This window comes from Leptosomus discolor, chromosome 9 (genome assembly GCF_034619465.1).
Source record: "Leptosomus discolor isolate bLepDis1 chromosome 9, bLepDis1.hap2, whole genome shotgun sequence".
Classification (NCBI taxonomy): domain Eukaryota; kingdom Metazoa; phylum Chordata; class Aves; order Leptosomiformes; family Leptosomidae; genus Leptosomus; species Leptosomus discolor.
This window is the reverse complement of record NC_141399.1, coordinates 24,025,816-24,097,904: the sequence shown is the minus strand read 5'-3', so window position 1 is coordinate 24,097,904 and position 72,089 is coordinate 24,025,816. Positions and strand designations below refer to the sequence as shown.

Genomic DNA, 72,089 nt, shown 5'->3' with positions numbered 1-72,089 from the left:
ACTTTTAACTGCTGAGCATCTTCTTGCGTTCGCATGTTACACCTACACCAGCCACTATTTACACTTTTGATAATAAATCAGAATCCTGGATTATAAACATGTTAAGCATGCTTATATTGAACATCCTATATGAATTTAATTGTACCCTTTTGATTGAGTTAATAAAATACAGCATTTTGTGCAACTCCTATGGTGAATGGACTTTGCTTTCTCCAAAATAAGTGAATTTTACATGAACACAGTGGCTACATTATTGCAATAAAGTCAAGCCCATGTTACAAAAATTACAGTGTAAACTAGAGTTAGTGTTAACCAATTATTCTAGTGGTAACTAAAAATTATTCTCGTGATACCTATGACTTTTGTTAAAGAGTTTCGGTACAAGACTTCACTGGTGAGAGAAGGGGGAAATACTTATTTGCAACATTGCTAATGAACATGCAGGAACTCTGTTTACTCTTGAGCTGGTTTCTGAGCATAAGTTTGAATTGCTAGGCTTGAGCAATCTAGACTTTAAGGGGGGGGCTCTACTAGTCTTAACTGCACCTTGGGTTTTGCATAAATCAGCTGGTAAGGTATCAACAGATAAGATTGAAACAGACAAACATGGCAATAAATTTGATTTTAGCAGTACAAAACGCCTTTGAAGCTTTAATATAACTTAATATTTTAATAAGTATAAGGATTGTGCTTGTGAAGGGCTTAAATAATCTGCTAGCCACTCCAACTGTGACACTCCCACTGTACCTGACACACTGGTAAAGCCCCTTTTCGGAGGAATAAATAGAACTTGGGTCCTAGATGACAATGAGTAGCTGGTTTATGTTAAGGTTGGATCAATATGGAAGTTTTAGGTCTGATGTGCCTATTTCTGCCCTTCTGTTACTGTAACATTTTATATTGGCTCTCAGTGCTCCTGGGTTTCTTTTACAATGTATTTCAGAAAACAAGAAGTGGATTAAGCTTTTAATTTCTTAGTCTGTAAAGTTACATACATCTCAACATTATCAGAGCCAGATGGTTTTGTTTTTTTTTTCAAATGTTAAAAACAGGGCCCCTTTTCAGAGTCCTAAGTGTTTCTTAGGCAAAGGTACCTGAATTTTGGGATTAATGTCTCCGTATGCTTTCAGTGTATTGTGATAAGCAGATACTGTGGGGAGCTACTGCAGCACTAGTTCTGCCACATCAAATATAGCCACTCTTGTGTGATACCATAAGTGTCCTTGGTCCTGTCTTCATTGAGGAAGGCAGTACTGCTCAGTTAATTTTTTTTATAATGGTTACTTAGTTATTCCCTTTATCTAAGGATGCTAACCCTTGACCCCCATCTTTCTAGTACTGATTGTGTCTTACCTGTAACTGGTACAGGCATTTATTGCCTTGTAACTGGAAGCAGCTTGATTAAGTCATAAGGCTCAAACCAGAAAGGAATTATTCTGTGGTTGAACAGTCTTGACTCATCAGGTTATTTCTTCCCTTATTTCTTACTTGTGGGCTTCACCTAGTAAATGGTATCTGCTCAGCAAAGCGCAGGATTTGTTTACTTTTTTCCAGGTGTACATTCAGAGAAGGGTCCAAGGATGAGGTGACAACGCAGCAAGAATCCTTCCAATAAAGAAACAGTGGTTAAAGACTGCACAACAAACTGCAGGGAAGTTTGCAGTAAGAGTAGAGACATGTTTGCCACCCATATTGAAGTAGTTGTGTCATGGTGGTCTTGGAAACGTTCCAGTAGAGCTCCAGAAATAAATACAGCTTCAGTGCGGATCCGCATCCTAGGAGAAATATTTCTGTTCTTTGCCCTTCCATGCAGGAAGGTATACTTTGAAAGCTTCCTGGTAGCGTGAAATCTGAGACCTGTTGAGCTTTTTCTGTAAGAGAAAACACTGCAAATAAACATTCTTATGCTTCCGAAGGGAGCTCTGGGCTCCTGTGCCATGTTCACCATACAGGAACTTTATGCATTAACAGTTCTGGTGAGAGCTAGGACTGTGGCAGACAGGAATTGCTGCTGTTATTTGCTATATTTTGTGCAATGCAGAAGATTACAGTGCTCCCAGAGAACAGCCACCACCATGGGTACGTACAGCAGAGTTTTACCTTACCTCAAAACTCTACTGGAGTTTCCCACATTTGTTAGGGGATTTGCATTCTTAACCATTAGTTTTTCTTTGTGCTTCTGTGTTAAGCCTCCTTCCCACCTGTGAGAACAGATGTGAGGAAATTAACCTTTAGCTATCAAATGTATATGGAGAGATGGTAGCAGCATGCACCTAGAATTGTCACATTACATTTAGTTTCCTTGATTGCTAGATCCAATAGTGTGGTCGTTTGAAATGCCATATCATCCATATGCCAAAAAGCTCTTCTTGTTCTCTTATGGTAACCAGCAGGCTGGACTCAGTCATAGGTGCATACAGGTGGTTCATCTTTTAGTTTTTTGGGCTTTACCAAGCAAACTATAAAATACCTGATACATGCAAGGGGAAAGGAAAAAGAAAAAAGAGAGGAAGGAAAGTCAGATACACTGGTCAAATCAGACAAGTTCGGCTGAGTATTGGTGGTTCCAGCTGAGACTCCCAAAAGGCAATTGAGGTCTCTCAATTCTAGAGGCATCAGTGCATGGTGTGGCCTTCAGACCTCTCTAATCTTTAAGGACTCCAGCAGATGAGACAGTTGGGTTTAGTCAAGAAAGCAGGTTTTACATAACAAGCTTAGTTGTATATTTAATGACATAGTTCTGTAAAGGTATGCCGTGACAGGAGCTATTGGAAGCATCGGATATCAATGTATGTTTTGCTGCAACACAAGAAATCAGATTTGTTCTTTTTGCATAGATGGTCATACTGGAATTTGGTTTTTATAGTAGTTTCAGACACTTTAAAACTGCTTCAGTGGGGAGGGCTTATATGCATTGGAAAATAAAGACACTATTCTATTTAAGCTTGTTGTATTAGAGTGATCTTCAAAATAAACCTATTACAAGTCACATAATGCAACTAAGAACTGTATTTTTGGTGACTGAAAAGGTCCTTTCTGAAATAGGAGAATATTTGTGGGAAAAATACTTCTTTTGGTATTAAAACTCTATATAAATGATTTTGAGCTGATTAGTTAAACCCAGCGGAGCATAAAACCAGAGAAGAATCAAATTGTGGAATTGCAAGTCCCACTTCTGTGAGGGAGTTTAATACTCCCTGTGTACGTTACCTTATATATTATACATTATACAAAGGTAATACATTACCTGTGGTGGTATTTGTGATCTCAGTACTCCCAACAACTACCCATAAATTGCTTGGTGAAAGTAGTAAGGAGTAGTAAAATCAGTCCCAGTACCCCAAAATGCTGTCGCATGTGACACCTGATTCACATCTGGAATCTTTAGCATATCGGTGGCTCCTCCTGCAGTAGCTACCTAAAATGAAGAGGAATAAGGAAGAAAGAGGGAGGTTTAGGTTGAAATTCCCAACTCCTACAAAAATAAATTTGTACCAGGTCAAAGAACTAATAGTCATGATTAACATTTTGCCCAATTAAGCCATGACTGATGCTGTTAGGACCTGGTACATAAAACTAACGCATATCTTATGCCGAAACAACCAGAGTCAAAGACTTTCCTCAATACTTTACTAAAAAAGTAACAAGCTGTTTTTAGAGACTGACGTAATACCACCCTAATCGTGTCTTCATCAGCTGGCATTATACTTCCCCAACTGCCTTATAGTACATGCTGTAAAGAAAGAGGTGATGCATAGCAGCAGGGACTAATGGATAGACAGGCAGTACAAAGCAAATTTTCCTCAGTTTTGAACAAATGCAGTGTATTTCCTTTTCTGTTACTGTTTCAAGTTAAATGCAGCTAATGTGGAGAGCACAGGAGAGCTAGCAGTGAACACTACTGCTGCAGTGCAGACGAGCAAACTCGACACATCTGGCTGATCTCTCTCTCTGTTCCAGTGGGGAACAGAACGGTATTTTTACTGTGCCCTGCGTCACACTGTCCACTTCTGTACTTAACTGTACAGCAACACTGGAGATGCTGTTCTGATACACCGATTCAGGTATGGTATTTCTGGTGCTTTAACAGGTGAAAGAAGTAGGTCAAACCCCACCAGAGCAATGGAAAAACACTAAAGGTCAGTAAAACCGTTAGAGCATTAGGCATGAGAGTAACTAATGAATAAATAAATAGTGTGAAATAACTAAAGTATATGAGTGTCTGAAGGATGCAAATGCAGGAAATAGGATTTTTGTTAGGATGCTGTTAAAAAGTTTCAGCTAACTAACTGTCACGTAATTCTGCAATGAAGTGTGTAAAACTCTGTCATGGAGATATTTTAAATGGATGAATTGCCAACAAGCAGCTCTGGAAAGCTGTCCTTTGACAGGAACAGATGTGTTTAAACCCTGTTTCGGCTGAAGTCAATGGAAATCCTTCCCTTAATCTCAGGGCAGGATTTCACTTTGAGCCCAAGTGCATTTTTTACACAAGAGGTTGAAATAAGGTGAACAGCTAACTCATTATTATGTGAATCAACATTATTTGATATGAGATTAATAAGCATTAGTAATTTTTTTTTTTTTTTAAGATATACTCACAGCTAGGAAAGGCTTGTTGTTTACTAAGTGGGTAGCATGAAGGTGGTGGTGTGGAAAATGCAGCAAGCTGTTCTCCAGAGGCACCCCGCCAGGCCTGGATCGCTCTGTGGGCAATTGCTGCTTGCCTGGGCTGTGGGACAGCGACAACTTTCAGAAGCAACATTTCCTTTGAGGAGCTTGACCATGTCTGCTTACCCTAACTAAGAATAGCAAGATGCCAGTTAGTAACTATCTAATACAGAGTTAATTATTACAATATTGTTAATTTATTCATATTGAAGTGAATTAGACCATACAAAATTCTCGAAGATGTTTAAAAAAATAATAATTGTCAGGTATGTGATGAAGTTATTACTCTTAATGAAATACCTGTTTTCTGCTTTGCATTTCAACCCTGGTTGGACCTGTGTCCCTGCTGGATTGCCATGACTCAGTGCACACCGTTGTGTTCCAGAAATTCTGAAACATGGCCAAGGAGTTCCTTCCAAAGATTACCTTGTTAAAGAAAAAATATCCGCTGTATTGCTTGCCCTTCAAATCTCATTCGGTGACCGCAGATTGTTGTATTTCAAGGAGGAGCAACACAGTTTTCCAGTCAACTTCTCTTAAAATGTAGAAACTAAAATTCCTCCCCCACACCATCCCCCTCTACTCCTTTTGCTTTGGTTCTTCAAGCAGTACTGTGGTCTGTGAAATTCAGAGTCCATTCTGATAGCACAGCTGAACACAAAGCTTTCTACCTTCTCTCCTAATTCATGTCACTGTTGACTTACAGACGGATATCCAAGGTATTTTAAGACTGCGTTTATATGCAGCTGTGACAGTAGCCAAATCTAAGCTGCTCTTTAACAGTGTTCATGAATTCCAGGGTGACTTGCGTGAATGCCAGTGTTCAGGAACTAATTTCCAAAAAGAAAAAATCTGAAGTGCGGCTCAGCAAATTTGATACTGAATTCTGTTTCACTCAGTGGATAGCAGCATTTGGTTCCTCACTGTGTAGTCCCTCTCCAATCCAAACAGAGTTTCCTCCATCAAAATCAGCAATAGAAAATAATCAAATGCTGCTTTTAGATCTCTCCTGTGAAAGAGCCTTCAATAGCAGAAGAAAAATGTGAATTATCATACAGACTGCCACATTTCTTTGTTCCTTTCTGTCTTTATTTTGAGACAGATTAAGAAGCAATGAACTATTTGTACATCCTTGATGCACTGGGTTTTTTCTACAGTGTTCTAAATTAGGCCCTGAAAATAGATGGTGAGCAGCCCAAATATCCAGAGATTTCTGTGTAAGAGGCTATTTCATTACATGAAGACATCAGAGAACTGAGTGACAGGTACCTTTACTTGCTTTCATACAACTGTCCCGTGCCACTCGTGTTTCTAGCGGAATTCACTATATCTGAATTGGAAAGACTTTAGCGTGTGAAATACTCTCTGTTGAAAGCTGATGTTCTCAGATCACAATAGTTGTTTCCTAAGTGGAATAGGATTCTGTAAAAAACAAAGTATAGGATATAACTATTGAGGGCACAAGTATTGCAGGGTGGATTTGGGCCTTACATTTCCTTTTTAAGGGAAGACAAAAGTATGTGAACTCATGTATTTTCTCACCTTGTGCTTATTCCAGGCTGTAACTGTGCCATCGGTGGATCCAGTACAAGTAACACACGTTAACTTTCCAGCATCAAACATGTTCATTGTTGGACAGATAAGCCATGACAACTATTTTTTCCTACAATAAAATAAGAGTTAAAAACCAAAACATAAATAGAACTGAAAGGTTTGATTCTCCACAAGCTCTGTTCAACGAAGTGTTTAAAGATGTGGCACTCATTACACCCGGAAAAATACCGTGCCTTTAGACCGCATATTACTAAGTATTATTAAATGACTGCATAGGTGAAAGTTTCCCTCTTAGAGTGTTACGTTATGGATGATTAACAACTGAGATTTTACTGTAGGTTCAAGAAACAGATTTGCAACAACAGGCTGGTGTGCAGATGTGCACCTAAGTATTTTCTCAAATTGGTTCATAATCAGGGAAGATGGGAAAAAGACTTTAAAAATTACGCTGTTTCTTCACCACCACAGATGACATAATGAGATACACTAATGAGGTACGATTTTGTGTCACCATCTTTTATGTAAATTCTTTTTTAGGCTTGGTAATGGAGTGTTATGGTTAGCCACTTCATAAAGAAAAACAGACAGACTGAGCTCTGATTTTACCCTTCTGAGAATAAAATGCACAAATGCAATTTTTTCAGTGGTGATTTGTTGAGTTTCCGTGTCTCTGCTTATGGTCAGCAAAGCTTTTAAAAGAAACCCCAGTACGGATTTGCATCCTAAATTCATGTGACAGCTGCACTCAGATCTTTCAAAGAGTTGTGTCTGCTACCTAACAAAATTAGTAGATATCTTCTTTCAATACACATCTTTGAGATCTTCATCAAAACTCAATTAATTCCAACTAAGCATTTTGCAAACTGTTACCTACCATGAGACAAGTAACCAAACAAAACTATTTTCTCCACTGCCTAAGCCTAAACCACAGTGAATATACCCCTCCAGTTCCCTTCCCTTAGAACTTTGAATTCTTTGCCGCTCACAACATTTGCTGGATCTGTTATTGCTTGGGTAGTTTGTGTGTCTGCCCAGTCACCAGCCCACTATCAGGGACACTGCTTGGGTGTTTTCATTGTACAGCACTAAAAACCCAAGCAAATCTATACAAGCTGTAGGTGTACAATGTGAGTTGTTTCATTTCAGCACTGTACAACTGAAGCAGCCTTACTGGCCCAGGGAACTGCTCTCTGAAGTGTTGCTCCAGAATTCTAATGCCAAAAAAAAAAAAAAGAAGAAAAAAAAGATTTTTGACAATGCTGAAGCCAATTTCATTTAACACCTTTTGCTGTCAAGGAAGCAGTAACAGATTGAATCTCTGTTCTGCCCCTAAAGCCCCAGTTCTTTGAACCATTGGAGTTACACACTCAAAGAAGCTGTAAATGTAAGTGTAGGCTTGTGGCAGAATTTTCAAAACAAATCATTGTGGTCATTGTTTATGTTAACTTTTTCAAGGAAACATGAGAATAAAAATCACTATAATATTCCTTTTTTTTTTTTTTTTTTTTTTAACTGAAAGAGATTGTAACTAAATACCACGCAACAAAGGGCAGTAAGACTACCATCGTGTACAAAATTAATTTGGTATTGAAAACAGTAACATCACCCACGAGGAACCACTTCTGTCCCATAAAGATCCCATAAACTGACTGCTGGTCACTAGGTACAGCATCTCACACAACAGTTCGGGGCTTTTCATACCTCCCATGACTGACTGGCTGGTAGGGGCTGCAGAACAGCTAATCAGACACCCCGAGGAACCTGTTACCAATTTGCTTTGGTTGGTACTTGTGCAGGCTTTCACTTTGCATGTGTGTCAACATTAGAGTGTACTGGTTGTCATTTCTTGATACTGAAAGTTATATACCCGTGTTTGGGTACAGGTATCGTGCTCCACCTGTATGTGAAAGGTTCACAGGGAAAGTATCACACAAAGTATGTGTGAGTATACTGACATGGTGACATTAAAATACACTGCTAATTCACTCTGTGAATTCGGTAAAATTCAGTCCAATTCACCGGAGGAATTTGGCTACAAGAGACGGAACAGGCAGGTGCTGAAGGCAACCACTGCAGGCACAGTTTTGTGCTACCAGAGAAACACAGCAGCAAGCATCCCAGTACCAGGAACTCAATGACTTCGCAGGGGGTCACAGTTCATGAGGAGCTCTCCGGTGTGAGCGAAGGGCCAGCTTAGCTGGCTGGGTCACAAGAGCAGAAGTGGGGGGTTCAGTAAGACCACAGTTCCTCACTGGGTTAGCAAGCACATTGTGGTACTGTGAACCAGCTACAACTAACTTGCACCCCTTGAAAGGGCAGCAGGGCCAGCTGTGGCTGTTGCCACCATCTTACACACTCAGTGTGCAAAGAAATGAAGTTTGATGCTTATGCTTTTTCTCCCTTATTTCCTCTGTCCCTAGAGGGGCTTTACTCAAGACTTTGATTTCCTCCAAAGCACCAAAAGCAAAATCACAGAATCACAGAATGTTAGGGGTTGGAAAGGACCTCGAAAGGTCATCTAGTCCAACCTGCCAGAGCAGGACCACCTAGAGTAGGTCACACAGGAATGTGTCCAGGCAGGTTTTGAATGTCTCCAGAGGAGACTCCACAACCTCTCTGGGCAGCCTGTTCCCATGCTATCTCACCGTCACAGTGAAAAAGTTTTTCCTTATGTTAATGTGCAACCTCCTGTGCTCCAGCGTGCACCCGTTGCCCCTTGTCCTGTCATTGGACATCACTGAGAAGAGCCCAGCTCCATCCTCCTGACACTCACCCTTTATGTATTTATAAACATTAATGAAGTCACCCCTCAGTCCCCTCTTCTCCAAGCTAAAGAGACTCAGCTCCCTCAGCCTTTCATCATAAGGGAGATGTTCCACCCCCTTTAATCATCTTTGTGGCTCTGTACTGGACTCTTTCAAGCAGTTCCCTGTCCTTCTTGAACTGAGGGGCCCTGAACGGGACACTCTGTTCCAGATGCGATCTCACCAGGGCGGAGTAGAGGGGGAGGAGAACCTCTCTTGACCTACTGACCACACCCCTTCTAATACACCCCAGGGCGCCATTTGCCTTCTTGGCCGTGAGGGCACGTTGCTGGCTCATGGTCATCCTGCTGTCCACCAGGACCCCCAGGTCCCTTTCCCCTACGCTACTCTCTGACAGCTCAGTCCCCAACCTAGGCTGGTACATGGGGTTGTTCTTTCCTAGATGCAAGATTCTACACTTGTCCTTGTTGCATTTCATTAAATTTCTCCCTGCCCAGCTCTCCAGCCTGTCCAGGTCTCACTGAATGGCAGCACAGCCTTCTGATGTGTCAGCCACTCCTCCCAGTTTTGTGTCATCAGCAAACTGGCTGACAGTACACTCTATTCCCTCATCCAGGTCATTGGTGAATGTATTGAATAGTCCTGGTCCCAGGACCGACCCCTGAGGGACTCCATTAGATACAGGCCTCCAATTGACTGAACTTGGTGGTAGCAGCTTGCCACCAAACTGCCATCAGGTTCTGCTGGTCTTAGATAAAAGCAGTATTGCATAAAATTTCCCTGCTAATGCACATTTCCCATCCTGCCTGGAAGGACCGGAAGCTGCCTTACCAGCCTCACCAGTTAGGGTGCTATACCTCTGAGATGAGAGACATGGTAGCTGCATTTTACAGTGGTCTTGCAGCCAGCAGTATTGTGGAGCCGTGGGGTGGCTGTTTCAGCATGGCAAGGGGAAGCAGCAAAGCTGGGGGCACCCTGAATTTGGTTCTGCACTGAAGGGGGTCGTGGTGCTTCCCAGCTCAGCAGCAAGGGCAAGCACTGGCTCTGGTGTGCTGGGAAACTGCTGATGTTGGGGGTCTTGCAAAGGGCAACATGGTGGTATGGGTTTTGCTCTCTCCCTTCAATGGTGCTCCCCCGCTTCTGCTGCGGCACACCATCGGGGAGGGTCACCGAGCAAGCTGATGAGCTGTGAGCCTATCTCTCTAGCACAAACACCAAGGTTAAAGGGGAAAAAACCCTCCCAAACAAAACTAAACCAAGCTTCTGCTCTGCCTTTTTGGTGGCATCTGGGTTTCGTCCAGCTTCTGTCCAAGAAGGAACATGAGATTAGAAACTACAAGTGTTGGGTGACATCTGCCTGCTACAAAATGTGATGGTTTGCACCCGAACTGGGAAGCACAGGATGTATGAAGAGACTCTGACAAGCAGGTTGGCAGGAAAAGCAGAGCCCAGGTATCCCGAGTGGTAATCCTGCCTGTTGGGCACATTCCTCCCCCCTCATGTTAAAGCCTGCACAGGTTATATTTTTCACATTCAGTAAAATTCAACTCAATTTGTGCCAAAAACTTTCAGGATTCTCCCTCCTCTGTCCCTCATGAGTTATGTTTCCTTGAAAAACCACAACCCTCTCTTAGGTACCTTAGAAACGCACCATAAGCATTAAGCCAATGCTAGACAATAACAAATGAATAAAATTACATGCCAGGATGTTCTGGTGATAATGTTTTCCACTGTAGACAGAAGCAATGAAATTTTCCAGCATAACAACAGAGGTACTGTTCCCCCCTGCCAGTCACAAAATGCAAGTGAACTCTACCTTACCACACCGCTCCTGTGCAGCCCTGCAAAACTTCACCCATCTGATAACATCCCACAAGTGACAAGAAGCTGCCTGCATAGTGCACCGAGTTTGGCCAGCCTTGCAATGGCTGACCTTTAAATCCATCTTGTCTTGTCTGTGTGCCCAAGAGGAAATCACATGCGTGGCACGAGCCTGACCCAGAAATATTGCAGGGAGTAGGATATTTTGCGCGAATAAGGAAGGGCAGGGTCTGCAAGATGAATCACCAAATCAGTAATTATCCTGAGGAAAAACCTTGGAGGGTGGATTACCCATGATATCTGCCCTTTCAAGGTAACAACAATGCGAGCCGTCAGCTCTTCTCAACTGCAAGGAACAGAAAATGCTTTAGCACAAAGCATAAAAATAAAAATTATGGAAGTTCATAAGAAGAGATTGTCCAAGGAGGCATCCTTCACTTCCCAACTGCTCTGACTTCAGCCTGTAATTGTTATATAATCTGCCATAAGAATTGCTCCAAGAATTATTTTTAGCATACCAGCAGCTTTCAGTGAAAATAAATAAAGGGACAGACAGTTTCTATAAAGGCAGGAAATAAACTTTAGAAACTATTTAACTTTTGGTTAAGCAAGGCAACCAAATTACACAGTTCCTGAGCGTGCATAATAGTTGCAGATAAGATGAACTCCAAATGATAGTTTTCTTTTCTTTCCTCTGATCAGCCCAGTTATAACGTAATGGTCAGTGCTTTGTGATTGCTCCCCCCCTGGAGCAAACACTAAAGCCAGGAATCTCAGGGTGTGGCAGTCTCTGCCTGCATCACCAGTATGCCTTTCCCAGGGCTGTATCATACCATGACTGGGATGTGCAGGCACAGGGTTCCCAGATAGAACTCCCATGAACAGTAGCTGTAGTGCTATGCCTATTCCCTGTCCCTAGAGGCAGTCCCTCCGGGCCACAACATGTCCCCAAAGCATTGTCCCCCTCCTTCCCCAGCTCAGGCCAGCCGGTACACCACCCTGCTGCTTGGCTTTGGCACAGTAGCATTAGTGCCTCCTGAAGAAGTTAAGATAGCTCTGCTTGCGTGGTACTTGAACTGCTCAGAGGAGCTTCAAGCATCCCAAAGACGGGCAGAGCCATGGTGGCAGCGAGGGAGATGGGACATGACCTCTCACAAGAGCTGGGAAGAGATGGCAGCACCTCCAGCCGCTGCAGAGCAACAGTGCAGGGAGCAGGGGCAGGCAGGTATGCCTGCCCAGGCAAAACATTAGTAATAATGATCTGCTGCTAATCAAACATGCACTGCGCTGAAGTGAAGGAGGAAGAAGTAAAGGTCTAATTCTGTCTCTCAACTGAAACAATATTCAAGTTTTTGTTAATGAGCCAACCGTGTGCTCGGCCTTGGCTACCTTAGCTAAATGCTCCTAGCTACCCTGTAGTCAATCTGAGCTGGTCTCTGAAAGGAGGAAATATTTTGCCACCTTTCAGTTTTTCAACCAGTTGTCTCCCTCAAGTCTGCTTTGTATCAGAGCTGCCCCAGCCTTGCCCATGCTTCACCCCCATCCACCTCCTGGGCTGGCGAAAGCGATGACATTACTTCTACTACTACTACTTACCAGGCACAGAGGGCTGATGGGTGTTTCTTGGGGCTAGAGCTGGAGCAAAAACCCCATCTGGGGTCGCTCAAGCTCTGTACTGCTCCTGAACAGAAAAACTGGCTGCGGTGACACCATTTGGGGTAAATAAATCAGAATTTGGAAGATGAAACTGCAGGCAACCATACTCTGCTTCAGAGGCAACGGTTGCTCCATGCAGTGCATGAGGCCTCATCTGCCCGTGCGCATTCCTCATCAGACACAGAAGAGGTTCTACCTTGTGTGCCATCTGCACTTACGAGGAATGTGCTGTCAGACTCACACCCGTGTATGCTGAGGAAAGGATCCTCCTGCTCTTCTCCGAGACCAGCTGAACAACTGCCAGCAGCAAACGCTGAGATAGCCACGGAAAGTGAAACCTCAGCACCGAGGGGCAGAGAAAACCTGGAGAAGGTGTTTCTCAAGCGCTGCTCTTTCACTCAGATATTGAGAACTCAAGCTTACAGTTACCATTTAATTCTTGTGCCTGTTGCAACAGAAAGCTGATTTGTGGAGTAATTTTAATAATAAAATAAATAAAAGTATTTCCCTGTTCCAATGTTATGTGGATGCCTTTCCATCTCACCACTCCTGAATAATGAGAAAGAGTAAATATGGCTGCAATTTACCATTACTAAAACTGCTAACAGTTTTATATATTTCTGCCACCACTCCCTTCTGAACTAGGCAGCCAGCATCCTCTCATTGCCCCCTGCAAGCCTTCCCCGAATGTCTTGGATGTCCGTTGTTTGGAGATGGGTCCATCAGCACTTGAAGGGTGGTCTGGGGGTAAGGTGAGGTCAAATTACTTAAACATCCTACTATTTTATTTGCTTGTTTAGCTGTACATGGAATTCCCTTTTGACCACAGTATCATCCCTCCTCTCTGTTTTGAATTTAAGGTTTAACAAAATGATTTTCATATTTTTATGTCCCCAAAACATAAAACCCCCCACCTTCAGCTTGGACTCAGTCACACCTCGCTCAGTGACAGAACAAGAGTAAAACACGTTATCAGTTTGAACAAATCAGTTTCCTTTACGGTGGAGTTGTTTTCAGTGTGCTGTGATGTGTATTACAAAAGCCAAAGTTATAAATGATCAACTGGAAGCTTGAATTAATTTTTCCTTGTGTCTAAATTAGAAGAGTGAGTAATTGCTGCAGTAATCGCAAGCAGAGCCTGTTTATCAATGTCAGTGAATAACTGGCTATTAAACAATAGTGCACTTTGCCTTTGAAAATTCACAACTCTAACAGGAAGCACACTGCCAGTTTTATATTAGTCTGCTGATTGATGAGAGGAGTGGCAGGATTACAAATACAGTTTGGGGAAAAGCTTTCTGACATGGCTCCCCCAAAAGCATCCCTATGCCTAAAGAGTTATCCTTGCTGCAAGGATAAGCACACAGCAGGCTGAGAATTACAGCATCTGAAGTCATAGGGCCAAAATAGCACAAGCCTAATTCTGTAATCAATCACTTTTGATTGCAGGCAGCCAAACACCGTACCTAGAAACCACAGGCAGTAGCTGCCTCCTGTTTTCCGTTTTTGTACCTGCCACTGGCCATTGCTGGCCTGTCTGCCACTGGCCATTGCTCTGACCTCACCCTTTGTTCATAGCAGCATCTGGCCCTGTTATCTTCCTTATGGCCTCTCATTTTCCATGCCAAGCCTACCCACTTCCCACCATGCTCCTCATCCCTTCCTTTGACAACTCTGGATTGAGTCCCTGTCCTCCTGGCATATCATCCTCTCCACTCAGCTACACTGACCCCTCACCTCCACCTGCTTTTCAGTGCTACCACAGCGTTTCTTTCCCTTTCCAGCTCTTTCTGGGCTCTGCATGCTCACCCCATGACACCCACAGCTCCTCCAGCTCTCAGGACCTCACCTGTGCTCTCCTTCCATTCCAGGCATCTTCCTGTCTCTGAGCTTCCTGGATCAGGAGCAGACATGGTGCAAATGGTTGGGGTTTCCTCCCATTTCTGCTGCTTCCAAGCTCTTTCTCTTGCCCAGCCTCTCCCCGTCCTCCATGCTTGATCCAAAGCTCTTTCTCCTCCTCCCAGATTCCCACATCCACTCTTGGTGGTGTCAGATTCTGACATGACAACCCAACCAGTTTCTTACATTGGCATCTCCTCATCCTTGTACCTTCAATTCATCTGCAGCTCGTTTGACTGTCTCAGTCTGAAATGGTTAATCTAGTATGTTTGTCACCTAGCACTGCTCTTCCTCACCTCTCCACTCTGTAAATTCCCCATCTGGTCACTGCTCATCCAGATAATTCAATCAGTTTTTCTGTCCTCCTCTGTTTGCAGACCACTCTTCCCTGTCCTTTTCTCAATTGAAAAATTGCTCATTTGCTTTCAAGCTTCATTTCAGTCCAGTCTAGACTGCCTTCCCAGAGTCTGGCCTACTGACTTCATTTCACTTTTTTTTTTTTTTTTTTTTTTTTTCCCTGCTGAAGCTATTAATACAGCAGCAAATTCGTCTCTCTACCTCTTCATATTGTCACCTTCCCAACTAAGCAGCTGTAAAATCCAGCTGAATCTGAAGAAGTATATCTGCAGATCTGGCTGATGCAACTTCTCACACCTCAACCAATTTCTTCTCCTGACTCCCCTGTTCTCCCAGGCAATACAAGCTGGCTGGTTTTCCTTGTCTTTGTGGTAGGGCACTGTTCTGTTCTCCCTTCCAACAGCATCTCCAGGCCATCTCAGTTTCTTGTATCCCTTTTAATTCTAATTATCCTTAACTCTCCTCGTTTGATCTTGAATTCTTCAATTTCCCCTTCACTAACAACCTTTAGCATCTCCTTTCTTTAAGTCGTATCAAAAGACCCTTGATTTCCCCTTGTCCTTCCAGATACTGTTCTATCTCATAGCTCATTGCTGTTTATAGTATTCTGTTGTTCCTCCAACAGCTTCAGCCCCCCACATCTTACTGAAACTTCTCTGGTTGAGGTCTCTCATATCTTCTTCTCACCAAGATTTCAGTCAGACACTTCCTCTCTATCTTTCTTCACTTACTTTTAGCACTGTTGACCGCAGTCTTCTTGAGATCTTGTTCTCTGGAGTCAGCATTCCTCATCCTCTGCTTCCTGTCACTCATTCAGCGTGTTTGCTAAGTAGTCTTCTTCACCAGCCTTGAACAGGTCTTGGTCTCTTTTCTCCTACCATCTCATTTCCAGGAGAAAATCACCCACCAAACAAAACAAAAACTCCAAACTCATCTCCTTGCACAAACTCAGTCACTGCCTCTGCAGATACCTCCTGTTTTACTGCTTAGCTCCAGACCTGTCTGTTCTATCCAAATAAAAAGTAAATATTAAACCCAAAAGATCTTCCTGTAAGGTCATCTCTTATTTAGATTTACTTTAAACTCAAGTTCGTCCTGGCTAAAGCAAATACCCTGCCCATGCCTCCATACAACCCCACTTCCCTTTGTTACTGACAGTATGACTATGTGTGTCAGTCACCCCTTAACCTACCATGGCCTCCAGTCTCTCTCCTAATACTCAGTTTATGAATCCCCTTCTTCAAATGAAGTTTAATTTTCTTGAAGTCTTTCTGCATTGGGTTCTAAGAACTGTCAGCCTTTTCCAACGATCTCCTCAGTGGAACTCTCACTGTCTGACATCTGAGTCCTACCTGGACGTACCAAGACTGCCTGCCTTGCTCTTGCTTTACCACAGCCATCCAGCACTCTGCCACAGACTTAGTTTGTCACTGGTGTTGTAACATACACTCCTCCGTTCGCATCCCTCTTCTGACACCTCTTTAGCATCAAGCATAAGTCATTTGGCTTCGCTTTCAAAGCTTTTCATGACATTCTGTTGTTCTACTAATAAGAAGTTGCTCCATGGCTGGTCCACCACAACGGTCTTTACCCCTCACTATTGTATTTACAGGGAAGCACCTGTCTTCTTCCTGGGTGCTGAATTCCCACTTTGAACTCTCTATGAATACTTGCAAAATCACTTCATTCTTCTACAGCCACAGCAGCTGCTCAACATACTGATGAACATGGTTTCCTTTTTACTCTTGTGTCTTACACCCTCATCTTCTACTTACATAATGGTTTTTTGGGGATGGGATCCTTTTGCATTTGTAGATGATAATGCAGAAAGGCAACCTACTGAGTAGATAGGTCTATATCACTATCAGGAAGCCCTGCCCTGCAAAGCACAGCAATCTGTGGAAGATGGAATTATCAGAGTCTTCTCCTACCATATATCCATTACCAAATGTATAAATCCTTCCAGGGATCCTGTCAGCCTGTGCCCTCTGCTCAGTTTGAGTACAATGCTGACACCTTGCAAATGGCCCTTACTCTCTGGTCCACAAGAAAATGATTTCACAAGAGCATGGACTTCTAAGATGTCTAAATGTTTTGTGTGTGCACTTACACACTCCACGGTCCCAGCTCCCAAAGACTTCCCAGGAGTACTCTAGTAAAGGCTGAATTTCTTGGTGTGTTTCAGGCTTTCCCTTCTGCACAGAAAACTCCCCTACTGACAAGAGTGCTCACTTGAGCCAGACCAGTGAGAACATGGCTGGAAAGCCATTTTAACCTGAACCACAAGCTAAAGGTTAAGTCTGGAAGTCCCTCCTAACTCAGAGAGCAGACACCAAACATTTTGCTTATCCTCTGTGACTATATGATAATCTTGGACCAACACAGGAAGCTTATTAGAAAAATCAACAGTTTTGGCAGATGGACACTAGAACAACAATTAAGCTGCTGAGTGTCCTCACCTGGCCATCAGGGAGATGACCCCACATCTAGCTCCAGCCTTGGCAAAACCCGTTGGCGTTGCTACTGCAGCATTAAGAAACTCTCGTTTCCGAACACGGAGTCTGTTCACGTGGCTTAAGCCAGCAAGCTTTGCTGGATTGAATGAGGCCAGAACAACCCACAACCACCAAAACCCTGGCCCAGACCCCCCCAAACAACCCCCAGTCCTTGCAGCCTATGACTGATTTGCCTCCATGTTACATCTTCTCAATTGTACAAAATACATGCTAGAATCCAATAACATTGTCTTCTGCATTGCAAGACTCCCACCAGTTTTACAATTATATGTTTAATACTTTTAATTTATTTACTTCACAATTACTGTTTGGAAACATGTAACTTGAGGGCTGCAGGGCTCACTCTGAAGACATTACCAGGCCTGTGGTAAATAGATGTGCTTTAAGTCTCTGTACAAGCAACCTTTCCAAAAACATCAATTAGCTTAGTCAAGCGTTTTCCACAAACACATCTTTGACAGATCAGTTAATATTGTTTACATAATTTTATACTAAATATTGAACACAAGCCTATTTTGCCTTACATCTTGACATAAACTATGTCTCTGCATAGGTAGATAGGGAAAAGTTCCTGGCTTTGCAAGGAGATAGGAAATTATTGATAAGAACCCTGATATCTGCAATACAATACCCTTTCCTAGGGTTCACAGCATTCCCCCAAATCTCTCCTATTTACAAAGGCTATTTGAACAAACTTGACTGGAAAACAAATTCTGGTTCAGTACTTTTCCTTTTTTTTTTTTTTTTACCTGGAGTGCTATTTTAAGACCAGTTTTATGGTTACAGTTTAGGCAATGGCTAAAACAGAAAGGAAAAAAATTACAATATTTCATAAAGTTTATGCCCCTTGCTCATAACTCTCTCTCACACTGTCGCCTCATGCATTTCTAGTGATGCCTTGACATCAGCCTTGTAAAAGTGCATCTCAAATCTCTGAATAGACGAATAAAATGGGAAGCTTCATTTTGGAAAAAAGACAGGCTTTGAGTTCTATTGTTTTAACTATAGCTATAACTACAGTGATATTAATCTCATCAATAGTAGTAATAGTCTTAAAATGTCTTCTGCTGATTGTCAGATTTGTACATATGTGTTAGTACAAGGTCAAACTTCGTCAGAATAAAAAGTAGACCTGTGTCTTTCTGTGCCTTCCTCCCCATCATTCCACTTTCTCCACCCTTTCTCTCCTTCCTGCCGTGAACAGGAGTTTGCTTCCCCTGATCTCCACATGATTTCCTCATGCTATTTGTTACCCCTCCCCATACACAATTTTGTGACTCCGCCCTGCACACATTCGGGGAACAGACAACACCCTTGTTGTGGCTGCTCTCCACCCAGCCACAGTGCTATCTGCTTTGCACATCGCCATGCTCAGTCAATTTGTCCGACAAAAAGCTTGCCTTACTTGGGCAGTGGCTGGTGTCAAGCACAGCTCTACTTCATCCTTCTCCTCACTTGCTGCCCTGATGCTGTGAGCAACTCTCAATGTTCAGCACGTTTCTGTGGCACATCACTGGTACCCAGCAGGTTTTATCACCAAAAGATACACCAGCAGGACTTCTACATTCAACACCAGCTGGCCACGGCTAGCAAAGATGCGTGTTTCACATCCGGTTTTGGAACCCAGGTCTTTTCCCTCCATGTGTGCTATTGCTACTCCACCTCTCTGTAGGCTTGGGGAGAATCTGATAGCTTTGGAAATACCTTCTTTTAACAGCATCTGTAACTCTCTGGTTCTTATACTGCCTGGAAGACTGTCATATTTGCTGGATCAGATCCACGGTGTTCAAGACCTTTCTTTGGCAACAAATAATCTGCTTTGACACTTCGTCTTTTCACCTCTGTGTCCATTAATAAATGTGTAAAGGAAATGTCACTTTTTTTTTTTTTTAAAAAAAAAAGGCAAAAATAGTATTTGCCCAAGTGCCTGTTGTGACAACTGAGGGTTATTATTTTTTTGCAAATGTGGTGTATTCCCCAGTGTGTTTGTAATGAGTAACTTGTTATGGGGTGGAATCAGAAAAGTCTCCCAAAGAAGCTGTGCAGGGGAAAAAAAAAACCAAAACAAAACCAAACCAAAAACGCCTGCATGATCAGCATCTCTGTGAACAAATAGCTGTGTTTATAGCTGTCAGGGGACAAAAAATAAAAACAGAAAAAAATGAGCCATTGTAGAACTGGAGGTCTCTCTTTGTGATGTGCAGTGGGCACCTGGTGACACTTGCACATGATTTGAGAGAACAGAAGATGCAGACCAGTGGGATTCACATACTTGGCTCAAAATGACTGAGAGGTCTGTTTCTCTGATTCTGCTGCTGATGTTAAGGATTACTGTCTGAGAGAGCAACTCACTTTGTGTATATTAATCCTTAGCTTCTTCTCCAGTGTGTGCAGCAAGGGCAGGGTCTAAACTCCAAGCAGTGGAGATGGTACCCAGGGGAACACAATCTGCAGCCATAGGCAGGGTTAGGCCTGATCCCACTTTGGAATACAGCCCCAACACCAGGCCTGGTGTGAGGATGCACACGCCTACAGAAGCACGAGAAACCTCTCAGAGTGCAGCAACGCGAGTTACCTAGTCCTCAAGATGGCGCAGAAAAGAGATCAAGGCATTTTCAAAACAGCATATGAATGACCTCCAAGTTCTCCTGCCTGTGGTTTTGTAACACTCAATAGGATTGATTATTGTGTCTTCACCTGGGGAGACCTCCTCAATTCTGAGACTCAAACCCTACAGTTTTTGCCTCAGAAACAGGGCTAGGTGGAATTCACCAGTTCAGGTGTAGAGGGGCTTTATCAACCCATTACTTCAGCTTTAATGTAAAGTGTTCCTTCATCTGTACTTAGACTAAAAAGTCTGAGCAAACCCAAACCCAGAAAAACCCTGGACTCACAGACCTTGGTTTCGTGAGCTCCTCAGGCTGTGTCTGGCTCCAAAAGCCAGCAGGCACATTAGAGGCTACAGCAGAGGAATGAGGAATGCCTGCCTAGGTACACAGACACAGCACTGCACCAGATTGACATAAAATAGCCATACCTTCCAAGTCACTAAATAGCCAGTAGACTCCTAAATCATCCAAACAGAACAACTCTTTCCTTACTCTGCATCTCCTATGACTTCTAGTCATCCATCTCTCTCCTCATCTAGCTCCTATAACACTCTTAGCCCATCACTTGCTAACTAGATGAAGCTGCAGGTAATTAGCTCCCAGGTACATGTGCTTGCCTAAACTGCTTCTGTCCTTGGCTTGCATTGACTGCTGAGGCTACCACCTCCCTGACTTGGATGGGCCCCACCCAGAGCACACCTCAGTGGGACCTGGGGACCTAAGCTTCCCTCTGAAAGGGTGCAAACCTCCTCTGGCTTTCTCAGACCCCTGTCCTGAGCTTGCCAGATACCTATTTACATCACCAAGTTGATTGATCACAAAGCGATTGATCACAACAAGGCATGTGTCACGTTTTTTTTTGCCACGAGTGTTCAAAACCAGACAAGACTTACCCTGGAAACCCTCCCTGGTCTGGTGGTGCAGTCAGCCCTGCCAGGCAGGGAAGGCAGCTCTTGTCCTTCCTGAGCTCTGACCTGCTGCAGCTCCTTACGTAATTTACTCCTCGCAGTGAGAAGCTCTGCGGCAGGCTATTTATTGCGCGTTTTCAGTCCCATGAATACATCTGTAAACTGAGAGATTACTGTGGTTGCTGATGATATGCTGTATTGCAGGAGTGGGCCAAGAAGAGCCCAGGAAATTAACTGGCTTTGCAAATGGTAGTTATTTATTTATTGTATTTTTTTTAAACACCCTGTTAGGAGGTAGGAGATTCTTAATACAGGGAGCATTGTTGTATTAACCTCATATTTTTACTACTGAAAGGACTCTCTAATCTGACTTCTACAGGAGATGTTTTGACAACAGAACAGTGCAGCTATGATTAGCCTGACAAAAGGGAGCCAAAGTTGGAGTATTGATGGTATGTGCATCTAGGATCTAGTTACAAAATGGGCTTTTAACTGCATTCCCCCTTGTGAATTCATGTTATCAGAGGCCATCTTGAAAATGAAAAAAGACAAGACAAACAACCTTTCTTTTTAATTTTCTGTTGGTATGTTTCTTGTATTTCTTTATGCTTATGAAAAATGATATATTAATAACCTTGACCAGAACCACACACCAAGCAGACAGGCACCGTGCAGACTTCCTCACTTAGCTCCACTAGCCCATGCCACTGCAGAGACCAGGAGCAGCAGCGAATATATTTAACTAGAGGGAACTATTGGATCCAGTTGCAGTTTTGTGAGGGAGTCCAGAAGGATTGTATTGAGACCAACAGACTTTTCAAGCTTCTTTTTCTGATCTAATTTATTTTGAGAATACATTTTCAGAGCTGATTAGCTAGTGTACTAAATCATTGCACTGCCTGACCCCAAAATGCAACCCTGACAAACAATTAACAATAGAAACACCATTGTGGCAACAAGTGATGGATGGCTCAAGGGTGTAGCTTGGGCCTAGGCTTTGTTCAGAAGCCACTGCTGCTAAAGAAAGAAATGGGTAGTAAAAGGTGAGAGTGAACAGATCATATCTGGAATAAAACTATTCTCTCTGCTTGAGGGTATGTTTCCTCGTAGCAGTGAGCATCTCAGAAGAGACAGGTGAGCCCCATGGCTCAGGGTAGGCTACAAGTCAGAAGCTGCCACCCATCAACCCGCCTTCTGCCACAGCTGGGGATGAAACTGTCTCTCAAGGCTTCTCCTCTTCCACTGTGGGCGAAATATGGTGTCTGCTTGTCTGCTGGCTGGGCGGTGAGGTGGGGTGACTGTTCTCTCCCAGGGTGTACACTCAAGACTTGTATGTAGGACCTGTAGTTTCAGGCCTACAGAGAGCTTCTGCCTTGCTCTGACCTCCCACATTCTTCAGAGCTCCGCCGTGGATGCCTGGCTGGGTATCCTGAGGCGTCTGCCAGCCTGTGCTGAGCAAGAGCTGCATCCTGGTTCAGCCAGGCTGCGTGCTGTCTGCTCAAAAGGCTGCTGACCACACGCCGGGGTGCATTCCCCAGAAGCAGGGTGAGCCTGGCTCTCCCAGCTGCCTTGGACTCCCTCTCCTGTAGAGTCAGGCTGATGCATTTGGAACAGGCCTGCCACTTCCCAGTGACGCAGAGAGCCGCCCTCTGTGGAGTAGCAAAAGCTGCCTTATAAGTTCCTGCAAAGACCTCAGAGTTCTTCTAAGTGAAGAATCCAGACAGCTAGATTTTTTTACCTGCAAACATCTTCTTATGAACCAGAAGCTCTGGGATTTCTTTTTAACCCTTTTAAGAGCATGGTTGCAAGTTCATTTCTATTGTCACAGGCAATTTCTAGATTCCTACTTTTCTGTCATTAATTTCTAATGGTTGTTCCAAGTTTTGTGTTAATTTACCAATTTGCCTATAACTTATTGCTGTAGTCTGTTAAGAGAAATGGAACAATTTATCATAATGCCTCATACTGATTTTATTATGCAGTGATTAGAAAGTAATAAATACATAAAGACACAGTGTAAAAAAGGAAGCTGGATATATATGCACTGTAAAACAGGTGGTAGGTAAAGATTAGTTACCATAGACCACTGGAAAGACCATGTGGTTGGAAGGACCATTTAAGGTCTACAACATTTCAAATGGAGATTAAAAGGTTTGAGAAACTTTGCCAAACGAGACAAACTACCCTTCTGTAATCTGCATAGGAATGTTATTTTATGTATGCTTTACATGCACATGCACACACACTCACATGTAACTAGGTCACAATATTTTAGAAACAGAGAAAGCCATTGATTAGCCCAGTAAATTATTTATCTTCATTTTCGGAGGAAGCTTTGCCATTTTTTGCTTTTACTGAACCTTAAAACAACAATTTGCTCAGCCTTGACCTATCCCATTCCCCTGTGCTGTGTTAAACAGCCGATGTGCTGAGGTTGAATTAGACAAAACATCTCTGGCTTTGGCATCACAAATACAAAAAAACCAAAAATGAAGCCTAAAGAGTTCCTGGACTGTGTTTTATGCCAACTCACCACAGTGGGGAACATGGACTGAAACTGAAGCAAATTTAAAATTACCTCCCAGTCATTTTAGTGTTCAGAGGTTCACTTTAGGAGTACATTTGTTCTTTGGAAAGCAAGTTTAGTTTCAGGATGAGACTCCTGAGACTTTTTGTGCCCGTTTCTGCTCAAGGACTATTGAACCAACATGACCAATTGTACTAAAAACAATAAAAAAGCAACAAACCCCACCTCCACCGTCTGTCCCTAAGTCCTCTTCAGCAACAGCTCTGTTGCTCACCTGCAATATTTTGGTGGTTGTTTGGGATTGCCCTAGCCCTTAGGAGCCCAAGTGGGGGATCAGGTCATCGTTGTTCTAAGCTACACACAGAACCAAAAATGAAAACCTTTTGTCACAAATCCACACAGGCAAAACACATGCTTTGGTGACTGCCTGCAATGACAGGGCATGTTCTGATGCTCAGAAAACTTCTGCTTGATGTGCAAAGAGGATAGTGCACTGAGCACATCCATGTTTCTTTACAGAACTGTTAAAACTTAGGTTATACTACTCATGCAGGACCATCCCACCTCACCTGAACCACTGGCCTGCACACCTCACGAAAGCTGGGTGAGCATCTCTGTATGTGTTTGCTGCAGGAGTGTTGTGTGCAGGGCTATCCTCCAAAATCCCCTGGTTCTTACACGCCGGGTCCCATTGCTTCCCCACACATGTGGCCAGCAGTGGTGCAGGCGCACGGTGCGGCGTGCCTGTCCCAGCACGCTGTCTGTGTCTGGGCTCTCTTTCGACACCAACATGGCACGTTCCTGGCTGATCTAAGGAGATGATCAACATGCATATTGGAATAATGTCTTTCTGCCTATGTCTTAATTGCACTTTCCTTTTCTGGGGAGTTTCCCTCCCACCCGAAGAGGATATGCCTTCAGCCTTGAATTTACTTCGCGTTAGCATGTGCTGCCCTATGTTCACACGCACGGGCTGTGCGCTCTGGGCCGCTGCCTTGTCTCTGGTGTCGGGTTCGCTCCAGGGCCGGGCGCCCGCTCGGTTCCCCTTGCGGCTGCAAAAGCCGTGGGGCAGCTACTCCCACCGGCTCCCGAACGTCCTGCCCGTACCGGGGGCTGCCGGCCCTGCCCGCCCTACCGGCCGCTGCCCGCCCTGCCGGCGCGGTGTTGCACCGCCGCGCCCGCCAGGTGTCGCTCCGAGAACGGGCTGGCGGCCAGGCCTGCCCTGCCCGCGGGCGGGGCCGCCTCCCTCCGCCGACTCCCGGCGATGCCCTTCGGGCCCCGCGCAGGGCCCGGGGCAGGCCGGCCGCTGGCTGCGGCTGCCCGCGGGAAGGACGGCCCGGCCCGCGGCGGGAGGCTGTCGGGCGTAAAGGTGATGCGAAAGCGTCTGCTGCACCAGGGAACACCGAGCGGTGGGGCGGTTCGGGGGAGCGGCGGGGCCGTGCAGGCGCACCGGCGGGGTTGGGCCGCCGCTCCGCTCCTCTCGCTGTCCCGCGAAAGGGGCTTCAAACCGGCTCCCTCGGAGGACTCCTGCGGGCCTTTCACTGTTTTTTTTTGTTTTCAGAAAAATACTACCGGCAGAACAATTCCCGCCCCACACCCCTGTTATCATTTAGGTAACCTCCCTGTTTGAAATACTTTAAGTGGATAATAAAATAATCACCATATCCGTCTAAATTCCCGCAACGAGGAGCCGGGATACTCCTCTCGGCCGAGCCGACCCCGCGGCAGGGAGGCGGCTCTACGGGGCGTCCCGGCAGCCGCAGCCACACCCTTTTCCCCACTGGGCCGGGCCCGCGGCGGCCAGGTCCCCCCGACGCCCGATGTGAGCCCAGCGCCACCGCTTCCAGTGGCGGAGCGTCCCCGTCGTTGTCATTAGAAGGATCTATCAAACAAAATTCAGTGAGGAGGGCACTGTAGGTACACGGGCAGGGCGTTTGCGCAACACGGGGCTACTTCTTTGCCCGCCGGTGGCCAGGGGGTGGCCGCCCCCCCGTACCTGCCGGGACCGCCCGCCCCGCCCTGGTGCGGCAAAAAGCGGCGCTCCCGGGCGCGCCGCCGGGGATGCTGCGGGCTGCCCGAGGCTTACCCAGCCACGCCGGTTCATCTCGGCTCAGAAACCGGGAGGGAGAGTAGCAGCACGTTACACGCGGGGGGGCAGAGCGAGGGGAGGAGCGTCGGGGCCAGGGCAACGGCATAAAACCAGCCCCAGGTGCTCGGCAGCCCAGGCAAACGGGCGGCTATCGCGCAGTTGAAAACTTCAGCCCCCCTCCCCGGTGCCGGCCGACGCGGAGCAGCGCGGGGTGTGGGCCGAGCTCAGGAGCCCCATGCCGCCCGGCGGGCCGGGGCCAGCCCCGGGGGCACCCCCCGGTGACACGCCCCGGAGCCGCTACCGCTTTCCCCCGGGCCGTGCCCGCAGGAGGAGCCGCGCTGTCCGCCCAAGGAGGGTCGCCGTGAGCCTCCTCGCTGGCAGGTGATCCTCCTGCTATTTCTGGTTATCCTTCTTCTCACCTCCCCCCCCTTTCCCCCCCCCCCCCCCCCCCCCCCCCCCGGCTGGACAACTCCCTTCTTTGGAGAACACGCCGAGGTAGCTGAAGAAGAGAGAAAGCGAGGGGAAAAAAAAAAAAAAAAAAAAGAGAGGGAGATAGTTCACACCGAACCTGGGGGGAGCGCCCGGAGCCGCCGGCGCTCAGGAGGATCCCGTGCATCGCCGGTAACAGCGCGCTGCGTGCGACGGGCGCACGGACGCGGGGCAGGGGAGGGAGCGAGCGGGGCGGCCGCAGCGGCAGCCCGGCGGGGCCATGGTGAGCGGCGGCGGGCGGCGCGGGGCGCGGCGGGCGCTGCCCCACTCAGCCGGGCGGCCCTGACCCGCGGTGGCTCCGGCAGAGGCGGCCCCGGGCCGGGAGCGCGGCAGGCGCCGTTTCGCGTGTGGGGCTGAGACACGGCAAGCAAGGAATATGAACAGGAAAACAAGGCGCTGGATCTTCCACATCTTCCTGAGCCTGGGGATTGTGTATATCAAGATTGGGTAAGTAACTTTTTTTGTCTTTCTGTCTGTCTGTCTTTCTGTCTGTCTTTCTGTCTGTCTGTCTTTCTTTTATAACAATTGCGCTCTCTCGCTCTCAGCCCAACCTGCCCAGACCTGTTACTATTTAACTCGGGAAATCTCAAAAAAAAAAAAAAAAAGAAAAGAAAAAGATGATGGTGGTGATCACGATGATTTCTTAAAAGACAGGTAGAGCCCCCCATACCTCTGAGAGACCCTCGGGGCGCAGCCTCCGGCGGGCCGAGCTGGCAGTGTGCAGAGCTGAGAGGGGCCGGGCGGCGGCCCCTGCCGCCGGGGGAGACACCCGGGGACCCCCCGGGGCAGCCGGCCCTTTTCCGCCCCAGCCTGCGGTCCCAGGCGCGGGGTGCCGCTGCCGCTCCCGCCCGGCTCCCGCCGCTACCTGCCGCCGCCGGCAGACCGGGCCGGGCCTCCGCTTCCCCGCACGGAAATCCCTCAGCGGCTGCAGCCGGAGGAGACGCCGCCGCCTGTACCGAGAGGGGACCGGGAAGGGTGGCTGCTTTCCGGCTCCGCAGCATCCCTGGCCCGGTCCGAACCGCCTCGGCGCTGCCCGTCCAGGTGCGCCCGGGGGCGGGGGGGCGAGAGGCGGCGCAGCCCTGGGGGCTCGTTCCCCTTCCCTCCCTCCCTCCCTCTAACTCTTCAACAGGAGAGGGAAAACCCTCCCAGCCTCTTGCCTGTGCGTGGTCTGGGCGCGCAACGCCGCTGCATGAGCTTTAATTTACGAACGAGGAAGTCGGGTCCCGTTTTGGCAGGAGCCCACGTGCTCCTTATCTCTGCTTTGGCTGTGGAGAGAGGGAGGGAGGGAGAGGGAAGCGACAGGGGGAAAAGGCGGGTGTTTTCCAGGGGCACCTGCCAAATCTGGATCCGACAGCGTGTGAAGGCGGCAGGGTGCTGTGTCTGCCTGTGGGACGAGCCTACCCACAGCCACCCCTGATGTTGTATCGTTGCAGGGGTTTTTCCTCTGTGGTGGCCCTGGGAGCCAGCATCATCTGTAACAAGATCCCGGGGCTTGCACCCCGTCAGCGGGCGATCTGCCAGAGCAGGCCTGACGCTATTATTGTCATCGGGGAAGGGTCCCAGATGGGCATCAACGAGTGCCAGTTCCAGTTTCGCAACGGGCGCTGGAACTGCTCTGCCCTGGGAGAGAGGACTGTCTTCGGGAAGGAGCTGAAAGTGGGTATGTTGCCTCTCTGCTCGCTACTGACCGGCTCCCACCCGCATGACACCAAAAGTGGGGATGCAGGGAGCGGCACAGGGTGTGGCTGTTGGCGCTGGGAAGGACCAGCTAGCTCACACGGCTTGTGCCAGCCAGGGCAGGACCCTCACCTTAGGCATGTTCACCTGGACACTGTGGCTGTCGTCACCAACATGAGTGACATCTGCACTTCCTCCTAGCAGAGCACCTGCCCTGACCCTTGCTGCGGTCCAGGAAAGCATTTCTGCATGCGTTAGCTTCCATCGCAGTATGTCAGTGTCTTGCTCTCACAAGCCCTTTCTGAAAGGTTTTCTGTTTGTGTGCACAGGACAGCAGCCTTATTCAGGTACTTGAGGATGCGGAAAAGGTGTTTGTTTCTGGTTGAAGGTAGTGGCCAGAGACCAAATGCTGAGCAGGGTTAGAATTACACTTCTAGGGTGCAGGTGTCTCACCTGACGGTTGTATCTGTTGAAACTCAGTCTCATTATAAGAGATTTCCACTGCGTAAAATAGTTATTCCATAGCAACTATACCTAGTGCCTTCTCTCCCACCAGACAGAATGGGTATGTCTGTTTTGAGATGCCAGGGCATTTGCAAAAGCTGTTCCAATCAATGGGCAGAAGACCCAATTTCCAGTTCAATGTTTTTCGGTTATTGCAACAGTACAAAATATATCCACATTCTTAAATAAAACAGCATTAATAATGACTAACATGAATACCTGAGGAAATAGAGCTGAGGTTAAAACTCTCATACCCCTGTACTGCAAAAACACAGTAGTGGAGCTTACTCAGTGTTTGTTGATCCCACAGCACTCAAAATACAAAGACTGGGGGAAAGTGTTTTCCAAACACAGGTATAGCCATTTTTAGAGCCTTCATTGAAAGCTAATCACTCACAGTACGGCATTCCTCATCCAGAAGCTGCAGTTGGGATCTATGGTTTCCAGCCTTGAGGTCTTTCTGCCTCTTCCCCATCTAAAATGTAGATGCAAAAACTAGAAAACCCATCAAACATGCTTAGCATGATAGAAAACATGGATATTTTGTGAGAACAGAAGTGACTGAGGACAGAAGCTAGAAGAGCCCTGAGCAGTTGTACAGCAGCTGTGCCCTGGCTTCTAGCTTGTTGGGAAATGCACTGGACTGGACTGGCTCCAGACACCATTTAGTCATATACAGACAAATAGCAGGATACGTCCCTAGAACCTCATTCCTTGCATTCTCATGAAACGCAGAGGTACAGCCTTGACACTCTGCTCTGGAACTCCCGAGAACACCTGGCACTAACTGAAGGTATATTTTATCACACGTGTGCATGCCCACAGGTGTATTTTCCAAAAGGTAGCAATATATAAGGAAAGAACAGAAAGAGAACAAGACGACTAAATTTGAAAGCCCTGTGTGAGTTAACGGTCTTTCAACATCTTTGATAATCAAACGGAGTGAGTCAAGTAGGGAATGTAAAAACCACCCTGCATGACATTGTGAAACATCTGAAAATGGACCATTTATTCAGATAAGCTCATTGTTTCTATTCCTTGAGCTGAGCTGTTCCTGTCAGTGATCCATGCAAGTGTTTGCCACTTATGTCAGTGAAGAGTCCATTTGGATGGCTGACAGGTTTGGCCTCATTTAGTCTAAGAGTAACATTTCCTTAAACAGAAAATGTGAGAAGGATTTCTTCTTCTCCAACAAATCATAAAACTGAGGAGTTATTGTGGTCTGTTGTATAAATATGCACTCAATTCCTCCCCCACTCTCAAAATTGAGTTATTTAGCTAGCAGGTTATATTTAGGTCCTTTTAAAGAAAGTCAATATTATAGGAAGTAGACTTTGATCTGTCTTCGAGGTGATAACTCTTAATATGTTCTATCTACCCATTGTGAGGCTAAGATGGATAGGGCAAATTCATCTCTGGTTTCGGAACATAGTCAAGTGTTGAACAGCACCCAAATTATAAAACTCACTTAAAGGCTAACCAAAACCTTCAAATTTAAACAGGTTATACATTTACATTTGAAAATAACCTTTGATAAAAATCACACAGGTTTGAAATCTGCAGCGGTGGATTCTGCTTCCACACAGGACGTGCCTGGTATCTCAAGGATAAGAATACTCAAGCCCTCAAACACCATGAAATTCTATAATGTAACCTCTCCTACTCAGGTTGTCTCCTTGTTCTTCCACTTCTTCCCTATCAGCGTGTGTAGAAACCTAGAATATCTGAGTCAGCTCATCTTTCTACAGCTGTAAGGAAAAAACGTCTGATCCCTACATTTCTCTCTCTTTCCCCAAGATCTCTTTGTTGGGGTGTGCTCGAGGTTACCATTCAGAGATATAAAGACCAATATTTCATGCTGGTTAAAAAGGTTTAAACCTATGTGCCATAAAGCCATTAAGTCAAATTTGCTGCCCACAAATAGGTGGAGATCAGGCCAGTGTGCCTTACCCTGAACAGGAAGGGGAGAGAGCCATGTGACATGACAAACGACATATGCTACAGGATGCACTTTAAGGTTACTGTGCACAAGAACAACCCAGGTTAACATTAGGGCAAAAGTACTGCACTCTTGCAGTTTTTTTAATTATCAGCAACAGCTCTAGATTCTCAGGCCTTTGACAAGGAGTGTTATCACAAAATACTATTCAAACAGCAACTAGTACATTGGTACCTTTGATAGTGTTTGAAGAATGATTATCTTTCTCTGCCGATTGCATCCTTAAAGGTATTACCTAGGAAGTATGTGGTGCACCTTTGTCTTGCCAGTTGCAATAAAGTCAATGGGCCACACATGACCTCATACTGCTTTCGCTATTAGAGGCTCCGCTCTGCCTCTGGAGTGGCACTGATGTACTTGCTCTATGATTAGGATATGACTTCAGAATGACAGAAATGTGGCTTGCCTTGCCACTGCACTGCTGAACGCGTGCATCGAGCAAGGTCTAATATCAATTTGGGAGGATGTGCTTAAGTAACTCTTATGCTAATAGGATTTGCGTGTGTTAGTCCATACAAATAAGTTTCCCTTGGATATCACAGATTCTTGAGAACTATTTCCCAACCCACTATTTTGTTGGCACACAAAGCTAAATCTCTTCAAAACCAGGTTTCATTACTTTTACCCTTACTGGGTAACCTGCTTTATGAACACTATACAAATGTACCCAAATTGTTTAAATTCTCTTCCTGACACTGCAGGGTGATTCAGGAGGCCTAAATTCTCCTTGTGGCCTTGCCATTATGTGGCTGAGCGACCACAACACTCTCCTCTGTGCTTCTCTCTTCCTACTCTTAAAACGGCAACAGGGATACTAGCCTTGGTGAAATAATTTGAAGTCAGAAGGAAAGCATCCAACAAAATTTTCCTGTTCTAATCTGTAGCATATGTGTATCTATATTCTAACAAATTCACATATAATCCATCTTTCAGTGATAATTCAGTTGTAGAGTTATAGTTAGTAACCATTTAAATTCATCCACGCTTCATACAGCGTATTTGTGATCACAGGCTTGACTTTCCAGCTTGTTATAGAATACTTCCAACAAGTGCACAGCATATACTCTCTGTTTCTTGTGTAATTTTATCTAGTTTGTCCTTCAAAATACAGAATCTCCCCTACTGACATACTGTAGGTATCTTATCATGACAGCTGGTGACAACAGTGCCAATAACATGAAGAAAAATAACAGAGTAAAAGCGACATCAGTTCACTCTGGCTGGCAATGTGGTCCAGTTACAAAAGAAAATTATAAAGTTCCAATCAAGATCAACACAAGGATTTTTTTCCTAGACAATTCTGTAGATAACTTATTAATAATGTAAAGTCACAAAGATAATTTTAAAATAACCATGGAGATGATGTAATGCTGCAATTATGGACTCTTTTAAAAACAAATATATTTGTTACAGTGGTCAGCGGCTCTGTTCCCGACAACAGCCACAATCAAAACCAAGGTTTTAAAGCAGGATTGGCCAAAAAACTTCTGCCCACCTCTCTTCAGGTGAAACATGGTTCAAACCTAAACATCTAGGCAATCAGTGATATCTGTGATAGAAACTGAAAATCAGATTTGGACTCTGATGAATCACAGAAAGAGCAAGTGCTATAGCTAAGGCTTTTCATCAGGTCCCTTAGCGTAGGAGCCCATTTTGCAGTGTGCAACCTTGTAAACTAGTACTCAACAGTAACTTTGCTGTTTGTGATAATCATAAGCCAAGGAGTAACTGTCTGCATTAGGATATGCATACATTGCAGAGTGTCCAGAGGACAGCACCGTATTGGCATCACAGGGCAAAAATAAAAGCCTATGTCCTTTTGTCATCACTGAGCAGCACCACCACTATTGGAGACTTCCTGAGTGAAAATGATACAAACTGACTGCATCTCTATAAAGAGACACAGTGAAATGGAAACTTGTTTCAGTGCAGACATATGAAGAGAAAGGCACTACAGTCTTGCAGAAGCTGTCATGGACCCTGCATGGGAGAGGATGGAGGGAATCAGCCGAGGGCTATGAAGACATGTGGTGGGCTCTGAAGAGCATTACAACGAAACTGCTTGCAACCAAGTTTTCATCCTCGTCTTACTCAAATGCATCAATTCTTTGGTTTTTTTTACACTGAAAAATGTTTCGGTACAATCACGTTGATTCCTTCATCCATCTGACGTTACTCATGTGAATAAGGAAAGCTGAACTCAAAACAAGAATCCACATGGACAAACTGGTCTTAAAACTTTGGAGAACAGCAGGCCAACTCAGCACCTACGAACGTTGTGCACGATGCCTACATCCATAAGGGGATCCTTACAGATGTACCCAGCTGTATGCATTAAAACAGGAAAGACTGTCAGCTTTCCTTTATACAGTACACTATTAGCTCCACACTGCCCACTGGACTGAATTTAGTAGGGATTTATTTTCCGTATATTAAAATAAACTTTTCTTCTATGGCTTCAACAACGTAAAGGAAGAGGGGACATTCCCATTCTTGCCTATGGAAACAAATGACAACTATCCTACAAACCAAACTGTTGACTAGTTTGTCCAGTAGCTATCGGGAAATATCTCTTTTGCTAGCACACAAAACAGAAAAAGACCTAGCTCATTCTCCTGTCTGGTCTGGTACAGTTATAACAGAGTAAAATTTCATTTTGTCACAGTGTTAAAGACAAACACTTTTGAAAACATCCCGGTACAGGTGTGCTCAAGAGAGGATTTAATTCTCAATCATTTTCTAGAGCTTTTTTATTTTAATTACTGGTGTAGTCTCTTGCGTCAGGTTTTAAAGGCTGATTCTTTGAATTACAAAATAACAGACCAAGTAAACAACCACTGGCAGTTCATCATGAAAATGCTTGCTGTTTTTATATTGCATGGAAGATTACCTGCACAAGTTGGGGGGGACACCAGATTCTCAGTGCTACTGCACTATTTGATGTGGTTGCTATTTAGAAGAAGGATTGATAAATACTGTTTTCTGAACCAGTGGTGTTATGAAACCCTTGAGATATACAGAAAAGAAATGCTGAAATTAACAGGAGTCTTGCTATCTACTTGAGCAAGGTCAGAATTTACATTTCTGTGCTAAGTTTCCAGCCCTTACAACCAATTTTTAACGTTGGTAACTTGCACAAGAACAGTTATTTGCAGGCAAAATAGAGGCCAGGCTGAAATACGGCCTGAACATCCAAAACCTAGCATGCTGCTTTATGCCAAAAAGTCAATCTTTCTCAGCAGGGACTGTCACAGTAAGATAAAACATTGCCCCAAGGTCACTGCAGTTGGAATTCCCATCAGAAGGTTTTCATACCTACCTTCAAATGTGTCTTGTGAGTACATGTTTCAGAGAAACAAAAAGATTACATTTCATTAGAAAGGTAGAAGAGCTGTCTCCTGTCACAGGGTCAGTACATGGTGTTTTCTAAAGCAAGGCAGTAGTGTGGGGATCAGACCCATCGGAAAAGGGTAAACTGTTGGAACTCCAAACTACTGTCTGTGTTTTTTGTAACGCGCATGCCTTGAGTAAGAAACTTTATAAGCTTAAAGAGAGTATTTTCAAAAATAATCACTGTACCTGGAGTGTTTCCCCTCCAAGACTTTCATGTGTTGATAAAACAAACTTTGGCTTGTGAAAGTGAGCAACGACTAAATCCCCCCCCAAAGTCTCAAATGCCTCTTAGAGCAACTCTACTTATTTATTTATTGGTACTAACCTTTGCAAAGAACGTGGTGCCGATTCATAGGCAACTGTCATTTTCATTTCAAGTCAGGACAGTATTTTAAGGCACCAAAGCCCTCAAAACTTTGAACCATTACAGAAGGGGGAAGAAAAATAGGAGGGGGATACTTCAATAGTTTTTTTAAGCTACCATTTTTATTAATCACAAATGCTAGGTTAAAGAAAGATAAAAGTAAAAAACCTGCAAGCCCATACGTAGTCTACCAAGGAAGGAGGAACCCCCCAAAGTAGGCAGGGGACGAGTTCTGTTCTTCATTTTTCCTAGCGATGAGTTATGACCTCTAGAGAGAGATGTGAAGTAATGCTAGCTGTGGCACATAATTGGCAAGGTACGTTGTATTTTCCATCTTTATATTTTCATAATCATATTTCAGCTCATGTCACTGCAGATAACTCCCTCTCTGACCCTTTGGCTTTAAATAGCAGAAAATACAAGCCGTGTTTTCCAGTGAGATAAATAGAAATTTATCTTTTTTATTTCGCAGCTTAGTTAATTTATGAGGGGAACTGATAGAGCGGGCCAAGCTATTTAGAAACATACTTAGATCCCGAGCGGTACCAAAAAACTGCTGAGGCATACCAACTTCCTGCAAGTAAATCCACCTGGTATCTTGTGGGCTTAGGTCCCATGCAACATCAAGGTATGGTGCTTCTTTTTAAAACTAAGTTCTCATTTCTAATCAGTGTGAATGAAGCTTTTTACAAACTGTTCAAATTTTAAGATTAAACTAAAAAAAAATTAAGTTAGCTAAATGAAAACTGGAATGCAGGCTGGTACCCAGGCTGCTAATACACAGGCAGGCCATTTACTGATCAGCCAAAGCCCAGTCTCACAAACATTTATACACAAACGCAAAGGTATGCATGTGACTGCAGGATTAATGCCTCAAGATATCCACGAGTTGTACATAATTACGCTCAGTGTCAGGAGAATCACGTGTGGTGGTAATATTTATGTTTGCACTTACCTGTGGTAATCTTAGTGCTTCCCTTTATGACGTCTGACACTCTGTGGTGATGGACTGTGCAGAGCTCAGAGACAAAGTTCAAGACATCTTGGGATTGTCATGTGCTACCCAGTAAAGGGTCTAAGACCTCTCCAGTGCTTTGGAGGGCAATTTACATCAATGGAGTGGAGCTACAGAAATATTGGAAGCCACGGATGCCAAGCTATCTGCCTTCAAAGCAAACAGAGCTGCAACACACTGCCTGTTTTATTGAAGTCCAATAAAAATAGAAAGAGCAGGAAGATATTTATGTCCTCTGTGTTCATACAGTTGTTTAGCCTGAGGACAGCCCCAGGTCTGGATGGGGGGAGCAGAGCCAGGCAGACGTCGGTGCCCACTGCCAGGCCAAGTGCTGATGGGTGGCACTGCTGGGGTCAGGAGCAGGGGGTGCCTCCCCCCTCCCCACCAGCCCCAGCACATCTGCACTGAGCTAGAACATTGCTTATGGATATACAGGGTTATACCTGGAAATGCTGCCATGGTTGGAAACCTCTATCATATCACTGGCCTTGTAAACGGCTGCAGCAACCCCTGAAAGGCTGCAGATCCTTTTCTGAAGTTTCTGACACTTGGAGTTGAGCTGTGGCTGTGCTTAGCCTTTGCTTATTTGAGAGAATGAGAAGAACATGTCATTGGGGAGCTGAAAGGATGGCTTACAATTCTTGTACACATATAGCTAGCTCTCCACCATTCTCCACAACTCCTGTAGGTCTCAGGCATTCTTTATTTTGCCAGTTTATTCATCACAAGTGGTTTTATGTGCACCCTTGCAAGTCACTGTCTGGAAAAGCCTACACAAAAACCTCTTAAGTTGACCCAGCATTTAGGATCATGATTTGCACAAATTCTCCCACAAAGATCAACTGATTTATTCATTACATGCATTTTTAAATTAAATATTTACCTTTATTTTCCAAATATTAAAAAAAAATATCACAGGTTTCAGTTTAAGGATGGCTTCAGTGGGACTTTACTGCAAGAGGATTTAATTCCTGGGTCTCCACTCAACACATCTAGCAAATGGGTCGGAAAATTGTTCAAGAGACAGTTTGAGTAGCTCATGCCAATAAGTACATTTTATTTAAACTCTCTCCAAAAGGTCTTTTCTGATCTCACTGCTGAAAACATACCAGTTTACTCTTCCAGCTACTGTCTGATCTTTCTAGCCATCTGCAGAAGGTAATGACTGCAGATGATGGTTTTCTGCACTCTTTCAGTTATACAGAAGAGCAGAACCCTTGATGTTGCCATCAGCCTACTGACTATCTATTTTTGATAGGAAAGAAGTGTTTTGCTTATTCTGGTCATTAGCTAAAGTGAGCTCTGTCTCTCACATGATGTGATGCATGGCTGCCAGTTCTGTTCCTTCCTCACCCTGTATTTCATACCATATCTCCTGCTTTGCTAACTTTCTTTGTCCTCCTGAAGCAGAAGTGCTGTTCCTACCTATGAAGTATTTTGTGATGCTACAGTCACCATCACCTACAGCTTAAACTAAATATTGAGACAGTCTCAGTATTGGGTTGATAATATCAAAGCCTGATGTTTTTCTAACACTAAGATCTATTTTTTACTACCAAATCTGCAGAGGGAAGGTAAGGCACAGGTCTAAGTTGGCTGTCAGATGCACATAAAAAGTGAAGGCTGAAAAGTAAACAAGAAAGAAAATAAAGGAGGATCCAATTATTCTCCCACATTTTGGGCTTCCACAAATCATATCAGATTATTTCCCAAATTGTTCATCTTTGGGAATGCAGAAGTGATGAGGCTGTGCCTTTCAACCCACCCATATTTTGAGACTAGACTGAATGTGGAGCAGTACTTCCCTTGTCAGCCTGCTTTAGAGCATCAGTAGAAGCTCCGAGGAAACAAACTGTTACCTGCAAGGAGCAGCTGTCTGGGTGTGCCTTGTTGCAGCAGTGCTTCCCTCTGGGATCCTCCAGGGATTTCTGCTGAAATCAGAGGTAGAGCAGTAGTAGTGGTTATTTAAAAGTGGCAGGAAAACACGTGTTCTCACGTACCCCATTTGGTTACAGAAACCCTATTACACTGTTTTGGTATCTAAAGCACTGTCACAGAAAAGGCTCAAAACGAACTAAGCCTACCCCTACCCTGTATGCTGACCTTTCTATGCACCAGACAAGGATAACGAAGCTTAAAAAGTGAATCATTTATGGAAAACAGGGATAGTTGATGCAGACATGACAAGCCTATGCCACTTCATCAATACTGCACAAATGCCAAGGTACTTCCTACCTGGATCAATTCCTCCAGACACTTGTTCTGTTTACCTTGTAATCTCTTAACTTTTAGTTTTAAAAAGCTGCTAAACCTTTCCCTCAAACAAGACAAACTTATAAAATAACTTAATTTGTGTAATATATTTTATGATCAAGCTTGACATTGGTTTCTGATTCTGATTGTGCTAGTTTTATACTCTCTGCACTGCACTTCCCTCTAAGAAGCAAAAGAGCTGCTTAGTCTTTACAGCGTTGGTTGTGTCAGATAAAAATGATCTCCCGGGCTTTTTTATTCTAGATCTTGAGAACAACTTGTCCAAGATCAGAAATCATCCAACCAAAGGAAAAACAGAATCAGATGCAAATTTCAACTCAAAATATTTTTCTAATGATTCCCATTTGCTGTTTCATGAAACAGAAATCTGGTGGAAGGCATTGCTCCCCTCTGAGTGGAGAAACTGGGACTTCTTGTTGTACCTTCCCCTGTTTATCAGTGCCTGTTTCATGGCATGGTACTTAAAATAGTGAGGATATTGTTGAGGATAAACTGGAGGAGGAACTAGAAAGGTGCCCTGGCTGGTCCTCGTGGGTTCACTCTGGAGTGGGACCCCACTTCCACCTGCCTTCTCTGGTCTCCGCAGCGGCCGCACAGAGGTTCTGAGAGCACAACTCCAAATACACCTAAAGCCTGGGATTTCTATCCAACATTCACATTTTCATAAAAAGCCACTAGTTCTGGAAAGCCTCATCTGCAAAATCCACGATCATAGCAATTTATTTTATGATTTTTCTTCTTTTAAATAAGGGAAAATAAGAAAACCTTTAAGGACGTCTGATACTTGACTACAAGTTGCTCAATAAACACAGCGCATAGCAGCATTGATGGGAATATCACCTATGCTAATAAAAGGGCACAAAATTGCCTATTAACAGATTCTGCTTATGTCATCTTGTTTTCCATTTTACTTCCTTGCCATAAGGAAGTGAATATTTTTCATTAAAAGAACCATTTATTGACAAGTACAGAAATCTAGATCACATATGTGAAAGGGATGTAGCTGAGAATGAGGTTCTTGTAAGATTTCTTTCCCAAGTGATTATTTTTTCGTGAAATCCAATAAACAGCAGAAATGTGCTTGTTTCATGTATAATAAACTATTGCCAGCAGTTGAGGTCTGCCAGAACTTAACTGGTGGGTATTTGGAGAAGGGAAGCTGATCTTCCCATCTGCCCTCTCCTGATTAAAAGCCTGATTCTGATCCTATTGATGCAAGGGTACATTTTATCATTGGAGAAATAAGAGTAGGGGTAAGCTCTTAGCTTAGGAGACCCAAGAATTTTTAAAGGGCTGTTTGATATACGTGGGCAACCTTGGCAAACCTCCTTATGTTTTGAAGGGGTCCTCTCTCAGCAGAACTGGTTCCAAAAGCCTTGCAGATCCTGCAGGATCCACACATGGGAAATCCACACACGAGAACGCAAGAGAGCTTCAAGAAGATAAATTAAACCATACATATAAAGTGAGAACTCCCCCAGTCAAACAGAAGCCTGTCATTATAACCACATTGCACAAAATAATATTGGATTAACCTCTTCCTCACAGCCCTCTGGTGAGGCTGTTACTTCGCCTTGCTTTTGTCATGGTACCTACAACAGGCCAGGATTTTTTTCTTTCCATCCTGTGAGACATTTTGAAATTAAACGTAAAACTTATTTCATTGATTGTTCACAAATGTCTCTGTTGAAAGCTTTGTGACACCTACAATGTGAAAAAAATATTCCAGTTCAGCTAAATTATTTTCAGAACAAGATGTCTAACAGAAGTTGTTTTCCTGTAAAAATACCTTTTAGTGTAGAATTAAATTGCTAAACAAAATCCTGTTTCCCAGCTGATTTTTTAAAAAGTTGAATGTTACAGCAATTTCACTCCAAATTCCACCTGTTTTTCCTTTTTTTCCCTTTCTTTTTGAGCTAGAGCATTTGCTACCCAACACTTTTGCTGTAAAAAGTTTAGTTTGACTACTTCTGATACCATCTGGAAATATATATATGAAGTTGCCTAAATAATACTTTTTCTCCTACTACCTCATGGAGACCTATCATCTTAGAGACTGAACATCCACAAAAATCAATACTTAGAAGGGTAGAGACCTACTTATGCCTGCAGATTCACAGCACTTCTAATAATAGCCTTCTGATGTTTGCACTGTGGGAACTTGCCTATCTTTTTCTAACTCGTGCCACCATGTTGTATCACATATTTACAGCACTGTTTTAATTTCAGGTAGCAGAGAAGCAGCATTCACATATGCCATCATTGCTGCTGGAGTAGCACATGCAATCACGGCTGCCTGTACACAGGGCAACCTGAGTGACTGTGGTTGTGACAAAGAAAAACAAGGACAGTACCATAAAGAGGAAGGATGGAAATGGGGAGGCTGCTCTGCTGACATCAGATATGGAATAGGATTCGCCAAAGTGTTTGTGGATGCCCGGGAGATTAAGCAAAATGCAAGGACGCTCATGAACCTGCACAACAACGAGGCCGGGCGGAAGGTAAGTACCTCTGCTCTCCCCTAGATGTGGCCGTTTCCGGCCTAGGATTGGAGATGGGGTTGGATCATGAACAGTGCATGCAAATTATAGTGTGCTTTAATGCTAACCTCATTTTACAGTAGAGAAGTAGGCACCTTTGGAAGTTATACAAGCTTGTTGGACCATCTGTCCATCAAATATTTGTCTAAATGTTACTCTTTACAGCTGTAAAAAGCAAAAAGCAAACAAACATTTTATCTGGAAAGTCAAATGATGCTTATGATAAAAATCTTGCCTGCTACTCTGTGGGTGAAAGGGATTCTCATCAGGTTCAGATATGAACTCCTCACTTGTTTGAAAAGGGGTCATTTTCAACCTAACTCTTTAAACCTTGCTCTTTGTGTGAGGACTACCTCTACAAGGAGAAAAATACTTTAGCAAAAAGACCACAGGCTGACTCACTGTTATACCATTATACGGATTTAGTTTATCCTTTTGCACAGCAAGATTCCCACCCCCTCCACGTTCTTTGGGCCCAGGTAGCTGAAAGCAGCTACTGTAGAACCAGCGTTCAGGAAGACAGGAATTCAGCAGCTTCCAAAACACATGTTTCCTGGGGATCCTGGGCACCAAATGCCCCAGGTTTGCTGCCTTTGCCATTGGCTGCACTCAGCAAGTTTTCTGGTCCATGGCAGCCGTTGCAGATGCAGGACCCAATCTGATCTGTGCTCCTCAGATCCTTGCAGGTCAGGCATTCCTCAGCATACCTCAGAGCAGCCTCAGTGGTGGAGGGGCTCTGATGTACACCAGCTAGGAATAGCCAGGGGATGCCTGTGTGCTCCCTGTTCGGCTGTGTGCAGGTACAGTCCAGCGCTGCTTTCCCTACGGGAGTCGCCGTTTTGCTGATCACATCTTACAGAACAAATGTAAATCCTCTTGCTTTCTTAGCTCTCTATTTTATCTTCTCCACTGTTTGCACTCCTGTGTATTAGCACTGACTTTAGCATTATGTTAGTAAGACTTAGAAGCAAATGGGAGAAGGAAGTTAGGAATAGCAGTTGATTTGTGGGTACTATTTTTGTTGTGGTAATTACCTGTAGGCTCTGAGACATCTCCACTTATGCTGGAGCCAAGCAGATTGTATTGAAGAAAAGCAATTTCCACCCCAAACAAAAGCCTAAACCTTCTTTTATTTAATGCTACTGTAATAGTTTTACAGGTGAGATTATGGTTTTCACTCTGTCTGCTGTTCCCAATGCCTGTGTCTGGCTCTTGAGTGCAAACATGGTACTTCAAAACACTAGCAAAATTAACACTGAATTCTGAGAATAACTCAAGGACTAACCATCAATATTTGCTAAACAAATGATCTCGGATCTTTATTACTTGGTTTCTGGTAGCATGAAGGCACATACTGAAAAGCCTGGTAAAACACCAAGGCCCACAGTCTGCTCTGCTGTACAAGCACAAAACCACTGAAATGAAAGATAGCAGAAGAGTTTCACCTTCATGGGAAAGCTGATTCCTTGAAAGGTCTGCTTTTATCTGATAGGTGTTGGGAGTAAAAGATTCACAAGAAATGACACACCAGCCTACAGAGGACTGCAAACATAGATGAAACTGCCTGCTCTCTAGAATTTTTTTTCCAATGCAAAGCTCAAAGATATAGACAAAAAAAAAAGTTGCATTTTTTGTCTCCATTATCACCCAGGTATGGACCTAAGGTAGGGGAGGAACGCTATTGGTCCTGGAGCTGGCCTGTGGGAAGGCAAAGCATTCAGCAGCCTCCCCTTAAGGACATGAGCTCCTTGTGTTTCTCACCTACGTGTGCACAATTTGCTGTCCTAAAAAATTATGCCTGGAAGATTCAGCTCTACGCATTGTTATCTGGGAGAACAGTGGTGCATGATATCTCTGGCTATCTGCCATTTCTCCAGCATTTCTTCCTACATCCCTTACAGAGCAAAATTACTGATCTTTGTTCGAACAAATCTCTGTTTGAAATCTTCAGGGGAAAGAAAGAGTAACGTGACTGAGAAGAGGCATGTTATTCTATCATCCTATAAAGAATGAATAAACAATATTTTTGCTAGAGAGATTCCTTTTAGGCTTCACTCTTATGTGAAAGAGCACCGTATTTAAAGACAATTGGCAAAGGGAGGCCATTATGGGTATTTGGCAAGCTAGGTCTCTCACAACCTAACCCTTTCGTGACAAAGTCTGTCTTGTTTTGAGGTGATATTCTCCCTTCCAGAGCAATACGGATCTTATCAGTCTCCACGCAATCTATTCTTGGTGGCTTTCCTCTGGGCTACAAATTCTTGTCTAGTTTTACTCACCCATGGCTAGGCTTTTGATGATATTTATGCACCTAGGAGACAGACTGGCACCTATTGGGCTTCCAAAAATAAAATAGATGTTCAATTCTAATTGATCTGTGTCTTCACCTGTAGGCACCACTAGACTGTTCCAAAGTCAGTCCTCTCTACTTCTTTGGTCTTGCAATGTGAAACTGCGCTGTGTGCTGTGCCCATTCCCCTGGGTGCTCACGAATGACCTGTGAAAAGGTCCTTCTTTAGGATGACACCAAGTGCAGGTGATGCAGGATGCACTCTAGTAAATCACATATATATTACCAGCTAATTGTCTTCTGAAGAGTCACTGGTAAATTAATCTGTTCCATCTTGGTGAGCAAGAGATGAGAGACTTCACTGTGGTAGGCAGGTCTTCTGGGCTTACCAGGGAAACGGTATAGGTAGGACTGCATGACATAAACCAACTGAGAACCACCAGTAAAAGCCCGACCCAGAATTTTTGCAGATCTCGGTTCAAGATTTTACATCTTCTCATAGCCTTGTTTTACCTAGGCAGATGTCTCTACTTCCTGCAGTGCCAACAACAGTCTCTCTACTGAATACATGACTCTGTCAGAGCAATAGTATGGTTATCTGTCAGCTCTTTCTAGAAGTAAATGAAAATTGACTGTGTCAGACGTGGAGGATTTCAGGGGTCATAGGTGGAGAACATCCATGTTCTTTTTCCTCAACAGCTTTGGTAGTACGATGCTTGACAAATACTCGTGTGCACACCCAGGATGCAGCAAGAAGCACTCCTACCTAAGACAAGCATGTGTGAAACCACTCCATTTCCAGCTGCTCCCACACTGCAAACTAATGCCAGTGATGCCAATGGTACCTGCAGAATGACCACCCATGATGCCTCCGCTTCTGGGGTGGAGCGAGTAATAGTTTTCCTTACTGTTAAAGGACAGGGCTCTAACTCTCTGTTTTTCTGTCTTGGTGATAAACCACCAGGACTCAGGTTTGTAGCACATAGGCACAACTTCAAAGTTCCCAGGCTACTTGGAAGGGAAGGGGCAGAGTTCAAAACAGGGGTCGCATACACCCTACAAAACTGACCCCAAGCAGCCTGAGAAGCCTCACATCATTTGTCAAACCTATTGGAGAGCAGCTATTTCTGACCTCCAGAGACAGAGTTTAGGGTGTCTTTCCTCTTTGAATTAGTATTTCCTGAAATGCTGATTCACTGCAGGAAGAAGCAGGCAGTACAGGGAGAACAGGAGGAGAATTCATAACAGCTGGGTCAGAAAAGAGAGATAAAGCTTGAATTAATTTAAAGGCATAATCCTGATTTGCCCTGAAAACTTCCATGTGAGAGGTTTTAATTGCAAGACTGAATCGTCTGTTAGCAAATTTGTCTTCTCAAGTACAAAGTTAATTAAATTACTATAAGTAACACAATAACGTATGTCTGAGAGCTATTTATGCTCCAGGAAATAAAAATCTTATTCTCCAAGTTATCCTGCTAAAAAATAGCAAAGTAGGTACTGAAAGGTTCTACATGTTTTGGCTGTAAACTGTTTGTTTTGACAGCACGGCAAGGTACATGACCAGATTGCTCTCTTCTCTCTTTGTGACATTGAAATTCCATGAATGGCATCTTGCATCAGCGTTACATCATACTAAGTATAATGCAATATTATGAGTCATTGTTATAAATCATGGGCACAGGCTGCATCAGAAGGCTTTTGCAATTCAAGAGCACATCAAGGTGGATTTTTATTCATCGTTTCTCTTTGGAGACATACCTAGGTGCACTAGCTTTGCAATGTATCTTCATCCAAAAACATTTCAGTTTTATGTTTCAGCTCTAAAGCTCATAGGATAAGTGCAGTACGTGCCTAACAGAGTTGCTGTAAATATCAAGCAAAGCTATGAGAAACCAGAAGGTGTTTCTGAAGTGGATCGTGCAATGATCATAATAGACTGAAGTGTTTAGTATTTTATCCTTTAGGGAAAACTGTAATAATGTTGCAGCAAACCACCAGCATTTGGAAAGCATAGAGTTCAGGAGATCTCCCAAGCTATTCTGTAAAGCCTACACTTAGGACACTCACCCCCTTTACTTGCTAGAATCTCTGACCTCAGAAGGAGATTGCTGCCATATAACTTTACTGAACTTCTTCCAGTTCTTGCATAGTGTGCAATCACCACACCACTGCAAAGACTTTAACTAGCCTCTAGAGGAGACAGCTATTTCTACTTCATTCAAGATACCTTTTACTTTAACTAGCCTATTAGCCTGACTACAAGAAGCAGCACAGAACACAAGCTCTTGCAGACGAATCACTTGAAAGGTTGTAAGCATCTAGCACATTGTTAGAAAAGAGACAAGACTAATAAAACAGGCTGCCAAACAATTTAACATTTATATTTTTTCTGAATATACACATGAAATTCTGGAGCTTTAATAGTTCTGCCTGAACTAAGCCTTAAAGCACGTGAAGACATGGCACTATTCCTGCTTGCACCCATGGCTCAGTTCAGCTGCCTGCAGTAGAGAGGGAGTGCGGCTTGTGGGCTTGCAGCCCCATCTGGGGTGGCCCTGCCCAAGGAAGACCGTAACTTTCTGGGGGACCTCAGCAGTCCAGCAGCTCCTGGTAGGAGCTCGGTTTCCAGAAGACAATCAGGGGTGCATACTGCCTGGCAAGAGCAGTACTAGCAGAGTACAGTCATTTGGCTCCCTTAGTGGAGCCAAAAGATTCCTTCCCACACGTATGTACCATCTGTAATCCGGCCCTAAGCAATCTCTGCACACAGCACAACTGGCTAATAGTAACCAAAACCATGTACTTCTGTATTCAGCTGTCTCTCAGCTCTATCAGAAAGAATGTCTCTAATGGTGCACGCACACCAGAGTAAAGCTCGCCTGTGTCTGGATCTGCTGAAAATTACCATAGACTCCAGAGAGTCTAGGAGACCAGCTTTGAGCCGAACAGAACTGGCTGAGGCTGCCCTGATACTCCTGGCACCAGCAGTCAAGTGGTATTATAGTATCAGCAGCACAGCCACATGTGTCTTGGAGTTCAGAACTTAACAGTGCCCTTGCCATTGCACTTAACGTTTTCCAACATTTTTTCACTTTGTCTTTTGGCATGGGCACAGAAATGTTCCTGCTTTTTCTATTCAGAAGCTTCTAGTTCTTAATGTTAGAGATGCTCCTTAAAGACAAAGCCGATGAATGATTTTCATCTCTACGGGTAGATACTAACTACTTGTGAAACAATCACAGCTGTGGTACATTCCTGATTTAGAGTGGCTTGAAGTTGGAGAGCATTTTTGAGGACCACTTCAAGTTACAAGTTCCTGTGAGGGATCCTGAGGACAGGAGCATACCCAGGACTAGTTGTGATGCCTGCTTGCTCAAGAGCTTGTTGATTTACATCAGGCTCCCCTTACTACTCCCTCACTTGGACATCCATAGTCTAAGGATGTGTTGAGCATGTAAGAGCAACAAGCACAACACTTAGCCCTGTGCTGCTCCTGCAACACATAACTGACTGAGCCCTTTCTGAGTGTTCTTGCCTGGTTGATAAGAGACCAGGAAAAGGCTTCCTATATGTCCATTCCTGTAGGAAGATGGGGAGCTCACTGTTGGCAGGTAGATGCCCCTTGATAGTGGCAGTAGCAATTCTGACAGACTTCAACTGTAGCTGTTTAGAGCCCTGACAGATGAGGTTGGTAGACATGCTAACATGGAGCCTGGCAGTGGAGAATGGGGCAGAGCAGTGCCTCAGCTGTAATGGAGGAGACCATGCCTAAAACACCACGCAAACAATCTTCAGCCAAAGCAACACACAGCACTTCCAGTCAGAAAGCAATAGTAGTCTTAACAAATCAAAAATGCTGTTCCACTGCTAAAATGTCAATGTAACATCTAGAAAACCTGGTGTTAGGTGCACCAAATATGCCTATGTAGAATGTCCTGGTAGCTGGCTTGCTTAATTAAGCTGTACAATATTTTGCCTAGATTAAACCGGGCAGATGGTTCTAGGAGGTTTATACATGTGGCTTGTGCCTCACACTGACCAGAAGGAATATGTAAAAAACGCTTCTGACCGATCGCACTGACGTGGCTGTAGGGTACAGGCAAAGAGAAGGAGTGTCCACCCACAGACCTGGGTCCAGTTACTGAATGTTATCTGAGGTAAACCCAGTCCTGTCCCACCCTACAGTTCCCATGCTTCACAGCCCTCCTGCTCAGAGTACCTCCCTTCTCACCGAGCACTCCAGCCTCAAGGCCTGGCACCACAGACGTAGTTCAATGCAATTAGAAAAGGAGTGTTAGATGCAACAAATTTTTTCCTGGCAGCTTCATCACCACACATTTGCTGGGGGGCAGCAGGATTTCCGGAAAGGCCAAGCACTGAATTTGGAGGAAGTCCAATTCGCTGAATGAAAAAAACCCCACTGAGGTTGGTGGGACCAGGACACAGGACACAGCTGTGTGACTCCAAAAATCCCATCCCTACTGAGTGTTTGCAGCACACAACAAGACTGTGCTGGGCAATTCCATAGGTGTGAAAGAAAATATACAACTCTTACAGTATTTTGTTTGTATTTGAAAGGATCAAAGTTCTATTTTATGACTTTCCTACTTTTGTTAGATAATAGTCTTAAAACAAGTCTAAACTTGACAGGCAAGCTCTGCATCTTCTCAACAGCCCAGTGGAAAGATAAAGGGAACATTAATTTTAGTCTAAATTATGAGAGGGAATTTGACTGCACAATAACTGTAAGAACGAATTTTCATTCCACTTGTCCTCTACTTTCAGCTAATCAGAAAGTGTGATACATGGTCCTACTTGTATTTTGGCTTTCAGCTCCCTCCTATATCTTATGCAGTTGAAAAACTGAACTCCTGATTTATGCTGAAGATTAGGGAATGATAAATGCTATCACTTGCCTGCAGTCACAATTTTAGAGGGTTCTGGCATTATGAGCAAAACATGCATTTCATGTATATGGTTACTAGAGCTGACAATCTGTCATGCTGCTGACAAAGACTGCTGAAACTGAGGGCCAGGGTCTGTTAATAAATAATAAAGATCTCAAATTACAAATTTAATATTGTGCAGCTTTTATAACTGAAATTATCAGATGCTTGCTGTAATGATTAGTTTACTCAGCAAAGCCACTGGCTGGGTCAAACATTTTTGGACATTTTCTAATTTAAGTCGGTCTTTCTCTTTGGATAGTTAGCAACATTTCCCACAGGGCACACACTTGTCATTCAGTACTGGAAGGGAAACATCACCTAGACAAAAATATTTGCTGTATAGATTATTCAGTTCTCCCAGTGTTTTCAGCACCTTTGGACAGGATCATTGGTAGAGTCTTTGATGTCTTTCATGCTGCAGAACAAAAGCCCTCGTTTCTAAACAAACATTACTGATTTGAAACAAATGCAGCCATCACAAAGCATAATCCCTTCGAAGAAAGTATGTGCTATGTTTGGGTATTGTAAAATTTATGCTGATCATGTAATAAAACTTGTACATGTACATGTACAAAGAGAAAAAATAGTGCCTCTTAGCCTTAACTCTGACCTATGAGCATGGCTGTTTTGCCCTGTATTTTTTGTATTAACCTGTGCTTTTTGATGTACTGATAAATTAAATCAGAATCCAAAATTTTTGAGCTTCGTACCTAAATTTAGACCTAAGTTGTTGCAAAATTTTCAGAAATAGCTGACGAGCACAGTTCTGCTTCTCCTGTATTCCCCAGATGACATTTGTCACAATTCAAATTTATGTTTCCACACACTAGACTGATTTCCTTGCATAAAACTAGACACTTCTGTCCCTATATTTTAGCAATTTTAGCAAAACTGAGCAGAAGACAGGTATTGGACAGCTTAGCAGGAAATTAATGGTTAGGCCAGCCTATGCACTGAGAACATTTTAAATACGCAAGCAGGCAGTGTTTATGCTACACATAAAGTTTACACTGAATTATGCTGGACATCTTGCATTGTGCAGTCTCATTCATTATGTCTCTGAAAAGGCATACCCATTCATCATGTAAGTCCAGACTTGTGTGGTTGAATCTCTGCTATCATGCAGTGTCAACTGGGACAGAAACTGGAATCTTCTGCAGTTACAGCCCAGACCTCTGGTCTGAGCTGAAAGTATCTCCAGGAGCAGTTCCAAGAGCCTTGCAATGATGAGTCAGTAACATGAACTCAGTTACCTGGGCTAAGTAGAGACATCTGGAACAATGCATAACAGAGGTTTTGGTAAAGATGAAAGTTAAACCCAGGTTTGGTTCAAATGCTCTATTAGACACTTGATGGCAGAAATCTCCGAAGTCATGAAGCCCTGAACACTCCCCAAAAGCAATAATTGCTAGCATTTGCTGTACGAATGGAACAGACCTTTGCTTTAATGGGAAGAGTTTCCAGGTATTTTGAAGTAAACAATTAAAAAAATCAATTAAATGAAGAACAACCTTTTAGTCCAAGGGCACAAACAGGGCCTGTTTTGGTACTGGAAGAACATAGAATGGATCTATTAAAGGTTAAGGGTTTCAGGTAGTTGTAGGGAGGACGCTTGGCTCTGCGTGCCAAATTAGTGCCAAAAGTCACTAGTATTAATCTGCATTAGAACTGGTTGCTGAAATGACCCTGAGCCTTCTGGTAGTTAAAAGTGAGCTGCACCTAATGGACTACATTTCGTCCTCTGGGACAAACAGAAGGGAACTGTCAGTGTTCACAGACTCTAAATCAGATCTAAGCTAACATCTATTGCTAGTGTTCTAGGAATGGGTTCTCTTGGTAGTGTCAGCTGGTGGCCTGCACTAAGGAAACTAGCCTTGCCTTCAGCATACTAGACGTACTAAACGTAAGACCACACAGAATTATGAGTACAACCATGTATTCTCTTACAGGGCTATTCCCACATGAGATATTAATTGAGTCATAGCATATACTGTTATCTTTGGGTACCTAAATCCTGCAGTCATGAAACAATTAATTATTGAGGTAGCAGAATAGTTAGCATGTAAATAAAGAAGTTCAATAAGGAGTCAAGAATATATGTCCAAAAGGCTTGGATTAAGACCTTGATTAAAAAAGAAAAACTCCAGGAAGTGTGAACAGTGGAGATGCTGTCCTGCAAATGTGTATCTTAGAGGCAATGGCAAACTTTTTGTTTGTGAGTTGCCCAGAATCTAACAACACTAGTGTTCATGTTGCTGCCTAGAGTATTTATAGGATCTATATCCTTCTTGGGGTCTTTCATTTCACAGAAGTTTCTTCAAGATGTCACCTAAAGAGGTGCAGCCGTTACCAATGGGATATGAGAAGACAAGAAGGCAGAAAGGAGACAGACACCAAGTGAGCACTTAGACTTTGTTTTCTCAGGAAATCAACCTGAGAAGTCTACCTGGCTATAGTTGGAGCAAATTTAGGCTAAAAAGTGTAATTCAAAGTCTTAAAATATTTTCCAGAATGTTATAGGTTTAAATAACTATGCTAAAGAATACCTTGGCATTAAGATTTTTTTTGTAATTTTATTTAGCAGAATTATACTTTATATTCAGGTTCCTCTTAAAGAGAGATTAATAAAATTAATATCTGATTAATATATTAAACATGTACTGCAGACATGAATGGTTTCTTTTATTGATGGGTTTGTGTACTGGTGAAACTGGTGCTTAGAAGCTATTGCTACAGGCATCCTATGAACTAATGACCTAGAGCAATTGGCTAACCCTTTGTCAAAAAATGTCAGTCTTGATATTGAGACTCGTTTATACATGGCTTATATGGAGGAGCTATTAATGGTGTTATTGGATGTTGCCACATAACTCATCTATAAGTAGTAAACAGGTAGGTCTATTAACAAAAAGCAACAGCTATGTCTGGTCTGGAGGGTGAGCTGACCAAGGGGAATTACATGCATCAGTATGGTGCTCCTTAAAGATGAATTTCTGTTGATGCAGGATTACTCACCTGTAAGACAAAAGCTTCAACTACTGCTTAAAATACCTGTTCAAATGAAAAAGAGAAAACCTAACAAGCCTGGTAAGCAAGACAGAAAGCCAGAAAGGTTTGCTTAGACTGCACTAGGCATTATGCATAAAATTAGGAAATTCCACTTTCTTCTGTATAGGAGGAAATTTTCATTGACAACAGGCCAGAAGATCCTTGTTAAAATTCTTGGCCTGGATATGGGCATGCTGATCTTGGCAGCTGCTAGGCTACAGAGATAGGCTCTGCTGGTAGGATCTTATCTCTGATAAGTGGAAGCTATTTGAAAACGTGGAAGTGTGGATCTATTGTCCCAACTACAACTCGAGGGGGAAAACTGTTATGTATGAAACTTAATTTAAAAGTCATCTTTGTGGAATAATTAGTCTCACAAGAATATTACAATTAACACCAAAATCATGTTACCTTTTGACAATGTGAATATTTTGAATCGTAAACACAAAGTGTGTGGAAATATATTCACAAAACATAATGTGTTATTGTGATCAAGTTTCTGCCTCATGGTAACTAAAATAATTGCATGCTGATTAGCTGGAGGAATAATGTGAAATTTCTCTTAAAATGACAAGAATAGCTATCACTTTCCTGAGCAGCTGTCACCTGATGTGCCAGCACGATGATTTCCCACCCAGGGTACAACCATGCTTGACAATGGGCTTGAAGCCTCTGCCGCAGTCTAGGTCGTGTTATCTCTGCAAAATAGTGTGACTGAAGCGAATGGAAGTGAGTTTGAGATAGCTCAGGTGCTCTTTCCTGCTGAAAAAATGGTAGGTAGGCAGAGCGGGCAATGGGTACACCTCCAGCGTCATTTACCAAGTTAAAAGCATGTCAGGTATTATGACTGAAGCTTAAAGATGTCTCTCTGTGAATCAAACATGAGGATACCTGATGCTTCTTTCAAGACAAAAGGAGTTAATGAAGAAGTTAAGATAAGAAATACTGTTTTTTTTTATAAAGGCAGTACTGAAAAATTAATGTAGAAGTACTTTAAAATCACCTGAAAAGCTTGATAGAAAGCAAAAATGTCCTTTGTTTACTAAAACTGCTGGCTTGAAGAACTAAAATTCATATAAGTTCTTCAGCATGAGGAATATGCCTTGCATAGTATTATTTGCTGAGTACCTAAGGGTTAACTCTCATAGTTTGGTATGCAGCTAAATGAACCTATAATTAACTGTGTGTGGCTATTGGTTAAAAATGTTTGGAAGCAATATGAAGTGATAATATTTTGCAACTAGTACTCCTGCCAGTACCTGGCTTTATTAGTTTAGCACAAGAGGTGTTTTCTGATGAGTTGTCTGGAACAAGTAAGACCGTTATTTTGGCTTCTGTCACTCTTTGGAAACTTCACTCTTGACAGCTTAAGTATTTGTCAAAGTGCTCTACCTGGTTGCTCCCAATGTTTTGCTATACAATGCCAGCACCACTTCATTTGAGTGCTTCCTTCACTACCAGTGGGGAGAGTTACATGGAAGATGAGGTTCAGTGGGAATGAGTCAACCTCTACCATTCCTCTCTCTGTGTGCATTAGCTGTGATGAGAATGAATTCCAGTTGTGTCATTTCCTGTTTTCCCTACATTTTTTTAATGGGAAGAATGACTCAGGCTCCATGACATAGCCCCAGGTGATGGGCAGCAATGACATCGCTGCTTGAATAACCCCCAAGACTTTAATTCATTGTGTTCCCAAAATGAGGAGTGTAAGTTCTAGTTCATCTTATCTGGGAATACTTTCAGTTTCTTCAGAAACAAAATGCTAGAATATTAACTATGAGCACAATTACTTTCTTTCTTCCTTTTTTAGAAAGAAACCAGTCCATCCTACATTTTAGTGACAGCTTGATGCATTGACAATTAGAAGCCCAGAGTATGGTGAAGATTACTTCCCAAGATCAAAACTAAAACCAGACGCTCTGGACATAGATGCTAGAAGAATTATATTGACTTCAAAGAGGTCCAGGTTGGCAGTCATCACTCAGTTAAGATATAATTGACTTCATTACTGTGATCCATACATTGACTGCAGGACTGAGCTCCCAGACTGAAGTAGGGATTAGGGAAAATGGCATTTTGAACAATGTACGTTCGTCATCTTTTTAATACATGGAAAAATACTGCACAGATCACTATTTTAGAGAGGCCTGTTTTACGAGTATCAGTATTTTGGAGTGGTTTTTAATTTGTGACCAGAATGTAAGACAGATAGATACTATCTAAGACAAAATGTTACGCTGGTAACAGGTTCAAATCCAGAAAAAATTGCTCTCTCATTTTCTTTGTAAATTGTCTTGTTGTCAGTGAACATCATGTTGTTTCCTCATTTTCAAAGTTCCTTGATCATCATCTTTTATTCACTTCTGGCATGAACATGCTATCAAGTATCTTTTTGGAGAGGAAGATACATACTGTAGAAAATTTATGTAGTGATAGGAAGGTAAAGTAGATAATATAACCAACAACTCTATCTGTAATTCTGTAACAGCATCCCCCTTTCCAGTCTATTTAACTTTATTGTACAAAGTGCCCAGGTAGGCCAGACAACAAGGCTATTCAGTATTTCACAAGCTAAAATCCATCATATCCACAATGTCATTTTGCTTGGACAGCAGCAAATAATGAACCTAGATAAATTTCCCCTTGATCTCACAGTCCTATTTCAGTAAGGGGCTAGGAAATCACACTTTCGCTTAAACAGATGTAGAAAATAAGATAACACATTGAATGACTTCAAGACAATTCAGCTATATTCCAGCCTTAAAAGAAACCAGATTTTTTTGGAACTACTTTTTCTAAGCTCCTTTTTATGACTGATCTTTAAACTTCCTACATGATGACACTTACTTGGCACTGCATTGATCCAGTCTAATCTAGGTGATAATGGGTCTCCCAAGAGTTACTTTTTAAAAACAAGTAGTTTATCAAACACAATGACAGCTATGTTTTCAAATTATTTTCATTTTTTTTCTGTTAAAATTTTTGCCTTACTTTTAAATAGAAAAATCCACAAAACTGAAATGCAAGTCAGATCAGTCTTGTAGACAGATGTACCAAGAAGCCATCACAGCAGTAGCTGCTCAATAAACTGTTAAGCCAACTTTCAAGTACTGACCTTTTGTCATTAACAACTCGGGAAACAAAAAGTCCCACACCAAGGACCCCCCCATCTCAAAGCGTGTTTGCCAAGACACAGTAGGAACTTAGTACTTTCAGTCTGTTTCCTGATATAAAACTTACCTAAGCATTAGTTTGGTAATTTGTAGTTGAGAAAAACTTTTATAACGGCACTTCTTGCCAACAGACGGAAGGGTGGGTAAGAAGGTTTTGTATTTGATGTTACACAGACAACTTTGTAAGCAACCATGTCCCTTAAGAGTATGCGAAACTCAACTTGAAGCTCACAGTTTCAGCTCATGTATTAATGGTTTTGATTTACATTTTGATGACCAGAGAGAGACACAAGGGTGCAGGTGCTTTCTCTCTGGGGAAAACCAGAATGTGTTTGTGAGACACATAAAAAGGCAAGGAATCCCACAGACTAGCTTGCAGCAGTTATCAGATATGATGGAAAAGGGAGGGGGTGAGGGAAAAGAGAATACCTGGCATGAGACCTGCTCTGAGGAGGGACTGTCTGACGTGGCAGTGTGGATTTCTGCGTGTATCATTCCTCTCAAATCCCTATCAGATTTTGCTGAGCTATTAACATGAGGTGTTGCCACATCATGCCCACTATCTCTGCGAGCAGTATCTTGATGAAGAAAAACAGAAACTTAAGAACCTTATTTGACTTTCACAGGCCATGATTAGATTTGCAGAGCTGTCAGGGAAAAATATTGAGGAATGAGCAAGATAGATATAGACTCTGAGCCACATACATGGAATCCACTTTTGCAAAACCGAGAGGGTTTTGTCAGAGATTTATCCTAGGAGCAGCTATGGCAGGATATAAGGTGTTCTCCTAGAAGGACCCCTCACTGACAGAAAGCTGCAGTATTATGACACTTTGTTTTATTTCACACAGCAGTTCCTACAGTTTGAAAAAAGGTAAAGGCCATGCCTCATGGTTTGAGAAGAGCATTATTAGGTTGTGTGAGAATATGTCTCATTAAATCTCTTTTTTCAAAAAACAGTAATGTATTTCTTACCCTGAGTCCAACTATTCTTCAAAAATAACAGTTATGAAAGCATCCTGTGACATTTATTTTCTACTGCTCTTTTGTTTTTTGGTCCCAGAAGTGGTGATAAATTGATTTAGTACATGGCAAGCCATGAAGGTTATCAGAAGTACAAGAAAAGTATGTAGGAGAAAATATTTTTTTGCTGCATTCCTCTCAGCTTTTACTGGCCTTGCTCTCAGACTTCTGTGTTCATTTGCTATTCTGCACAGTGCTAGTTCATTGAATGAAGGGTAGCAGGTCTTCTGTCCTCTAATTTAAACAGTGTAACTTACCAGGGAAAAAGAACATCTCATTCAGTTTGCGTGTGCTGACAACAGTACAGAAAGACTAATAGTTTTTCTTTACTTGTTTGATATATTGTGGAAATAGAAACTGCATTTAGAAAATAACTGCTGCATAAGCGCAATGTTTTGAAAAGCTGAAGTAAAAGGCAACTAATATTTCAGGGCAAAAAGTATAAAAATAATTACAAAACTCTATAAAGTACATATAAGCAATGTAAGGAACTTCCTGCTTTGGGGCGGCATGGAGAAAAGTCAGAAATAGTACACAAAAGGTTAAACTTATGAGACTGCAAAATTTCTGAAGTCTTAATTTTTAAGGGTATCATGAGTTAGAAGCTGGAAAAAGTGTTTCGGCTCTTTGAAGTAGGATATCCACTATTGAAGTAGATGGTGGGAAATACCACCCATCTGTGATGTTCCCAGCTTTATGGCATTTGTCAGCATTCTCTTAGGTGTCTTCATAATTAGTCCTCAGACCACCATGTTGCCTGATTTTCTTCAGACTCCTATTCCAAGGAAAGTGCAATGGTGATTTGATTGATGTAGGTCCCTTGCTGTGGTGATTTCCCAGTCATTTTTTATTTGAAACAAAAAATTTCTTGTAATGAGAAAAATGGTTCAACCTGCCAGGGGTAACAGTCATGGCTCACAGTGTTCAGTGCATCAAATTTGTTTGATACTGACTTCAGATGTTTGCACAGATCTACTAATCAAAAACACGAGAAAAAAAAAATGTTTGGCTGCGCTGAATAAGGTCTTCATAATATGTTCAACAGAAATATGAAAGACTGCCTGGAATGAGTCACTCTTTATACAGGACACAGTTGGTTCCAAACTCATCCACAGTTAGTTTGCCATATGATATCAAGGCAAAATATGTTATGTTTCTCCAGAACACATTTTACAGCAGCACTGATATTGTAGTTAGTGAACATCCACCGATGGGAAATAATATTTTCTGTTTAAATATGCCTTTGCTAACTTTAAACTTGCATTTGGGTACTTTTTTATTATTCACATTTCTTAAAGATTTCACAGGGTTTGTCTTCAACAGCAGTGTTTCTTCTTTTATGCTCTCTCATGTTCATTTTGCTTTCCAGTCAAAAAGGTATTATTTCTACTTTCCTCAAGTTTCAGAGCCCTGGTGTTAAGACAGTCCTTCAAGTTACTTAAACAGGAGCATCTTTTTGAGATTACAGTCACACTTGAATAAAACAAGTGGCAGAGTAATTTCCTAGTCATTTTAGTTAGACATAGGCCTTTTACTGCTTGTCAAATCAGTCTTACATACACATCCACTGCCCTTTTCAATGCCTGGTCTCACTCTAGACCTCCCTGACAGTTGCTCTAGATATGATTTGGTTCTCAAGTGAGCTGATTTCTTGAAACAGTAAATATGACATGGCTTTATTGTATTAGGTTAAAATAATACTTTTACTCAGTGAATCCTTCTTCAAAAGCAAAAGACATATCTCTAACACCATTCCTAAAGTTTGAAGAGCTTTCTTTTACAGCTACAATTGTCTCTGAAAGTGATATAAATCATAAAACCTCACCTGCCACAGGCTGAAAGGGGCAGGTTTGCGTCTGTCCATTGGCCTCCCCAGCCCACAGAAATGTTGTGACCTCTCTCCAAGCCCTGGCGTGTTCTTCTCCAGAGTGAAAAATTCACTCTTGTTTTGCCAATAGTTGTGTATTCTTTGACCATATAGTAAATGTCTGTGTGCAGGCAGTTGTAGGAGACAGGTATTTCCTGACACAGATGATCTGATGTCAGACAAAATAAGGAAAGATTATGACCATGGTGCGCTAGGAATCAGCGTCTCACTAATTACATTTGCTTCACTTGTAGACTCGAGTCCGAGTTATTTCTGATGAAGCAGTAAAGGATCCCTGGCCCCAGGCACTATTGGTCTTGGCAGTGTATTGACTGCGAGGCAGGATGTAATTTCCATGGGAATCCTGTTGGTGAAGGAGAATGCACTGGAGGTGCGATGGTCACTGTATTTCATGCTGTAAGTCCTTTGGGACAGCTTTGGCATCAAGTGCTTTAGAGTTCTGGTGACTGAACCCACGGCTGTGCAGTACCTGACCCCACGTGTGGGGTCCCAGACTGCCCTGGCAGATGTGTTTGGAAAGTTGGCTGACTAGATGTGGAAACCCAGGGAGATACATATCACTGACTAATTCAGGTAACAGAGGCACTGAGCTGAGAAAACCCACTGCATGAGGGTGACCAGTGTTTCTGAGCCTGACAGACACATAGCAGCTTCTCCATTTGCCCAGATCTGAGCACCTGCAGCACCCGTCCCACCACCCAGAGGGCACACTTCTGACATGACTGGCAGGGCAGCAGCAGCACCACTTGTAAGCAAATGCCACTCCAGTGTCAACTCACACCAGCCAGCGCTTTTTGCTAGTTTCACTGGAAACCAGGACTGTTGGCTCAGCCAGTCCCCATCCAGGGAACCACTACTAGGTGCCCTGCTCGCTGCAGGACCACAGTGCTGGTACCAGCCCATGCAGCTCCCAGGCTGCAGGGTTCTCCAGAGCTACAGCTTGCCACCCTCACATGACACACACTATGCATTCTCTGCAAAACTAAAGGTGAAGAAAAAACAAGTTCCTAATGGCAGTGCCCAAAGGTACTATATCTGAAGATAACATCAATAGAGAGAGCCAGCATAAGTTCTCTTCACACAAACTATTTCCCAGAGGCTAATGGCAAGGGTGAGAGAGAGAGAGAGAGAGAGAGAGAGAGAGAAAAACAAGTACAGGCAGTTTGCTGTAGGAGCTCAAAGAAAAAGTGGACAAAGCTAAAAGAACTCCGGCTCTTTGTTCGCATTTAATCCAGTTCAGAGCATTCACTGGTGCATACAGATTTACTTTCCATGGCTGACAGAGCTGAATATGGTCCTTTGGTAAGAACCAGAGGATCTAGGATTTAAATTTTGTGCCCTTCAGGCTGTTACATTTTAGGAAATGTCAGTAGGAAAAATACAGGAAAAATATAACATATATAAAGTTTTAATCTAATGTAAAAAGTATGAGCTTCTGGCTAATACCTTCGAAGAAACAAATCCTGATCTTGAAAGGTGAAGAATGCTTTCTGTTTTTAACATAGACCAAGTTTTTTAGGGACAGAGCACTATTTCTGTCTCACGGAAACCAAGGGAAAGACCAAGGCCTCCTGTCCTTACCTGAAGAATCCCCTAATTTATTTTTTCATTCTTTTTTCCACTCTCCTCTTCAATTTATAGAGGCACTGATTTGTCAGAGGCTACTAGAATAATGTTACGGTATTAAAATACCGCCGTCCACATATTTTAACGTAAAACAAATAGTCCAAGCACCTGATATCACAGTACGATAAAACTATCAAATCACCGTTGCAGGCTTTTGCTTTTGCTAGGGATAGATGGTTCAAGTTACATGTAGCCTATTTTCTAAAGGCCATAGAGTCAATTCATCTCTGGCTGAATTTGCAAAACACCACAGGGAAAGACAGCACCAGCGAGGACGATGTCTACACAAGAAAAGAATCAACAAAAGGATTTGTGAGCAAAAGGCAGAGCAAAAGGTAGGACAGTTCAATTGCAGAGTACAATGGACCCAAATTAGGCGGATGTGTTGGAGCGATTTTAGCACAGCGTATTGGAAACGCACCCCCAACGTGCATAGAGAAAAGGGACGATTAGCCAGCAAATCTCAGGAAGTGCTACTTATAAAAAAAAAAAAAAGAGAAAAAGTTAAAAGAGCACAATAAATGTGGCACAGCATTACAAGACAAAACTCTTTCTCCTCCTTCTGCCCCCTCCTGTTCTTCTCCAAGTGTTTTTGGTCGTCTAAGAAGGACCCCTAGCACTTGGGCTCCACTAGTATTGCTTGAACTCCTCATGTTCAGACAAAATCAGACCTTTTTATCCTAACAGCTTGTGCCCAGCCTTAGCTGAGACCAGAACAGCAGAAGCTCGTTCTGGTTGGCATCGTGTCACCCGGAGCAGGAGACTGACACATGACATGAGGCCACCCGGTTGCTGAACTTCTCCAGCCGCTTGCTCAGCTCTTTCCAGTGGATCTTCTCGTTCTCTCAGAGATTGCTGGCTCTAAATGGGATGTTAATGAAACAAACCAAAAGGCAATTTAGGCTTTTTAACTACACTTAAGGAAAAAAGCCCTACCTGGATAGATTGCACATGATGTATTTTGTATTCATGTTTCAAGTCAATTTGGCGGATCCCGATGGTAGGCGAGTTAGAAATATTTTGTTGCAAGTTTGAACATCGTACCGGGGTATAAGGCCAGACACTTGAACAAGAGCAGTGACTGAATTAGGGCTGAGAAATGTATCCCTGGCTAGTTTCAAATTAAAAAAAGAGAGCTTTTAAAAAGGTACAAATGAGGCTAAAAGAATTTACGTTATTTTTCTGGTTTCTGTGCTATACCTCCTTTTCCATCTCCTCATCTATCTTCTAAGTGTACTACTTTATGAATGAGTGAGCAATAAAAGAATTATGCAGTGGCTGAGAGAGAAACTCAAGATAACAACGCAAAACGTAAGCCAAAGCTTGAGCAGAACTGCAAATTAAGATGTAGATCTGAATATAAAAGTTTCTCACATCTGAGTTTTAGGGCAGTCATTAGACAGTTTGCATGAAAAACTAATTTAAAAACAGCACCACAAAATGTAACCTAATATGCTAGGTTCACATCTGTCAAAATCTTGGAACTCTACTTTCTTGGAGTTTTAATCCTGTCTTCAGACCACACGTGCTGACACTTCACTCACGGACTAAAATGAAAATAAAGCTATTTTAATGCCTTTGAAACCCCTGTCTTCAATAGGGGAAGAACAGCGAGTAAAGAAGCAGCTACAGACTGTCCTAAGGTTAGGCAATGGCAACTTCTGTGCCTAGGTGATATGGGAATAGCCTCAAGACTAAAAGATATGAGAATAATAAACTACTACATGCAGCCTTTAAATTACTTGCTTTAAGGCTGCCAAGAACAGGACAGAGCTATGTTCACCAGTGTTAGTGCACTACTTACGATCTGCTGGCTGCACAACTTAAGATGTGCTCTTTCTCCTTGCCACCCCCAGTTTATGCTGAGATTTTAGACTTGAACTCCCAGCAGACATGTCTAGCCTTTGAGCTGGACTTGGCTCCCTCAGTGCAGGCTGCCATTTTCAGCAGCAGCCAGTGATGGCATCGGCATGGTAGGTTTTCCAAATGTCTGAAACTGAAGGAGGGGTTTTACAAAAAAAAGGGTTAATTCAAATTCCTGTGTCACTGACCTCCCTCCAGTCTTCCAGGCTGCCCAGATTTGGAGCTGCATGAATCAGCTGGGATTTCTCAGTGGAAAAATTATGTGGCCACTCCCTGAACCCAGATAATCCCTCTGGCTGGGCTTTCCACTGCTAGTATCTGCCAGGTTAGGCAGAATTTAACCATCCAAATTATTATGATCTCTTTCAAGCAAAGAACAGTGGGAAATTAATTGCTGGAATAAGGTATATTTTCTAGCATTAACCCAATGTAGCTGCTAAGTGAGTTCAGTTATAGGACTCAAGACAGACAGCAGGAAATAAACTGGTGTCCAGTTTATCTGGCAAAGTCCAGGCTGGTAAACAAGCAGCAGGAGGAAGAAGATACGAGGATAAAGTTTCAAGGGATGTGAGGGTTGAAGGGAAGACGAAGCTTGTTGTCTTCAAAAGGAAAGCAGTGACAACTCAGGCATAAGCGTGAGACAGCCCTACAAAGAAGAGAACAAGAGATAGGGTCGAGCAAGCCATGATGTTAGGGTGTTTGAGATGCTTTTACAGTATTAAAGAGGTAGAAATGTTTTAACAAGAATTGATGACAAAACATGGAATCAACTCTTTATATTTACTCTTATCCTTTATGCTCTGAGACAGACATAGTTTTTTTGCAAAGTATCTGAGGCATTTTGCGTGCTCCATTATCCATATGGGAGGAGGCAAAATACTTCAAACCCTCCAGAAAGTGCAAAGAACTGGACTATGGTGTATTAAAATAATACTTAGATTTCCAAATTGAAGCATTAACTTGCAACCTTTAGAACACATTGTGTCTATATGAATAAATGATCATCTGCTCTACCCTGTTGATTAATGTGAGATCAACAGGAGGATAAGCACTGACAGTTTATCTTCTTCTTCATATCTCACACCAGCTTAGTGGTGTGAGCAAGAAGTGAAATGCAGTTTATTTTTGAACCTCTGTTTACAAAAATCAATTTCTAGTACCTATTGTTTAACTTTCAAAGCCTTCTATATGTGGCATTTCATGTAAAGGTGTGATTTTCTCCCAGTTCCCAATTTCACGGATGGTGTATGCCAAAAATTGCAACAACAAAGAAATCTGAAGCACTGTACAATCATGTTGCCAATGAAAGTGAAGAAAATCTGTGGTTAAGGAGGGTCCTATTTTACCTTTGGTCCGTGGGCTGTGAAATTAGACAAAGTTATCTTCTCTGCTTGACTCCAAGTGCAAATGGGGAATCAGCTTTGCAGGCAGAATTCAGTTGACACCAATAAGCATTTGCTACCTAGAATAACGGCGTCACCAGGCAAGCAAAATCTACGGCTTTGGTGGGAACATGGCCTGTGTCTGGTAACAACTCACACTGGAAAGCAAACCCATCCACGACTGTCGTTCAATATGCATCAAATAACCCTGGGTTTTTGAAGAGACTCTAGCTTGTATTAATGCATCATTCTTTGTTCTTCCAAATACAGATTCTGGAAGAAAACATGAAGTTAGAGTGCAAGTGCCATGGGGTCTCAGGATCCTGTACCACTAAAACATGCTGGACAACTCTGCCTAAATTCCGGGAGCTGGGCTACATCCTTAAGGACAAATACAATGAAGCCGTTCAAGTAGAACCAGTGAGAGCAAGTCGTAACAAGCGTCCAACCTTCCTCAAAATAAAGAAGCCGCTTTCCTATCGTAAACCCATGGATACAGATTTAGTTTACATAGAAAAATCTCCCAATTACTGTGAAGAAGACCCAGTCACTGGCAGTGTGGGAACGCAGGGAAGGATGTGCAACAAGACAGCCCAACAGTCCAATGGCTGCGATCTGATGTGCTGTGGTCGAGGTTACAATACGCACCAGTACTCAAGAGTGTGGCAGTGCAACTGCAAATTTCATTGGTGCTGCTATGTTAAATGCAACACATGCAGCGAAAGAACAGAAGTATATACCTGTAAGTGAGTACGTGGCTGGGCAGGCTGATGCATCCCTGGCCATGAGTACATTTGCACATGCACTCAATGTACTTACACAAGACTGCAGGAAAGACCTGCTCTCCCAGAAGAAATGCTGATGAGTGGAGCCATCTCTTTTCTTCTTATGTTTCGTTGCTTACGTGGATACACATTTCAGACTCTTATGAAACTCAGTCAAGAAACAAAACCAAACAAACCTCACCCCGAGCCACCTGACACACAAAACAGAAAGAAAAAGATCATCTCAGTTAACCTGCACCTCTAAAGCAAGAAGCATTGACTGCCATGTGAAGAGACACCAGTCAGAGAATGCTCTCTGTGTGGGGCAACTAACTCTTGGTTTGGAAAAACGATGGTCAAAAACTTTAGTGTAAAAGGAGCAGGGAGGGGTAGAGGAGAAATCCTGAAGAAAGGGCTTTGCACAGGATGGGATGGACTGTGCCCTATCGTGAATTGCCCGTCTGAGTGTGTGGATGACACAGATCTAGGCTTCTACACTTGTGAAAAGCTTCTGCTGGTCTTGCCCATCTTTCCACTTCATACCACTTGCTACAGCGAGTAGAACTATTGGAAGTTTTCTGTAGACACTGCTTTATCTGCCTTTTGTGTGTGTGTCTTCTCTGCAGGTTTTAGCACAGGGATTTGGGACATTTGGGCATAATAATAGCAATATTTAACAATTTATTCAGATAAAACTAATATTAATTTATTTAATTAAAAGAAACTTTACCAACATTTTTGGAACTATTCTGCAATTAAAGTAGGTAGCTGGCTTTCTTTGTGGAATAATTTTATAGAAACAGCAAGGAAAAAATGGAGCTGTATATATTATAATTAGGATATTTCTATTAGTTGGACTGGCAGGATATGTTCTACAGTACTCGATGTTTAAGTACAAAAGCTGGCATCTTTATATATGTATGTACATACACACACTGTTGGGTTTTTTTTGGTTTGGGTTTTTTTTTGTTGTTGTTGTTTGTTTGTTTTCTCCTGTTTGCTGCTAATTGTCTGGAACAAAAGTCAAGTGGTAGGGGTTACAAATCTTTACCTGTTGTTCTGTTTTTTTCCTTCAATTAAAGAAAGAAGCATTAATAAAATCCTGTTTGGAATACATCTAAAAATAAGAAAATCCAGACAAACTTCCATCTTTTGGAAAAATCAACCATAGGATAAGAGAGTATATTTTGTAAGAAGCTATTTTTATATAAATATTTTATTTATACTATGTCTGCTTGTTCAACCTGTACTTTTTCTCAAAACAGGCATACGATTTGTAATTCTTAGGCTATTTAACAGAGAAAGGGTAATTAGTTTGTGGACACAACAGCAGCAAGCTGGGTACATTCAGCTGCAATTGGTGGATGTGTCAGAAAGCAGAGTGAACTTTCTCTCCGGATGTGTGTACAAACTGGCTCTTTTCCTGCAGCTCGATTTGCAGAATATGCAAAACAAGAACAGGGTATGTAGCATCAATTTTGTCACATGGCTTGAATTCATGATTGGTATTAACTGGATGCTCACTTGTCCCATTCAAGAAAAAAAAATCCAAATTAGCTTCCCACATGTGTCAGTCATTAAACTGTGACATTATGACTAGCAAATGTGCTGTGTGTGCTGTCAGTTAAACCTCTATATTGTGTTACTGTCAAATTTGATTTTAATCAGTGGAAGACTGTAGACTATGACTGTAAAAACTAGCATGACACACATCGTCTGATTCTCATAGATAGGATACAAAGCTTGCTTTTTGTCCAACTCTTTTTAGCATTTACGTTATTCTTTTCCCCCAAAAGGCCAGAGCTCAAAAATCCAGAAAAACACTAGGCAAATTTAAAGACCACTCGCTTGTTTTTCAGAGCCCAGCTAAGCCATTTTGTGTTGCCTTTATGGTGTTTCCTTCTTATCACTGCAAATTTCTTCAGATAGTTGAGTGGTAAATATTTCTCTGTTTTTAGAATCATTCTGTTCCTCCTGAAAAAGATAATCTAATTTTATTGTTGCTTTTCATTGGATAAGAAACATGGCCCAGCGCTACTGGTGATACTGCATGTTCTGTTTGGGACAGACCAGATTCTTCCCTACTTCCAGACTACAGGATCTCAATACTTTAATGAGGCTAAGCGGGGCATCAGGAAAGGAAACAAACCACCATCCAGCATGCAGTGCATTTCACTGATTCCTGTGGATAACAGCAAGTGTTACAACACATAGATGATACGGGTATATCTTGTGTCCATTGATCTTTCTGAGGCAAAACTCCCACCTAAGACTGCGAAAACAGAGAAAGTTTCCTGAGAAGTATCACAAAAGATGTTGCAAAATTTCACTCTAACAGCCTAACCTTTCAGAACTTGTCTGAATGTGGCATGGGGTTTTTTTAACTCACTTCTTGTATATACATTATTTATGTAAGAACAAAAGCCCATGCAATACCTGATCGTTGAATGTGTAACTAGGGTAAAATATATTTTTTTCGCAGACCTGCCACTTAACACAAAATAGAATTTTTATGCAATTTGGACACCAGCATGGGATATCAAGATAAAATGATTAACATAATTCAGTTTCTAACTTATGACTTGTCAATATAAAGCAATATAAAAGCAATTTTTGGGGGTGGGTCACTGCTTTTAGTTCTTCTAAATTCCACATATCAAGAATTTATAAGACACAAAATGAAATGAAATACAGTATGGACGTTAATTACAACATTATATTATGGTTAAATAATTCAGATCTAACATTTAACATTGGAATCTCTGTCGTTGTGTCCCGTCCCCCCCACCCCAGTTTGTATTTGTTTTTTACTTAGTGGTTACCATATCATAGTCAAAAGTGTGTTTTCTTCACTAATGAGAGTTGTTTTACAAATGATTACTTTCGCAGCATGTTTTTACCATAGAAAAATAATCTGTAAAACTCCTGCTTCCTGTATATTTCAGTATGCAGTGATGTGCAATGTACAGCTAGCAGATTAATTATTGAAGGACACATGTCTTTAAACAGTTTTACTCACAATAATAAAGAACTGGATGCACAATGAAATGAATTTGGTACACATTTTCCCTTATATTTTACAATATTTCTGATGATGAGTGCATTAATTAGAGAAAATGTCCATTTGTTCCACAACTAGAATAACAGTTTGGGAACTATGAATTAAAGAGCAAGTAAAACCAAACACTGCATTTGACTAGAAAGTATTTGGAAATTTGGCTGTGTCATCTTAGATAGGAGAAATCTGACCCATCAGAATCTGCCATGAGTCTGGAGTTAATTGGTCATTTGCTAAATGGGCTTGAATGGCATGAAGAATAAACAGGAGAAGGAGAAAGATTTACAATTTTATAGATATTCCTCCCCCCGACAACAGTTTGTTCTTTGTTCTCAGTGATAGAAGAGCTCTGTTTTTACTTGGTGAAGAACCACACAATGGGAGTGAAATGCACACAACTGCTGAACAATACCACTCTTAAAAGAAAACACATCTTTTCATCTCTACTAACCAAGGGAAGCACTGGATTGCTGTCCACATTAATAACCTAGCTGAGACTTTTAAAGAAAACATACATTCAAGAAGCAGGAAGAATAAGAGGAGTAGGAAGCATGAGAAAACAAGCATAACTGCAAGTTGGGAAGCTGTTATTTATGAAATCTCACTTCCTTATTTGACAATGGAACCCTGATTCATGGAAATGAAGCAGTTCTGCCTTGTGATTCCTAAGGACTTTCTAAGGATTTTACCTCTCGGCCTTTTGAAAAGGACAGCTAACCTGAATACAATTAGTTTGAATACTTGAAGCACCTACATACAACATGAATCAGTGAATGATTAAGTTTTCTTTGCCATGTATGCACAAACCTAATGGAGATATATCTTTCAACAGTGATAATTAATTGAAAAGATTCTTAAAACCTACTCTTAAGTGGCTCATTTGGTACAGTTATTGTACGGGTACATAGTTACTTAGAAAAGGAAAATAATGGACCCATACCATATTACACAAGGCTCTTAATGAACTATGCTATGGATCACAAATCTGTTTTTAACTGACCGTACTTAAAAATCCATTTGTTGAATACAGAAACATTGCAGACTGCAGTCAGGGTGCACATATTCAAATTAAGATTCAGTATAAGTATTTCTGACAGCACTTTTACATTTCTCATTACAATAGATATCAGGCAATACACACTGCAAATGTCCAATATAAGTGTATTAACTAATACAGCCCTCTGCCCCTAGCTTGTAACCCCAAGAAGTCAACTGAACAAGAAGCTCTGCAACTCTGCTGTTGGTAGAAGGACTAAGCTGCAGACTCAGTGTTTGACATGCCTAGACAGGGTTGACCAAATCTGGCAGGTACCGTTGCTGTCAATGGACAGCAGTACAGTCTCAGTCAGGCTTGAATGTTCCAAAACTGTCCAAAATTGAACCAAGTACAAGAATGTTATCACATGTAGTTCATCTAGATTCCAAAACATTCTGCCTCAATTCATGATTTTCTCAGATGGTTGTCACCGTGGCAAGTGACCTGATTTGCTACCACAATTTATGTTCTTCTGGTCAAAATCCAGCAATTCCTCAAAGGCAGGTGTTTTAACCTTGAACAAATATTAAGGGAATCCTTCTGCTGGAAACAAACAATTAATAACATATGATTAAGTCAAAATGATGAAGAGATGTACTTGGATGTAAAGGACTCCAGGTGTTTAAATAGGATACCAGAACTTTGTGATTCTCTTGTCCAGAGGTGATGCTGTAAAACTCTAAAGGCTTCTTTAGATGCTTAGGAGTTCTGTGAAATTACTGACTTCTCCTTTTTGTTGTTGTTGCATATTCATAGATTCAACAATAGCACATATCATGTAATTTGCAATTGGGAGGTCAGAAACAAATCCTGGAGAAATCTCACTTCTAAATGTAGCACGATATATTTACTAATGGTGCGCTCAGGTTCATGTAAGTCCTTACGCTGATCTTATATTTTTGTTAGCAAAGTCACTGCACCACACTCTTAGGAAAGATGCCTGCTTTATAAAGAGGTTTGATATCTCTGGGAGAAGATGAGATTATATATACCTTAGAGAAATGTTTCCAGGATCGTGTGTGCACAAAAAAAGCCAAAAATGAGATAAAGAGTATGGTATCAAAATTGCAGCACCAACCTGTGAATATCAACACATAGCCAAACTCTCTTAGCACAGAAAACTGAACCCTAGTTTTTGTGTTTCCTGTGCTAGCTCGCATCCTTTCCCGATACCCCCAAAATATACATTGTGTATATCATACCGGATCCGCAGTTGATTTTGTGGTTGCTGATACAAACAATTCAATAGCAGTACACCACAAACCCAATACTACCAGCATAGAAAACTCTGTGCACCTCTAATTCATAAGAATGCCCGGAAGTTTTTCTTGGGAACAAAACATTATGCACAAGTTTCTGCTACTGCAGTACTTCACTTTCCCGTTTTCAACAGCATGCCTGCCTGCAGAGTGTATGTGCTTGTTATTCTATTCTCTCAAGTACTTGAAGTTTTAGCTCCCTATAGAGTGTTTAGAAGCTCTCCAATCCATTCCCAGTCACTGATGACTTGTTTGTCTTGATTTTTGGTCTGTGTGTGAGGCTATGGTACAATAAAGTAGGAGGACATGCAACACAAAAAAATTCATCCTCTGACAGTCTACCTTTAATTTTTCAGACCAATACAAGAAATAAGGAATTACTCCAGTCCTCTAATACACCATGTCCTCCTAACTCACCACTTCAATAATATTGAGAAAGCTGCACCGATTTTTTTTAAAACAAAGTTAAGGAGAGTGGACTGGAAGAGGTATTCTCTAATTGGCTAAACTTGCGTAGGAAATGGCAGCAAAAACCTGTAAAGAGACAGTGCTGAGTTTTGTTCTTCGTCAGACTCATCAATTTAAATGGGACTTCACAGGAACTGTACCATAGATAGTGTTTAATATCAGTTAATGACATTTACTCATTGTTCACAACCCTCTTCCTGTTAGTAGTTTTTCTTGTCTCAATGTTATTGAGCTTGCTTCACTCACATGGTGTCAGCAAACACTGCTTTAAATATTAATATCTTAGAAATTAGTTTGGCAGATCTCCTCTTAGACCCTTTATGACATTTCCCCTTTCATCTTGAAATCCTTCTATTATTTACACAATAAGAGGCCATAAATGCCATAACACTCTTAGCATTTTGATGACAAAAAAAACCCCAAACTCATCTTTTTGGTCCCATAAAGCTTACAAAATAATTAAACCAAAATCCATTAAGCAGGTTTCTGGTGTTGTCCCAAGGCTTACATTTTACTATCACATACTTTGACTCATTCTCAGCTGTGGAGCATGGAGATTCTCCAAGTGATGGCAACAGTATCTTGAGGAAAAGTGATTTCTACCAAACTCCATCAGACTGCTTTTTTGCTATGGTCAAAGAAAAGCAGATCATTAGAGAAGAATTAGTCTAACTAGGAGACAGATAGAGAAACTTGAAAGATAAAGCAACTAGTTGCCTGTTACAGATAGGGTGCAGCACAGAAATGATTTGTAAAATGGAGGAAAAAACACATAAGGAGGAAAACCCCTGAAAAACTTGATGCATGGAAAGCGTCACACTATTGAATCTACCAGGGAACACAGAAAGGCTTTGGCTAAATGGACAGATTTTAGCCAAAGCTAAGCCTGCCTAGTTGTGACACAGCTCATAGTGCAATTTCATTTGGCTCAAGCCGAATCCAAACAGCTAGTCCATTGAATCAGCAAGAAACCTGTTTCGTGACTTGTTTCTCACACTTAATTTCTTTCCTAGCAACTTTTCTTTTGCATGTGGACCCATGGAAATACGCACTATGGGCATCACATCTGTCCATATATAGCTTGTTTTTGAAATAGTTTACGTTCAATCTGAACTGTTATAAACTACAGAGGATGTTAAATTCCTGGCACCTGGAGAAAGGAGTTAACGAAGAAGGACAGAGAAGATACAGCACAGGTAGTAGTGTTAGACCATAATGTCATCACACAGAACTGGGAGATATATAATTTATGTAATTTATGACTAAAAAAAAAAATGTTTTCATATAGTAAAAAAAAAATAAATCAGGATAATTCCTCTTGGTCTTCCATAATGCTGTGGTGTCAGGTTGTACAAATGTTCTGCACTGAGCCTGGCCTCAGTCAGCCACTATTATCCCCATAAACAGACATGAAATTGGGAGACACAAAGTATGAGAGGGTTGGCCAGTGGGCAAAAAGGAAGTCTGTGAAAGAATTAGGACTACAGCCCAGATTTCTCGTCTTTTGCCATCCTATTTTAAGGAACTCAAGCACGGACAGATTTGCCTCCTTTTAGGAAATACATATCCAGATTTTAGTGTTTTGGAAAGGTATTCACTGCATGTAGTAGATTCATTGTGTGTTCTGTGTAGTTGAAGAGAGGAGACTCCTTCTTCTCAACCTTATTAAATGCAAAGCACACAGTAATTAATACAACCTCCACATTAAGTATGAGTCATGCACCAGGGAAACTGTAGAAACCTGGTTTCATGTTTTGTCTCCTTAAGTCAAATGATTAACAAAGATGTGAGGCAAAGGAGGCAGAAAGTAGGCTTTTCTAAGTCAGAAGATGTGGACAGCAGTTCTGCAGAAGGAACAAAAAGCCTCTGGCAAGCTGAAACCCAGTGCAAAGTCTGAGAGTCTCCATAAAGCAGCAGCAAGTTGCTGTGATGCTTCATCACTGAAAGTCTATAAAAATATTAGCAAATATTCTAGTGGGAAGTGTTTAATTAGACAGTGCTAAAGCACATTGTATTTTCTGCCACCAAAAGAGGGGAACGTGAGGTGATTCACACAGGTCAATGAGTTGTACCAACTAAGTGCAAATTGTGAGAGTTAGAATAGAAACTAAAAAAATATATAAATGGGTTAAATCCTTTCTGAGAAGTTGGAAAGGCAATTTATCTGCTCCTGTCTCTCCTTTTGTGCTCAGCTTGGGTACCAGTCAGAATATTTTGACGCTTGCCCATCTTTACTTGCAAGCCATGCAAGCTGAATTCAGATCTAACAGTAAAGAAAAAAAACTTCCCAGAATATATATTGTGTTTATTTAGGCCAGACCAGCTTGGACGAAAGTGCATAATCAACCAAAGCCTAAAAGGAAGCTGGCAAACTGTCAGTGCCTCAGCACATCCTAGCTGTGCTTCCTCCATGAGAAAGACAACAGTGAGGGGACGAGAAATTCTTGATGTTTATAACATAGCATTGGTTTATATAATAACAAGAAGAGATAAGGTGATACACAGACCTTAATTAATGACTACACACCAAAGTTGTCATTTTGATGACTTGTTTGGGCAGGAGTGGTAGTGGCTAGGTGATAGATTGTTCTCCCTTTATCCTGCCACAATGACATCTGCTTTATTCACAGATCAGCCACCAGTTGCTACAACAACGCCAGTGTGCTTTAGAAAATGTTGTTGAGCTGCTGAAAGAATCTTAGCTACCCACTAGCAAAATGTTAACTATGCAAAACCAAATAGCGTTTGGTTTTGTTGTAGGAAAGAAGTCAATGCTCCGCAATAAGTAAGAATGTCAAAAAGAATCTACATTCAAAAAGTAAAGAAGCGGTTTAACCCATGATATCACCATGATTCAGAAATCCCTCTGGAATTCATTAGTGCGACATTAGGCCTGAAGAATAGAGAAAATAAATAACAAGTTTTAAAAAGAAAAAACAAATACACTTTCCTCTGAGCAGCTTGTTGTCTGCAGCATTTTAACATGTCCGTTGCCCCTTCACTTTTCCTGTTCATTGTCTTAGATTTTTACACAGTAATCCTTTGCTAATAGGATTTTATTTATATTCCTTTCTTTCTTTTCTTCCTACTTAGCACTTTGAGGAGACATTAGGTGCTGTTAAACCATGCTAGGAAACTGATTTGGCTGCCACTAAAGTCCCTTGCTCCCACTTCAGCAGAAGGTGAGGGAACCTCACACTCTGACATACTCCTTAGAAAGCCAAATATAGGAAAGCTCTTGCAGGCATTTGTAGGAGGAACAGCTTTGTCCTCCAGCCAAAGAACACAGAATCGTGTCTGGGAGCCAAACAGGGCTTGCCATGCCTGAGAGAACAAGAGCAACGCTGGGAGCAGGTGAGCGTCCCCCTGAGAATTTAACTGTGGATGGCATAGTGAAGACATATGGTCAAAAGCACTGAAATCTCCAGCTGCTAAAGTAGCTGCTTTGTGGAAGAGGCATCCAAGCTGCAATGTTTAGAGTGAAATTCCTCCAAGTTCTAGGAAAGCGCTGTTTGTCGTCTCCCAAGTGATTCATGTTGGGCTGGCTGCCACTGACAGTGGTGTTAATATATGTCGGACAGCATGTAACACAGAGAGAGGTTTCCCCGCTCCTGATCCCTGCTTTCATTTGAAATAGAATGGGCCTATCTGTCTTGGTCATAATTTTTCGTCCACGTCAAAGTTAAGTGAATATAATTCTTAATTTGTTTTCCAAATGACTCAAGCAATTTTCTTCCCTTTGTCTCCCCAGCAAGATCAGATCGATTTTACAATGTGTTGTAATTCGAATTTAACTTTATTAAATGTTTATAACATTAAGACTAATGACATAAGCCCTATCTGTGGTATTTACAGGCTTTATGAAGAGTCTGAAGACCTGAAAGGACTGAAGTTCGGGTTAGTACTTTGAGAACTAGTTTCAACACCTATTCTTGTTTGTGAAACACAAAGTACTACTACTATTTCAGGGCTATCACATTAATTCAATTGCAAGTTTATCAACCACATTTACCGTTGAAGTTCAAAATCTAAAACCAGCCTACAATGGATCATAGGTCTATTGTTTTTCTGTCACAGTAAGTATGTCCCAAATGTTAATCTAATGATCTAGTTACATAACCAAGCTCAAGAAATTTTAAGCTACTGATTACTGGAAGAATACACGTGAAAAAATGCCAGTAGCCATTTTTGCTACGTTCTAAACACTTGTTATAGTCCTCTCCCTGAAGTGGCTCACTGGGTTGTATGTGCCCCCAGTTTGGTTATTTTTAATAGGCATTTTCATGTTATGATTGCAAAACCATATTTTCAAATGAGGAATGAAGAATATTTTGCTGCTTACCACTATCTTGTCCAACTACCATATTTCTGTTTTTCCTCCTTGCTCCTGAGCTTTCTGCTTCTTCCAAAGATACTTTCTAGAGCTGCTGATCTTCAGTCTGTGGGAATTACAGGGAGCTCATGAATACCAGCACTAAGTTGAATTACATTCCAATGCAATATTAATTTTCAAGGGAGTACAACTGAGTAGTGGTTTGGGGTTTTTTTTGATTGGGTTTTTGCAGCTTTTTTTTTCATGTGTGTGTGTGTGTGTTTTAGTTCATAGTGTAATCAGAGCTTCAGAAATGCCAGGAG

General features: G+C 42.4%; 1 protein-coding gene across 1 annotated transcript; it reads left to right on the top strand.

The window, feature by feature from the left end:
- Positions 1–26,237: 26,237 nt before the first annotated feature.
- Positions 26,238–61,619, top strand: WNT7A (Wnt family member 7A). Its single transcript, XM_086470501.1, has 4 exons — positions 26,238–26,308; positions 27,295–27,521; positions 39,317–39,588; positions 61,140–61,619. Exons 1-4 carry the CDS (start codon positions 26,238–26,240, stop codon positions 61,617–61,619), a joined length of 1,050 nt encoding a protein of 349 aa, XP_086326627.1.
- The last annotated feature ends 10,470 nt before the right edge of the window (positions 61,620–72,089 follow it).

Bases quoted from the DNA above. Each gene is read 5' to 3' on its own strand.
- WNT7A (XM_086470501.1), top strand. From the start codon at position 26,238: ATGAACAGGAAAACAAGGCGCTGGATCTTCCACATCTTCCTGAGCCTG. The intron at 27,522-39,316 runs GTATGTTGCCTC...TTTTAATTTCAG, and splicing joins CGGGAAGGAGCTGAAAGTGG to GTAGCAGAGAAGCAGCATTC. The intron at 39,589-61,139 runs GTAAGTACCTCT...TTCCAAATACAG, and splicing joins ACAACGAGGCCGGGCGGAAG to ATTCTGGAAGAAAACATGAA.